Source organism: Pholcus phalangioides, unplaced genomic scaffold (assembly GCF_987345545.1).
Source record: "Pholcus phalangioides strain wild (caught in Gottingen) unplaced genomic scaffold, Ppha-v1.0 ptg000022l_1, whole genome shotgun sequence".
Taxonomy (NCBI): domain Eukaryota; kingdom Metazoa; phylum Arthropoda; class Arachnida; order Araneae; family Pholcidae; genus Pholcus; species Pholcus phalangioides.
Window position 1 is genome coordinate 21801901 of NW_028301615.1, and position 72089 is coordinate 21873989.

At 35.8% G+C, this 72089-nt stretch overlaps 1 protein-coding gene across 2 annotated transcripts; it reads left to right on the forward strand.

Annotated features, from left to right (window-relative positions):
• The first annotated feature begins 11553 nt into the window (after positions 1 to 11553).
• LOC149069997 (chromosome-associated kinesin KIF4-like) lies at positions 11554 to 60007 on the forward strand. Of its 2 annotated transcripts, none has more exons than XM_089249504.1 (27): positions 11554 to 11735; positions 14054 to 14308; positions 14549 to 14745; positions 16051 to 16131; positions 18980 to 19241; positions 20220 to 20330; positions 21767 to 21942; positions 25740 to 25943; positions 27392 to 27450; positions 30672 to 30774; positions 30927 to 30986; positions 34436 to 34711; positions 34845 to 34948; positions 35987 to 36134; positions 39752 to 40060; positions 42607 to 42753; positions 44924 to 45068; positions 45256 to 45335; positions 45448 to 45651; positions 45818 to 45904; positions 46028 to 46105; positions 46745 to 46825; positions 46961 to 47101; positions 48339 to 48389; positions 53273 to 53416; positions 57562 to 57665; positions 59393 to 60007. In XM_089249504.1, exons 2-27 carry the CDS (start codon positions 14077 to 14079, stop codon positions 59544 to 59546), a joined length of 3738 nt encoding a protein of 1245 aa, XP_089105630.1. In that variant the 5' UTR covers positions 11554 to 11735; positions 14054 to 14076; the 3' UTR covers positions 59547 to 60007. The 2 variants fall into 2 exon arrangements, with proteins under 2 accessions (XP_089105630.1, XP_089105631.1); XM_089249505.1 differs by having other exon boundaries at positions 35987 to 36131.
• Positions 60008 to 72089: the final 12082 nt, after the last annotated feature.

A 72089-nucleotide genomic window follows, 5' to 3' on the forward strand; every position in this document is an offset into this window, starting at 1 on the left:
ATGTCCATGATCAAGATCTTTATCCATATCTATTGTTTCCCCCCCCCCCCATCCATCTAAGTTTTTATGATCATTTAGAGAAATAGAGCAGGGAAAATTCACTCTAGCAGTTGTAAATCTCATTAAGTACTATGTTTCTATTTTTACCCCGTGTACGGTCAGTACCGAAGTAAATTACTGGCAATAAAAAAAATATTATTTTATTTCATCTTCCTTTCTTCTTTTGCCCCCCATCATGGTAGAACAGGAATGGTACACATATAATAAGAGAAAAATAAAGCGGGATAGAAACCTTTAGTGGATTCCCTCGAATGTGAAGTGTCAGAGGAAGAACTGAAAGTGGTTCTAGAAAGTTCCTCGGCACTTGGAACGTTCCTCGATGTTCGTTATCATCTCAGAGCGGGTGAAATATTCATCCCCTAAAGTGTTTCTTTTATTGCACGAACACAGAGGAAATATATCTTTTTTTTAGAGAAGTTCCTATGGGCAAAAAGAAAAACCTCTCTCCTCAGTAATGTAGTCCCCGTAGAAGAACTGGACATAAATAAATATATGGAATGTGACCATAAACTGCAACTTGAAATGCATTAATAATAAATGCCCCCCATTCTTCTTAGATATGTTCTTCTATTGGAAAACTTACATTTTCCAACTCACTGTTTGGTCAGTGAGGATAAAGAAAAACTCTGGGTAGTGAACTCAAAACTTAAACTTTCACTGCCCTACGTAGACAGAGGCGCATTCATGGTTTTGTCGCCTATGGGCTACACGAATTTTACCGCCTCCCCTCTCTCTCATTCCAGTCTGATATTCTTGACCACTTATTCCTCGAATGCGCCTCCCTTGGCAAAAACGCGCTTGACCCCCCACCCCTTCCCACTGTTACTACGTCTGTATCTCCAACTTACTCTTTTGGTCAATCACATGCTTGCATGATCCCTGCTTCCTGGAGCAGTGCCCCCCAGGCTGGGATTTTAAGCGAGCCCCTACTCACTGTTTTGGGTTCTCGCACAAGAGGGACTGGCAGGGCTTCAGCCCTGGGAAGTAGGAGAATCAATTACCATCATTTTTTTTCATGCTATAAATTCACTATAGAGAGCCCATGAAAAGTCTGGCTTTGGGACCCGCCGAAGATCTCGGCCTAGCTGCACTGCTCCAGGATGTCAGGGCCATGAACACTCATTAAACTTTAAAAATGAATAAAAACCGGAAAAAAATCGAAATGAAAAACGGTTTGCAGGGTTAGCATCGCTGGACCACAGGAATTTTTTTGACAGGAAAAAAAAAAACTCAAAAAAGCCGATAGGTGGCGCTGGTATGAGCGACTTTGATGGAAATATGCAAATGAGACGGTTATAAGAACTTGCACTCCCAATCCACAACCAGTTCATCGTTGTAAACCGTGTATGTGGACCTGCTGCACTCTGCCGTTGCTGGATTTGTGACTCGCCTGCAATGTGTTATCCCCCTGTGGTGGTGGTGGTCATGTGGAACACATACTGCTGTAATAAACGATTTGGAGGCATTCTGTTCGTTATTTGCGTATCTTTTCTCTGACTTGTGTACATCAGCGCCACCTATCGTCTGTTTTTGAGGGGGGTTTCCTCCCTGTCTTAAAAAAAAATTCCCGTGACCTAGCGATGCCTGCAAACCGTTTTTTTATTTCGGTTATTTTTCCGGTTTTTATGAATTTTTACAGTTTTTACGGACTTTTTGCTCACCCTGTATATGGTAGAAAGGTACATTATATTTGGGGAAGGGAATCACTAACAGGAGTACAAAAAAAATGGGGAGGAAAAATAACAACTCAGTTCATAGGGTTGCAATAAAACTTCGCGATGGTGAGGAGAGAGAAGAAAAACACAGAGAACTGTGGATTGAATTTATTCCACTGGCGTTTGGACGAAATTTTTCGTCTGTGATCGTAAAGGGGTTAATAGACCTGAAATGCATCCTATTTTCAAAAGACTTTCCGCAATCCAATCTGGTTGGCGGAATGCTGTAGCTATATAGTCATCAACGAACCGGCTTATTGTCATTGAAGCCGCTGTGTCCGTGCGTTCACGATAACAATGGTTATTTGTTACCGTGTCCCTAATAGTAATTGCCGGTCGCGGTATTTATTCCTTACTGCGTATGACCTCCTTCCAACGATCAACTTCGTCCTTATAAAACAAGAGGGGGGAAAAAATGTACCTTATATAAAGGTCACAACTGGTCATCGACAAGCAGTGAATCAGGACACTTACTTGAACTCGATTTCTGACTAAAACTCACGTGATCCATCGGAACGTTCGCAGCCTCCATTATAGGATAGAACCGGCAAAGAAAGAAAAGAGGATATAAAAGGAAACGACGTTCAAGGGTTTGGAGCAAGACAAAAACCGATTGTCCTTGCGATAAACTGGACACACACGATTTACCGAGAAATTGACCAGAGGGGAAAAAATATATTTCTTATATATAGAGTAAAGAGAAAGCAAAACATGGTTGGTAATCTCGGCGAAATGTCTCTGCGATGGACCGATCGAACGGGATCCAAAAGAAATCCTCTGTCGTCGACGTAATCTATGGGGTTGCTGGAATTTCTCCTGAGAAAAACCCTTCTATACTCTACACACAGCCCTGGTCTATTGCAGCTGATAATTTTACCTTCGAAGGGATGGGATGAGTCCGAAACGTTCTTTTTGTGAAGACAAACAGTTTTGCAGATATGTATGCGTCAGGTGCTGCGATCTAACACTGAATTTAAATACAAAGGCAAAAGCCCCAATAGGCAAAATTCCCAACGAGGTTGCTGAAAAAATATGGATGTCAAATATAACTGAAATACAGCAACCGGAAATAAGAGCAATTATCACGAAAAACTAATATACACACTCTCAAATGAAACTTATAAAAACTAATGATTATCATAAAATAAAATACACTACCCACATAAAATATAATGGTTGTCTAATCTAAGTATGGATAGTTTTATCCCATTATAAACATTGTTTTTTTTTTTTTTCAAACGTATCAATTGTGTTAGAACTCACGACTCTCCTCAACCCTGTTAGAGAAAAATTCCCTGTGACACAACAATCTGGAGTTGTTCCTTACTTCATGAGTCAAAATGCAAAGCAAGTGCTCTACACTGTAGAGTCTGAACGGATTAAGAAAAGGACTTCTTTCTCAATGACAACTCGAGAAGTTCCACCGGAATTGGCTTCAAACCAACACCTTTTAGACTCTAAACATTAGTCTATTTAGAGCATTAGTCTATTGAAACAAAAACTGTCTAAAAGTTATGAGAGGTACCAGGTTCAAGAAATATCCTAGCTTTTCATTTGATGCTTTAAGATTTTAAAAAAAGTGAAGTAGGTCAAAGTTACCTACATACAAAGGTAACATTATCCCAAAATGTTTTCATTTTTTTAATTAGCTTAAGTTAAAAAAAAAAAAAATCTTTTTTATTTGCATATTTCTATCGATACAAGAAAGGTTACCAGAACTTAACGAACCAGAACTTGAAGTAGTAATAAAATATTGGGTTTATTGGAAAGTGAATTTTTGACATTTTTAAAATATGGTCCAAAGTAGCCTGCGTTTACGGTAGTAGGTTATTGCGGTGTGTCACTAAATATACCAAGAAAGTTTGTATTAACAGATTGTAAAATTGTAGTTTTTGCGATCTTAACCAACTTGAAACGTGAAAACATATATTTTTAGATTTTCCAACCCATGCATCATATAAAAGGCGGTACATCAATAATAGCATGAATTTAGAGAGAGAGATAGATATATTGCTTTTTTATCAGCCCAAGATATCAAGGAAACAGATATTTTCTGTATATTGTGCTGAGGTGTAGGCTACTCAACATATACTCTGGATATTATATATCTAATATCCAGAAGATATCAATAATCTATCTATATAATCAATCTATATATATATAAAATTGATCCTCTTTCTCTCCCTCTCTTTCTGTGTGTGTGTGCGCGCGCGTGTACGTGTGAGTATGTGTGTGTGTGTTTTTTTACGAGATGTTCACTATATGCACAGTCCCTGTATGGAGATAACTGAACTGGTGAATCGAGGATGACACCGTTATATTTTTGTGTTTTGGCTTGTTGGCGTCTGGCTAGAAGGGATGCATGAGATAATCACATCTGCTCCATCTATTGAACAAAATTTAAAAAAAAAATCTTTTTGTTTCAATCCAGTGTTGTCACTAGTATGAATATATGTTATTGTTGATGTATTATACACTGAAGTGCCAAAAATCATAGGATGGCTCTTAATATCGTGTGGGACCGCTTTTTACCCGGCGAAGTGCAGCAATATTAAGAGGTATCCCATGACTTTTGACACTTCAGTGTATATTGTGATGAGCTGTGCTCAAACAATTAAAACTGAAACTGAGTTGAAATTTCAGTTGCTTCAATATCGTACCGTACTTTTTGCTTAGAGGAACTGTTCTTTTTTTTCTCACTCCTCTATATTAGACCTCGGAACCTCGGAATTATGTCCATAATTTTAACGTCAGTTATCAAAAGTCCTCACCAGCAAAATTAGAAAATTGGGCTTATTGTTACAATTACATTGTCCCCTCCGCTCATGAAGTAACTTTTATTTGGTCCCCAGGGGTTGCGTTACAAAGAGGTCTGACTCGTGTATTTGTTTCTGCAATAGGGGATGGGAGAAGTACACGGTATCAATACCACCGAATAATAATAATAAGTGAAACACAAAAGATTCTTGCTGCACAAGAACCGAATCCGCGGCCATCCGAAGCTATTCGTCATCCCTCCCCCTACTTCGGAAATTATCCGAATGTGGTTCTTAGCTTCTGTTATCTTTGGCTCGTCTCATATCGATTGCGGCTTTCCCAGAAGTACACTCGGATATTCCCTCTGGTACTTCAGGCATCTGGAGCGGAAGGCTTTCTTGAGAATAGTCCCACGGCAGAAGATCCTAGAAAATCGGAAATCTATGCTTATAATGTACACTTCCAAAGAGAGAAATATTATAAGTAATTGCGGGCTGTGTGGAACCTAAATTGCACGCTTCATCGTGGCAATTTTAGTTTAAAAAATAATAATAATAACCTTTGTGTCTAAAAATCGGGGGGGGGGGGTTTCCAATGCACGCGTCTCACGTGTGGCCCCTCGAAGCTTTTTTGCCGTGGTCCACTGGCGAAAAGGGCTTAAATATTTACAGAATTTATAAAAATGCTGGTAAAAAAACCTCAAAACATGTTTTCTAGAATTTATGAAAGAAGTAATTTCACAAATTTACTTTTGGAAAACGTTTTAGAACTAATGAGAGAAATAATTTGAGAATTAACGAGAAATAATTTAACAATTATTGAAAAGAATAACTTCACAATTATTGAAAGGGATAATTCTTGAGTTATTAAAATAATAATTTTAGAATTGAGAGAAATGATTTCATAATCATTCAGAGAAATAATTTCGGAATCGATTCAAGAAAATTCCTTCACAATTCCTGCAAGTTCATAATTAATGGGAAATATTTCCATAATTATTGAAATAAATATATTCGGAATTAATGAAGATTTCCATAATTAATAAAAAATTATTTCACAATTGATGTGAATTTTTATTTAATGAAAAACATTTCAGGATTGATGAGAATCTGTATTCTATGAGAGAATAATTCACTTATCACAATGAAAATTCAAATTTAATAAAAAAATAATTCACATTATCTCAATGTAAATTCGTATTTAATTAAAAATAATCTCAGAATAAGTAAAATTCTTAAATAACATAGCCCCCCCCCCCGCCTTATTTTACTCGAAGCCCTCAGCCCCGTTGGATTCACCCGTCAAGACGCTACTGTATGAATCTACATTCTGCCGTATAATTTGTTCACCAAAGGGTCTAATGGAAAGAATTTTTTGAATCGGCTCGCATGTCTCTGAAATGTTATATACAGTATATGCATACACTCCAAGGAAGGTAAATTCCATTTGTCTTCAAAGCTCAAAGAGTGTAAGATCTTCAGCTTTGCAACTGCCTCTCTCGTAACTTTTGAGATGTCCTGTATATTTGCAACACATAACATTCTTATTATATCTTAAATTCTTTATAACATATTTTTTATGAACAAAATAGAAGTATTTATTGTACGGGAAACAAAACATATTAAGACGATAATAATTTTGGCTCAATTATTTCCATCCGAATGTCATCGTAATTCTCTTCAACTTTTCCGTCCAAGAAAAAAAGGGGAAACGAGTCGCATTAACTTCTTTCTTATTGGCTGTTCTTATTGCTGACTCGGCTTCTCTTTCTTTACTTTATTGGTCAATTTTTCACTGCGGACACTGGTTTCCACGTCACTGGAGTCTGTTTTTATCGCTATTGTAGGATAAAAATGTGTATATATATATATATATATATATAATACTAATAATGTTTGAAGAGTTAAAGGGAGGAAGAAAATAAACTTCGAGAGGACACTGCGAGACATTTCTCGCTAAATCCAAGAAAATGCAAACATACGAAAATGTTGACATTGGTGGATCCTATTTTTTTCCCGAGTTACTGGAGATAAAATCTGGATAACAAAAAGGTTGAAAAAGAAGCGAACAGCGAGTATACAGTACCGTCCATACACCCTTTTAACTTTTAAATCGCTGGTTATAGAAGCATACTTTCAATTAGAAAAGATAGAAAAAAATAGAAAAAATACCGAGATATATATATAAAGTGATCATTTCAGATATTTCATCAAGTTATACAGGGTGCATAGCAAACAGTAGGTACGGCATTTTACTGGCGAGCCTAGTTGATCCTATAGGTTCCACTTCCAATTAGAAAAATTTCCAAATAACGTGTAGCACGCAGATATGTCATTCATGTTTCAAGGGGTTGTATATGCTTCGAGTTGATTTGACAACTCATATCTGACTCCACTCTGATTATAAGACGATTTGTCAACAACCATAACATGAATTTATTTACAAAAATTCACACACACGAAAAGACATTATCATGTCATATACACTGACTTGCAACAACTGTATATTTTTTCTTCCGGTCGCTTGGCGCGCGTAATCTGCGTAGTCACTTTTAACGCCAAGCGTTCGTGAAACTCCGCCGCAGTATAATTGTTAAAATAAAAAAACTAACTTCCTATAAAGTCCCCGTCTGCCCCAAAAACCAACTGAAAGAGTTGCGCTGATAGATATACCAATAGAAAGTTGTTGCGCTGTGTCTCCTGATTCCAACCAAACACAAAAAAAGTCCACGTTTCTAAGTGCAATGTTCACTGAGAAACGGAGGAAATTTGGGGGGGGGGGGGGGGAAACAGCGTTAAATTCAAGTAAAACGGTTTTTCCACATTTACAGCTGTTTTTTTCCCCGCATTGCAGCTGCTGGGGCACACGGGGACTGAATGAATGAACGCCAGGTGCTCTGCCACCGGACTTATCCCGTTGCTGAGATCTCTTCCAGCCCAGCTTCGTGGCAGAGTCTGGAACAAAGTGAGTGCACCTAACAGTCTGAGTGTGTAGCTAGTGTTGTGCTTGATATTTCAGTGCTGCCATCTATACTTCAAATTGTGAGTGAAGTGTAATGATTGAATATTCGTTACGTTGTAGGCCTGCTGCTCTCAGTGGCGAGACTTTTTTAACGGGGAGATCGGCTCGCATTCGCGCCTTGAAGTTGGAAACCACAGAAAACCAACTTCAGCCGACTACCACTGTGGCGCCGATGTGGGCACACGGGGACTGTTTAAAAAGTGAATTTTTTTACTTTAATAACTAAACAACTCCTTGAAACATGAATGGCATATCTGAATACTGCACGTTATTTGGAAACTTTTTCTAATTGGAAATATATCTCTAGGATCAACGGTTCACCAGTAAAATGTCATACCCCCTGTTTGCTAAGCACCCTGTATATGAATGTTAGGTGCCTTCAACGGTTGCCGCAGATTGTATCACATTTAATATTTTACTGCGACACGTGGGTCACTAACAAAACCTCAGTTTGATATAATTGTGAGAATTGAATTGTTTGAATAATTCTGAGGTATGTCTTGGGCACATGTCCCCCAATATATACCACTAACTGTAATACCCGGCGCTGCCCGGGTTTTCTTCAGTTACTGAGAGGATTAAAGAAGTGACAAACCATTGTAAAGGCATATGCAAGTCGGAAACGCATTGCTAGGGAACCACGGTAACCAAAGTAAACATTCCGAAAGTGATTGTTGAGGACCAGGAACCATTGTTGCCAGACAATGTTTTGCCCATTTTTGGCATTTTCCCTGCTCCGACGAACTTTTAAAGTAGCCTATCGTTCAATCCCGGCCCTGTTAGGAATACATGCGAAATTTGGCGACGATCGATTTAAAATTGTAGATTTGTATAGAGAACATACATACACATACAGAAAATCAATTTTATATACGGTACTAGCTATAATACCCGGCGTTGCCCGGGTTTTTTTCAATGAGGCTTTTTTGGATCACCTGATATCTCCCTCTTTCTTTGAGGGACATGCAAACCGTGTCCAAGTTCACCAATATGGCGACTTCCTACGCGACTCATGAAATAAACAAATCTAGATTTAAAGTAACGTAGAAATATATATATACATATATATATATTTTTTTTCTTTTTTTAAAGGGTGCTAGGTATTTCGATCCCCCTCCCCTTTTTGAACTTCAAGTTATCCATCTCTGCCTGTTTCTGCTTTAAAAATGCTTAATTAAAGCTGTGGAATTTTTTCAATGTACTTTATGGTCCCATAATTAATTTTAAAACATCCTAAACTATGAATTTATGCATTTGAATAACAAAAGACAATACGGAGACAATAATTTTCATGCTTGAGAAGATATAAATAAAAAGTTGAAATCAATGTTATTGCATGGATATCAAACTCGAAAGTAGTTCCGGCTAATTGCTTCATATTTAAATTCCTGGGCTTCGTATATCTCTAAGCGAACTCAATATTTCAAAAATCGAGAATTTAATACAATTTTTAAAATCATTGATGTGACAGAAAACCCAACCAAATTTCCTCATTTCTACATTAAAATCGGCAATTTTAACATTGATTTCTATAGGGGATCACCCTTTGCCTTACCATCAAAGTGATGCTGATGATGGCGTCTATTCAAAAAGCTCTCATTACTGGGAGGATTGAATAAAGTGGCAAACCATTATAAAGGCATAAATATTATACATATACTGACAGCGTTGAAGAAATGACAAACCATTGTAAAGGCATATACACGTTTTAAACGCATTGCTAGGGAACCACGGTAACCAAAGTAAACGTTCGGAAAGTGATTGTTGAGGCCCGAAAACCATTGTTGATCGACAGTTTTTTGCCCATTTGGGGCACTTGCCCTACCCTGACGAAATTTTAAAGTAGCCTATCGTTTAAGTTGGGTCCCATTTGGTATATATGCAAAATTTGGCGACGATCGATCTAAAATTGTAGATTTGTATAGAGAACATACATACACACACACACACAGACAGACAGACAGACAGAAAATCAATTTTATATATATAGATATAGATATATTGCTGATGAGGATATTTGTATATGTATAGCTTCACACATTGTCTCAAACAATTATTTCAACACGTTATTTACACCATAATTTTAGAAGAAGCTTGTTTGCTAGAATTATATTAATATTATTTCTAATCTACGTCAACATTTTGAATATACGTGTTTTCATTGTCACAAATTTTGCATATATACCAAACGGGACCCTACTTAAACGATAGGCTACTTTGAAAATTCGTCATAGCAGGGCGAATGCCCAAAATGAACAAAAAAACTGCTGGACAACAATGGTTTCTCGGCCTCAACAATCACTTTCGGAAGATTTACTTTGGTTACCGTGGTTCCCTAGCAATGCGTTTCAGACGTGTATAGTATATGCTTTTACAATGGTTTGTCACTTCTTTAATGCCACTACTACTACTACTGAACCAGACACATGCACCTCGTCCATATTCCTCTGCGGAACCTCTAACGAATTGGTATAACGAATACCTGAAGTTGGTTTTCTGCTGTTTTCCAGCTTCGAGTCGCTAATGCGAGCCGGTCCCCTATTTAAAAAGTCTCTCCACAGAGAACAGGCAGACATACAACATGATACTGACAAACATCAAAATTCAAGCAATTCCATCTTTACTTCGGAAAATGAAAGACAGATGGCAGCATGACACCAAAAAAATCCAACTCTGCAACATAGATACGTTAGGGCAGGGCCGTAGCTAGCCATTCCTGTGCCCTGTGCAAGAATTTGAATTTAGGCTCCTTCTGGCCCATTTTTGGGACCTTTTAAGCTCATTCTGGGCCCCCCCTCCAAGTGGGCCCTGTGCCAGTGCCGTCTTAACGCATGGTTGGGTTGGGCCCCCGGTCCGAGGCCTCAGATAAACGAGAAGTAGTTGAATTTTCCGATAATTTGCCAGGTAGGGCCTCAGAAAAATCACTTAGCCCGAGGGGTCCACGATGCTCTTAAGACGGCTCTGCCCTGTGCGGGTGTACCTGTTGCACCTGCCCAGTTACGGCCCTGCGTTAGAGCCACACATTCACTCAGAACTAGGCTGACCTTATTTCCTCGCGAGAAATACGGGAAATTGGGATTCCAAATACGGTAAAATACGGGTCATCGACAATTATCGCCAAGAACAACGCCAAAAGTGCAACAAGTTGCCAAATATTGCTGAAATTACGGAAAACTCACAATGGCAGGAAACGAAGCGTTATTGCAAATTGCGGTGGATTAAAATGAATTCGACAAAATAAAACATTCAACAAGACAAATGTGGGAAATTAAAGTCTTTATTTGTAGCTGTAATTATCATAATATAGTTTATGAGTTGAAAAATAGTTTCAATCTTTGTGTATGACTTCAATAAAGAATTAAAATCCAAGTAAGCATCATGTAAAAAACGGGAGAAACCGGGACACTTTTGCCAAAAAGTCGGGACGGCCAGAAAAAAAAAAAGAAAACCGGGTCTCCCCGGGAAATACGGGACGTAGGGTCATCCTCAAAACTCACATTTCGGTATATGGCGATTCGTTAGAATTCCGAAGAGGAATGTGTACGAGGTGCATGTACAGTTAAAAGTAGTCATTTATAGTGTTGAGAGAGCCAAAAAAAAACAGTTTGCCCGGGAGTCCACAATGCTCTTTAGATTGCCTTATTTTCACGCGCCCATTACACGGAATTTATGATGTGAAAAATTATTATAAGTTTCCGTATTTTCCTCAATGCGGTCTTTGCAATTGCTTTTTGATCACCTTTAAAATAATTGCAATTATTGTTGTTAGATGTCACTAAACATCACTGATTCTGAGACACATTTCAGTGAGAACAGATTTTGAGCAAATATTCCTAGGTATCAAAAATAATTTTCGATCTTTTTCCATATAAATTCATTATTTTTTTCAGCAATTCAGCTCCATCACGAAATTTCTGCCAATAATAAAAAAGAACATCGTTTTTTTTTTTATCTATAACATTTCATTATTAGTTTTTGGGGTTTGGCAACGCTTTGCAATAGCCAATGAACGTCTCGATATGAGTTGAGTCGCTTTCAAATTATATCTGTGAAAGTGTCAACGAGTTCATCTTTCTTTTGTGTGAAGTGTTAAATTCCTCATTTTATATTTAATTTAATTGAAACAAAGTTTTTAATTTAAACTTCGTTCTTTACCAATCCGTAAACGCTCTTTGTTGACGGGTACGTAATAACGATTGTTTTATTATTCAACCGATTGTTTTAGTAATTAATCTATGATGACGCGATTATAAACAACTTTCTGAAGCGTGTTTTCAACATAATTTCATCATGGATGTTCTTGCACAAATTTAGTTATAACATGGCTAATTAACAATACGAAATTAGAATGGAAACACACACGCCTCTTCATGGCATATTTGTACATAAACTAATGATCTCAGTAACTACAAATGTTTTACTAAAATTACAATGTCCCTTCCCCCCAAGTATGAGGGGCTGATAGGGCTCTGGTTGATCATGAATTCTATTACTTTCTATTTTTTATAATGTAAATTTAGCATGTGGCTCGCTAAAGATCCCAGTCTGTGGGACCGATCTCAGCATGAGCAATTAGTGCATTTGCCATAGTCCTCGTGATGATTAAAAGAATGGCTGTAGTTGCAGGTTAACCCCCCCCCCCATGTTAAGAATGGGCCGTTTATTACAGGGTGTCTTATAAATAGAGGTGCAAACTTTAAGGGTACGTAGAGAACATCAAAAGGATTGATAATTGCTTAAAGAACCTATGCCTGGAAATGCCATCGTACGTCGCTAGGCGGCGACTACTGCTTGAAAGAAAAAAATTGCATATACTTGGTGCTTGGTTTTACAAATCCATATAAACTTCACAATTAGTTCTTAAATAGTAGAGAAGGTAAAAAAACTTTTAAGATTAGAAATGAGTTTTCACAGAACAGGTATAATCTGCAGTTGGTTTTTTTGGCGACTTTGTCTTTCGGCACCAAACAGCTCATAAACGTTGCCAAGACCATAGTGCCCGTGTAGTAAAAACAATTATGGGAACCAACAAGTACAACGATAAAAATAGTACTGATGCAGTATAATCTGGATTGCTAAGGATGCCGTAAGTTGCCTAGACAGGCATAATGGTGCCAGGTTAATATAATTTTTTTAGATTTTCCATTGCAGGTGGTGCTAGTAACGCGGGTTATTCAAATGGTGTCTCCCTTTGTGTAATAGTGTTTGAAATAGCGTCATTTCGTTTTCTGTTGTCTAAACGTGCCGTCTAGTCTCACTAGAATTATATTTGTCAGGTTGTATTTTTCCAATATATTTATTCTCATTATTTTTTGTAGCTACTGCCCTTCCATTTTTAATGTCGTAAAGAAATATCATTATTTTAGTTTACTATTATTTTAAGTCTGGATACCCAGAGTGGCTTGTGCCCCAATCGGTTTATTTTTCAAAGAGAGTCCAGGTTTTATTTTTTTATGGAGGATATTTATTTTTACAACTAGAAGGACAGTCGTTTATTTAAGAAGGAATTCCTAAAAGAGTTACCCAGAGAAAGTATATGCCTGTATCAATTTATTATTTCGAAGAGAGTCTGGGTTTTATGTTTTTCATACTGAGAATATTTATTTGTAGTATTATTTGTAATATTATTGTCGGTTTCCACTTTTGTTATGCTTTCTATGCTGTTTTTTGTTTGGTTTTTTTTTTTTTGCATCCATATCCGTAGTCAGTCACTGCCTTGGCAACTTTTCCTTGGGCCAACGGATGTGTTTGGCGCCACAAAAAAAAAATTGTCAAGGGATCAGGATTATACTGCATCTGTTCCCCAAAATGAAATAATCGAACACACTCACATGCTCCATTATGGAAGGCCCGTTTCAAAAGATACAGTTGAACAAAGGAAACCTTCTGAAGACCCTGTGGAAGTAGTGCCACTTGCACATAGATGTTTGTATGGAATGTTCTAGAAATCAAGAGAGAAAATGGTGACCCAGTACCATTATGTCGGCCTTGATGGCTTAACTTCTTAAATTAATCCTCATTGATGTTTTTCTTTTAGTGATATTATTTGTTTAGATATTCGCTCTCCCAGAGGACAGGTTTTTAAAGCACTGAAAATTGAATAAAAACCTTGTCTTATATATGAGTAATTACGGTATACATGTTTCCAGCATGAGAATTATTCTGCCTATGTAATTGAGAAAGTTCAAATATTTTGATATGGGGGAATGCTGATCACGACAACCTTAAACATTTTTGTGGTTAAATATAAACAGGGTCTGTCCAGACTTTCTTTGTAGGGTCCAATTTTGTGAAAATGTTTGTTAATTTTGTGAAAAGGGTTATTAATTTTGTGAGTAATTAGTAATTTTGTGGGAAGTGAAATCTAGTTGATTTATATAAAATGAAATGACAAATTTATGGTTTCGGTACGGTATTTTGTAAAGAGTTGGTTCCTAAACCTGCTGTTCTATGAAATCAAACCGTTGAATTGCTTTGAACTGTGTTTTTTTTTCTTCCAGATTAACCAAAAACATTTGAAAGAATGAATGATGATAAAGTCATCCCAGTTCGTGTGGCTTTACGAGCTAGACCTTTAGTACCAAAAGAAATCTACGAGGGTTGCCAGAACAGTTTGTCTTTCATACCTAATGAACCGCAGGTTATAGTCGGCCAAGATAAAGCATTCACTTTCGATTATGTTTTTCCTTGCGAGAGCAAACAAAATGAACTTTACAATGCAGCTATATCTGATCGCATTGACTGTCTTTTCAAAGGTATTTTGGAATATTTTGTGATTTTGCTGAGCATAGATATGAATCATGCATAACATACACATAACAGTACTATTCCGTGGCCATATGTTAAATAATAATTCTCTTTCAGGACAAAGAAAAAAAATTGAAATTTTATTTGTTGATGCCTCATATGAGATATATGGGCTGTAACAAAAGAGGGTTAGTGCAAGGAATATGTTTAGTTTTTTTCCCCCCATTAAATGGTAATTTTTGCCTTAGGTTACAATGTTACTGTTCTTGCCTATGGCCAGACTGGTTCTGGAAAGACATTCACGATGGGCACATCCTATTGCTTGTCAACCGAAGAAGATGAAGAATCCTATGGTGTCATCCAAAGAGCTGTAAAGGACATCTTCAAAGGCATTGAAGAGAGATCCTCTGTCTCTGAGTTCCTAGTCAAAGTATCGTTCCTAGAGGTACTTTGCGTTTTGTAATATTTTCTCTACCTCTTCACTGTATTTTCTAAATGAACTTGTAGAGCCTCAATATTCTTATATGTATTATCATTATACTTTGCACATTGGCTCTCCTACCAAGAACGCTATGGTCACGTGAAAGTATCTTAGTACATTCTGTACTGAAGCACGCGATGATCACGTGACCGAATGCCCCTTCTGTCCTTCTGAGGGTCCAAAGGACCATGTGTGTGAGAACAGTAGAACAGCTTCAGGTCTCGCATGATAAATATCATTTCTTTTTATCCTGTCTTTGCCTATCTTAATCTCATGTAAATATGTACCTGTAAATATCTTCAATATAATTTCATAATTAAATATCATGTTCTTCATAAATAAGTCTCATCAATACAGAGTCAGATGCGCTACCATCACCTTAGCAAACGCTTGTCGAAAAAAAAATTTTGTCATTGGAAATGTGCCATAATAACCAAAGCAAAGATGATGGAAAATGCTATGTTGCATTTTCAACAGTATAATTAAGGTTCATTAAGATTATATATATATTCTCATTATGAGAATTAGCCTAGACCGGCAGTTATTGTCCTTACAACAGAGGTCATAATAACCATGTTTCAAATATTTGTAATTTTCCTACCACATGGAGAAAATTAAATTTATGTATCGTTTTTTGTGTAAAGCTGTGTATGCATTCAAGTTTATTCCATGATATGGGATTTAAGACCATCTTTCACAGTAATTTACCTCGGGGCTTGTCCAGGGTCAAATCCCAGGTCACCATGGTGACTAAAAATAGTAAATGACATCTAAAATTTTGTATGTAGGATCATCAAATTTGAATCTAAGGACAACATAAATTTTTCAAAATTTATGTCAGTGTGTCTGCATATCATGTAATAGGGTCTTAGAAAAGTCTTGAAGTAATAAAGAAAAGATAAAATTGATGCTTATAATTCTTTTATTTTTGGTTTGTTAAGCTTTGATTTAAATACAGAATTTGACGGATCGACCAATTGTGTTAATTATTGGCCATTTTTAGAAAGTCAACCAACTTAGTACCATCCAAATTGGATACTCGACTCCAGTAATTTTTGCATTGTTATTCATCTGCATCAATAAGCAGGCCAATTGTGGTGGTGCCTGGACTCATGAGATTACTTCATTCCTGAAAGTTACATCTCAGGAAACTCTTATTGAACCCACTCAAAGTAATGGAGACCCCATCAATATATTTCTTGGTTGATTTTTTCTTCATGCAATAATTATATTTTTATTCAACTTTTTTTTCATTTTATCATTTCAAAGGTTTACAAAGAAGATGTGTATGATCTTTTACAAAAAAAAGATTCTGTGATAACCATTCGAGAAGACCAAGATGGAATAAAGGTAAATTTTTTTTCTTCCGAGTCATTCACTTAGTTTAATAATAAACTGTCTTGATAAACTTCTATGATTAATTATAGCCTGTTTTTTTTTTTTTTTTTAGCATGCAAAATGATTTCATGAGTTCATCAAGGTTTTTAATATTTAAGGGGACAGGACTTTTGAACGATCAAAAAATCAAATATTTTTTTTTTTAATTGTTTTAAAAAACTTTACAGGTCCCCCTGAACATTTTGATATCTCACTTTTTGTTCTATGAGCAGTATAGAAATTGAAATAGATGGAACAAGTGTGACACGATATTCAAATTGCACAAGTTTAAAGGGACATTGAGCCACATGGCTTTATGTTTACCTCATGTTTTGCATTTACTTACCTTTGTTATAAGCTATTTTTTTCTGCCCCATCGACATTTGAATTCACTCTTGTGAGGTTTTTCTTTCCTTTTTCTTCATTGAGTTGAAGGAAAAATTATTACTCAAACTTTTTTGTTTGTTTACATATACATTTTGTGCATGTGCCTCAGATTGTGTGGTGGTAAAGGAAAAATACCAAAGAAGTGTATTGAACATACTGAAAGATTTCAAGTTATGTGCATACAACAGTTCATTTTCAGTGAATATTATCAGTGTGATTGCAATCTTGACATTGAATTTAAAACCATTTTCATGAAATGGAGAAAAAATGCCATTGAAATATCACTGAAAAAACAGAGGCAATGCAAAATTCATATTTACGTGTAGTGCTGTTGTGTGTGATTTGTTGTGAATTCCTGTGTTGTGGTGATGGGCATCAGAAATAAGTTTAAACCTGAAGTGAATGAGAAAAACCTGATTTTCAAAAGATTTTTTTTCCAATCATAATATGTTATGCATTGCATGTCGATGCAACCAGATTTGTTATTGTTGGTTGTTGAGAACTTTATCGCCTACTTAAACTTTTGCAGACTTTGGATTTGACACATTAGTGGTTATTTTCTAAAACAAATTGTAATCATGTTTTTTGTATCACACTTACCACAAAATATATTCATACTAATGCCACTATTTATATTTAAAAAAACCAACAACGTTGAGAATTTTTCTTTTACCACGAAGTCAAAAATCAATGAGTCTTCAACTATTATGTCAACTAATCTCTTTTGTCAGTTTTCTTGGGTTAGTTGTTAATTCATCTCAAATATTACTCACAGGCACATTAAATGTATAATACAGACCGCAAAATAAATTCAAGTGAATGTGTGCTGCATTAGTTTTCCGATCTGTGGCTTTTTTTCAACTTGCTGCGTGTGAGGCATTTGAAGCGGCAGGCATCTCAAAGAATTAAAATGGCAAATTAAAGTATAAAAACATGATGACAATGTTAAAAACTGATTATATTATTGAACATTGAGGCTATTCTCATGAATCTGTATGGTATTGGGTTTAAAAGAAAAATTTCACCAAAATTCCTACTTCACAATCTTTCAACGTGTTTTTCTCAAAACATCAATTCATGTCATTGCGTGCATGATATCTCATGAACTATGTTTCCTATTTCATGAAATTGGTATGTGTCTTCCCCCCCCCCCCCCCAAAGCAGAATGTTTTGCATTGTTCTGCAATGAGCCCTCAACTGACTGGAAATGTTCTGCAGTTCCTATAATAGTGTTTTCTACATTTTTCTTAAAATTCTTCCCAATTGTTCTGCAATAGCACTGATTGTTCTGCAATGTACGTCACAGACTTCAGCATATTCTGCTTTGGGGTGTGTCCCTTCCCTAGGCGCATAAAATGAATTAGAGTGGTAGACATCCATCGAAATTTAAAATTTTGAAAAATTTCATAAAATTTGAAATTTCTGAATTTTTTTAAATGCTTTCACTTTACATATCTTAAAGATCCTAGTTCATTGCATTAAACAAACATTTTAGGACACAAAACAATTTTTTTTATGCAGAAATTCAAATTTAGGCAGATGGAATTGTGTGCAAAATATAAAAAAAATTGAACTTTTGCGTGCAAACAAAAATGAACGAAAACATATTTTGCAAATTTGATGCATGCACATCACATTACACATACTTTAAATGTGACCCTCAAAATTTTGAAGAAATTGGATAAACCAGGAATTTTTTAAATGTATGCAACATTTTTCTGCATTTCTCAACTTTCACAGATCCTGTGTCCCCTTAAAGGACTCAAATATTGTTTTATTCATCAATTAATTTAAAAAAGAATTTCGTGAATTTCGAAACTTGATCATTTTCTAGAGCAGTAGTTCTTAAGCAGAGCCCCCCCCCCCCTTGTGGAGAGGTTTCGGGGGAGTCTGTAAGCTTTTGTGAGAAAACCCATTGAGTTGGAGATTTTAGCCATATTGGCAAGGGGGTTCCTGGCCCGTGTCTTATTGATGCAAAGGGTCTGTTCGATCCAAAATCCCTGGTATGGGATATTTATATTGCAAGAGTTCCTGATACATATGGGTGCAGTTGCCCAGGTTGATAAGATACTCGCCTTAAGTGCCAAGGATGTTTAGAGGTATTGTGAGTTTGATACCAGATTCGTTCTTGTCAGGAAAAATTCCTGCTGCGTGGGGACAACATGACCACAGAAAAAGGTTGCTAATCAAGGTGATTAGCGCACCAATCTCTGTGAATATAAAGGAAAATAGCCTTCCATTTGGAATCGGTAATAAATTGTAGGTACCAGTCTAATTAGCCTTCGTGTGCAGAAAATGGTTGTGATGTAACAAAAATGATCAATTATCCTTATACAAGTGTCATTTTAAAAGTAGGGGTAGTCGTTTGACTATAAATGCTACAATGCATTCCATTTTCATGAGACATTTATTCATACTCTTTTATGCTTTCCAGATAGTTGGTCTTACAGAGCAACCAGTAACGTCTGCTTTGGAGACTTTCCAGACACTAGAACAAGGATCCATGGCTAGAACAACAGCATCCACTGCCATGAATGCAAGATCATCTCGTTCTCATGCCATATTCACAATATCCGTTGAACAAAGGGCTCTGAGCGATTCGACAGACTTGATGCGTGCTAAATTTCATCTTGTAGATTTGGCCGGATCTGAACGTGCAAACAAAACTGGTGCATTAGGGGAACGTTTCAAAGAAGGTAAAAATCATAGTTTCTCATTCTGGCTCACCAAGAAAAGTGTAAGAAGTTGTTATATTTGAATCACAATTTGAAATTGATGGAAATATATACCATTAACACTCGTTTTATGAACTTAAATAGATTTGGCCATTTGTTCATACAGGGGAAAGACAGTTCAAAGGAATCACAATGGTTTGGACCATAGGGCTAGTTTGTAAAAGCATGTCAGTTTATCAATTATAGGTTATAAAATCAATCTATATATATAATAGATTCTGTGTGTGTGTGCGTGCGAATCTACAATTTTAGATCGATCATCGCAAAATTTAGCATTGTTTGGATGGGATCCGACTTGAATGATAGGCTACTTTTTTTAAAAGTTTGTCAGAGCAGGTGGTTTCTAGGCCAACAATCACTTTTGGAATGTTTACTTTAGTTACTGTGGTTCCTTAGCAATGCATTTCAGACATGTATATACCTTTACAATGGTTTGTCACTCCTTTAATGATGCCAGTATTATGTATGATAGTTTATATGCCTTTGTAATTTGTAATGGTTTGTCACTTTTCAATCGTGCCAGTAATTAGAAAAAAAAATTTCCCCCGGACAGCTCCAGGTATTATAGCTAGTATTTTAATATTTACTTAACAACCTTTTGAATTTTTTTATGAAGCAGAGACTGTTTGTGATAAAAACTGTGAAAGTATTTTTGAAATAACTTTTATTCAGGATTTTTTTGACACTATTATTAATCTCAAAGGTTATCAGTCTCGAAAATTACTCTTGATAAAATATAAATACATGTTTTTACAAATTTTTGTCAGGTAATTTTCCATGGTTTTTCCATGTTTTTCTGTGAATTCTTATACTTTCACAAAGTTTGCACGATTAATTGATGTTGCATGAAATTGTCTTTATGTGATAACTTGAAACAACAAACATATAAAATAACTACTATCCCCCAACCACCTTTTAATCATATTGTTTTTTTTATAGGTGTTAATATCAATCGTGGACTATTGGCACTGGGTAACGTAATTAGTGCTCTCTGTGATGATGCTTCGCATGTACCATATCGTGACTCAAAACTTACTCGACTTCTGCAAGGTATAAATTTAATTTTTGTAAATCTAGGTGGTTTCTTATTTATATTCTGAAGGTTATGATTATCAGGTGCACAAAACACCACCATAAATTTGACATTTCATTTCTTTCATACATAATTAAGGATTGTTTTTACAAGAATAAAGATTTTCACAAAAACAGAAGTTCATATAGACTCATTCTAACATTCTCACTGGTCGGATACTGCTAGCATTTCTTTATAATTATTCTGTAATCCCACAACATGAATGTTTTAACCTTGTTAATCAATGTTCATAAATTCTGTTACTGTTGAGTTTAGTTTCATCTTTGATCCTGAAGTGCATTAGAAAACCTATGAATATAGAGTTTTTAGAGTTGGAGTTTGGCGTATCTATCTTCAAATCTATCTCTGCTGCATGCTTGTAAATTGCATAGCTGCCAAGTCTCCCGAATTTTAGCTTCATCCCTCGACCTCCCGAAAAGTTCTCATATCTCCCAAATTTTTATGAAAATTACAAAAAATCCCTAATTGTCCCAAAAATTCCCTATTTCATTAAAAAAAAAAATCCTCTTTTAAAAACCATCCCTGAGGAATTTCTTGTGGGGCATGAAGTCTTTTGCCTTTGTTTTTTTCCCTTTCGAAATGACGTCGCACGTCGTAAATGGGGAAATTTCCTTTTTAAGAAATTTTTATAAACCCTCTGATGGTAATAAGAAAGTTTGTCTTATCGTGCAGGGAAATAGCTTAGCAGCCAATAGTCCTGGATTATGGTGACATGCATGTGGTCAAAATTTCTTTTGTTGAAGTTGCGTACATGCGATATAACAAAACATGAATACTAATAAGCAAAAACATATTTAATCAATTTTAAAGACACTTATTCCACGATGAATTTCATTTCATCAAACGTTCCAGAAAAAGGCTGACTTTTCCTTTTTGTACAAGTTGTGTTACGGACATAAACATTGGTTATGGTGGAAAGACTGACATCGTCACCCATGTGAAATGGAAAAAAAACAGCAAATGTCACAAAAAGTCAGTGTTATTCAAAAATTGAAGCTTTTTTCCCCTTCATCTTCCGATGATTTTGGGGTCATTCGCGCAGAATGTTTGTTCACAGCGTTTCTGATTGAACACAATATTTTTTTAGATCACCATTTTGAAGTTTTGGCCACCAATTTCACTTGTTTTTTTGCGTAGGGGTTTTATTCCCAAGGGTTTAACTTCCGTGTGTATAAAATCCCTATTTTATTTGACTTTAATTTTTGAGTAGGGGTTTTATTCCCTACGCTTTAACTTTTATGTGTGGAAACTCCCTATTTTATTTGGAAAAATCTCCCGAATTTTCATTTTCAAAAGTTGGCAGCTATGAAATTGCTTTAAAACGGGTTTGAAGTTTTTAATGTTTTATAATGTGTGCTTTTTATTTCTAAGAACACCATCTCTATTTTTGCAGATTCTTTGGGAGGTAATAGTCACACAATTATGATAGCATGTGTCAGCCCAGCGGATACAAATTTAGATGAAACTATCAACACTTTGCGGTATGCAGATAGAGCACGAAAAATAAAGAACAAACCAATCATCAACAGGGATCCTCAGAATGCAGAACTGATGAAGCTTAAGCATCAGGTATTTTTTTATTTTCTGCTGTGATCCAGACAGAAATTTACACCTTATAATTTTCTTATTTCATCTCTTTTTCAGTTGCTTTTTATCGTATTAAATAAAAAAATTAATCTGTTCTTTTTAATTAAAATTCTCTCCCACCAAATTCAAGTGGATTCCACACCGACCTTATGGTCAATAACAATTCTTCAGTATGTTCTAGAATCACACCGAGTTTTATGAGATGCAAGTTTCAAATTTTAAAAAAACTGCTATTGCTTAGTTTCTTCTGAGTCATATTTGAGAAAACTACTTTGCAAACGTCTTTTTAAATAAAATTTAATAAAAATGATTAGATGGAGCAATATTTGAAGAAGGCTTGTCATAAAGCAGACTCTAGTTTGTGCAATTTCATTGATTATTCCCAAGCTGAAATTGCAATGTTGCCATACATTGAATCGGTTTTGTGCTGGAACTTTTGAAATATTTAACAAAATATGATACAAGTGGTACTATCAGACTTTCTTTTTATACCAAGCACAACTCTCTTTTAACATCATTGTTCAATTTACTACCATTTTATTCCCCTTAAGATGTGAGTTGTGCCGAAAGTGTGTGTATGTCCTATATCTAACTATGTATCTGGTGTTATGCGTGAAGTTAGTGCTGCTATCTCTATTTCAAATCATGAGTGAAGTGTAATGCTTGATTATGTGTACAGTTGTAGGTAGGGCCGAAACTCGGGAGGGTAAGGGTTTGATATCCTGTGTCCTGGAAGGGTGTCTAGTTTTCTTTATGTTCGTTCAAAACTGAGGACGGTGTGCCAAATTGGGTACTTGCCCCGGGTGCCAATTTTAATTTTTGGTTGCAAGCATGGCTGAGAGGTGTATTTCGAGGCTTTTTGATGGGAGATCGACTTGCATTTGCCCCTGAAGCTGGAAAATGAGAAAACCCCGACTAGGCCAGCCACAGATAGGATTTCAACCCAGGTCCTTGTGATGTGAATTCCTCACGATACCTACATGACTGCACAATGGTGATGCATTCTACATCTCTGGAAAACATGCCCACAGATTAAAATTTTATGTCATAAAAAACTGAGCTTTACTCATTAGTCTGTTCCAGATTTTCAGAGCAATGATGTTTCCATACAAAAAAAAAAAGAAAATGGAAATTCTTGAAATTTTTACATAATAAGTTATAAACCAATTTTTTGCAGAAGGGAAAAAAAATCAAACCAAAGTGACAGACAATAAAAGTGGTTCAAAATAGAGACCTACACAAAGACTACATTGCTTATAAAATCTAATTTTAATGGAAATTGATGCTTTACCCTTAAATGCATAAAATGCTTTTGTAGCTAATGTTTTTCATAGTTAATAGCACGTATATATATATATATATACAGGGTGCATAGGTGACAGGGCGTATGGCATTTTACTGATGAGCCATATATCCTAGAGGCATGCTTCCAATTAGAAAATGTATCCGAATAAGGTGTAGAACTCAGACATGTCATTCATGTTACAAAAGGTTGTATAGTTATAAAAACCATACCTGGTATCTTCGAGCGCATCAGGGAATCGTTTTTGCATTGTTGTAGACTGTGCAATGACGTCACCAGCCACCACTTCCAACAACTCTTGTAATAATTAATCAAATCAATCTTTCTGTAGTTATTATTATACTTTTTGTCATTCCAGCATGATGTCGAAACCTGCATGCGTTTTTAGTGATTTTCACCTCAACATGGTTTGTGACACCATGTCATAGCTGCCAAGTCTCCCGAATTTTTCGGGAATCTCCCGAATTTTAGCTTCATCGCTCGACCTCCCGAAAAGTTCTTAAATCTCCCGAATTTTTACGAAAATCACAAAAATCCCTAATTGTCCCTAAAAATTCCCTACTTCATTAAAAAAATCCCCGCTTATGAAAACAATCCCTAAGGAATTTCTTGTGGGGCATGAAGCCTCTTTTTTTTTCCCTTTCGAAATGACGTCACACGTCGTAAATGGGGAAATTCCCTTTTTAAGGAAGTTTTACAAACCCTCTGATGGTAACAAGAAAGTTGTTTGTCTTATCGTGCAGGGAAATGGCTTAGCAGCCAATAGTCCTGGATAATAATTGAAGATTATAGTGACGCGTATATGGTCAAAATTTCTTTTGTTGAAGTTACGTACGTGCGATATAACAAAGCATGAATAATGATAAGCAAAAACATATTTAATCAATTTTAAAGATACTTATTCCGATGAATTTCTTTTCATCAAACGTTCCAGAAGAGGGCCTACTTTTCCTTTTTGTACAAGTTGTGTTACGGACATAAACATCGGGCATGGAAAGACTGCCATCATCACTCATGTGAAATTAAAAAAAAAGCATCGAGCAAGTGTCACAAAAAGTCAGTGTTCTTCAAAAATTGACGGTGTTTTCCTTCATCTTCCGATGATTTTGGGGTCATTCGCGCAGATTCTGATTGTGTTCACAGCGTTTCTGATTGAACACAATATTTATATTTACATCATTGAAGTTTTGGCCTCCAATTTCACTTGTTTTTTTGCGTAGGAATTTTATTCCCAAAGGTTTAACTTCCATGTGTGTAAAATCCCTATTTTAATTTGACTTCAGTAGGGATTTTATTCCCTACGCTTTAACTTTTATGTTTGGAAAATCCCTATTTTATTTGGAAAAAATCCCTATTGTATTTATTAGGGAGTGGTTTTAGCATAAAATACGGGTTTGCGAGAAAATCTCCCGAATTTTCATTTTCAAAAGTTGGCAGCTATGCCATGTTCCATTGCAATTTTTGTTCCTCTTGATGTCTACTAAGAAGCATCAAGCCAACCTAAACTTTATCAGTCCAATTTTAGAGCACCCTGTATAGACAGCTGGAAAAATCATTTTTAAAAATCTATTTCAAATTGTACAGCTTATGCATGACCTTAGAGAGGACATAAAGAGTCTCAAAAATCTCATATAAAATAAATAATAAAATAATACTTTTTGAAGAAATATTAGTTCCCAAATATATATGTAAACTATTATAAGGTTAAGTTATATAACTTCTTTGTTATTCAAGCTATATTAAGAAAAAAAAAATTGGGGTTTGCAAACTTCAAGGTAAAACAAAATAAACGCAAACAAATAAGCAAAATCATAGCCACACATGCTCTGCTACAAAGAGTTAATTGGAATATCTAACATGTACCAGGGAATTCAAAACATAAAATGGGAAGATTATAACCTTGCCTTATTTGCAAAGGTGATTCTGAATTTTATCTTCAAACCAACTGCAGCAATCAACATTATGGACCCTCTGAACCTATTCAAAGCTGTGCATTTTAAGGTTAACTTTGCGAGTCTTTGATGGACTGACAGCCAATGGTTTTTAGCCAGGGGATGCAAGCTGGGAAATATTGTATGATACAAGTTATTGAAGTTCATTAAAGTGAAGCCGCCTGGTAAAAGATTAAGAATCACTCCTCAAAAAGCAATGAGTTTCAAGTAGAGGTCAAGTCTATTGTAATTTTTTATGAGTGTGATATGCAAGTTTGAAATTACATTCAAGTATTGTTATCACTTTGAAAAGTATGGACCACAGCTTAGGGAAAAACATTGTTTATAGATTCAAACTGACTAAATGCAAGGTGTTGGGTTACCATGATGACTACAAATTTTTTATTGAAGCCTAACTTTTTTTATGTCCAATTGCTAAATATGACTTAGGACAACACAAAATTTTCATTGCCTTCATTTTGTTCTTTGATTTCTCTGCTCATTTTTATATTTTCTCTGAAGTTTTTCCCCTCTTTCACCATTAGGTTCAGCTATTACAACTTCAACTGCTGCAAAACCAGCCATCCAATGGCATTCAATCAAGCAAATCGGGTGAGGACAAAAACGAAGAGGACCTTAAGATCTTGCTAGAGAGGAACAAACATTTGGAGACTGAGAATCAAAGACTAGCCAAAGAACTTCAATGCTCCCTCAATCGGACCACTGCATTTTATGAGAAAGCCATGATGGTATGAAACTCTCATAAAAAATTGCACCAGGAATTTGAAAATTTATCATGTTTAAGAAGTCTAGGCTAATTTTTAGTTGGTATTAAAAAATATTTAAAAAGGAAAAAAGTATACATTTTAAATCGTGGTGTTTGATTATTTACCTTTATTTACAAAGATGCTTCAGTCTTTTTCCGTACAAAGGTGAGATGTCTCAGCTTAGAGTAGATAAACTCTTTTTTCATCAGGATGCTGAATTAGTAACCTTATGAATGAATATTGATTTTTTTTTTCTCTTTCCTCATCCCCCACTATAGTTAGATGAGTAAAAAAAGTGGTATTATAGACATGGAAGAACAACTTTTTTATGCATGTAGGGGCCTTCCAATGTTGTCCCTTGAAAATCATAAATGGGGTTCTTTTGGGCATCTCAAAAGCTTATTTTTACATCAACCTGAATCACTTGACTACAGTGATTATTACATAATGGTTTTCCACTCAATAACGTGTGTAATTTAGTGTCTCATTTTCATTATTTGAAAAGTGAATAGTTTGATTTGCATCTCCAGTCTTTGGGAAATAAAAATGTCTGGGCACATCTGTCAGAAATATGTTTAAGTCCAAGATGGATAATTAAAGATTTAATCATTCATCATGGACTGAATTTAAATTTTTTAAACATCCTGTTTCGATTCCTTATTATGTTTAAGTTGAAGAAATGTTTTGGACAAAGCAGCAACTCTTGATGTTTCGAATAAGTATGCCAAATCAACCTGTCTGAGGCCAAGAATTATTGTAGGAATTGGAATTCAATGCAAATGTAAAACAATAAGGAAAATTTACCTGGATATAGAATATCTATATTAGGACTTGACAAATCCCAAGCTCTAAATCTCTGTAAGCCATCCACGAAATTAGGTCTGAGGGCTACAAGTATTTTAAAAATTTATGTCGGCATACCTGCCAACATAAAAAAAAGAAGAAAAAGTTGTGTGTGTGTGCTCTATTTTTTGGTAAGTCAAAAAGCATTATTTTAAACTGTTCTTCTCAAAAAAAATTTTTAGCTCCTAGATTTTTCTCCAGTTTGTCAATACCAGAAATCGCATTGAGATTTCTGACGTAATTATTTTTGCTCATTCTGTTTGTTTGATTCTCCTGTAAATGAATCAAAAGTTAATTACTGTTTAACAAAGTCTATGATTTTCATATAATATATAAACTTTATGTAGGGGTGCACAACCTCTGGCCCACAATGTAACCCATCAAGAGATTACATCTGGCCAGTGTTCTTGAAGAATATTAATGCACCCAATTTTGATAAGTACACCAGTTCCTGGCCAGCAAGCAATATCCGTATCGCATATCTGTTCCCATGGACTGGTTGTGCACCTCCTGCTTTAGATGCTGTGAAACAAAAAAAAGAGTAACTGTTTCATTAGATATGTACATATATATATTTTTGTTTTCAGGCAGAAATGAATAAAGAAAAAATCATTAAGAAACTGAAGAAGCTTAAAGCAAAAACTAAGTAATTATCAAATTAAAATATTTTTCGTATGGTTTTGTGTAAGATATCAAATGTTCAAGGCTCTAGGAAAATCTGAAATAAAGTTCTTAATACGGCAGAGTCAATTTAAAAAAGTCAATAAGACACTTGCCTACAGCAAGGTCGTAACTAGGGTTTTTGCTGCCCCCCCCCCCAACTTTACAATTCAATAATTTTACAACAGTGTTCTTTGTTCCCACCGCTGCCCCCCCCCTAAATTTTGCCGCGTGGGGCAGTTACTCTCCCCCCCCCCCCCCAAGTTCTGGCCCCTGTCTATAGTATCAAAGGATGTTCAGAGGTGGCACAAGTTTGATACCTGATTATTCCTTATCAGAATCTTTCCTGACGCACAGGTACAACAGAAATGCTGATAATTCATTACTACTGTAGAAAATCTTCCACTCAGAGGTTAATGCACCAACTTCTTTGCGAGACATAGAAGAAAATGTGAACTCTGCCCTTCAGAATCTGTAATGAGCTGTAGGTCCTGGTCTAATTAGCCTCTCCCCCCACCCTGTGCAGAAAATGACTACCGCTATTTTCTGCACAGCAACTCCAGTCCTATCAAAATTAGTAATTCACTGCCAATCAAGTTGGGTCTGAAATTTTTCCCTCTAGAGAAAGTCTTGAACAGAGGAAACTCATGACAAGAGCTTATTGAGCCACTGTCTATCAGCTGTTGCCTCAGGTTCAATAGGGAAAAAACTTAGCTGTTCTTCCCCAGGATCAAACCAGAGAGCCTGACGGTAGCCTTCATCATGGCTCCCACAAGGGCGGGTCTGACAGAGCTCTAGCCCTGTGGCCCAGGACAACTCTCATCAGTTTTTACTTTTTCACGCTGTAAATTAACTAGAAGGGCCCAGGAAAAGTCTGACCTAGGGGCTTGCAAAAGATCCCAGCCTAGGGACCCTGTTCCAGGATGTGGAGGCCATAGCCTTCATTGTGGTAGGCAACCATCTTACACTTGCGTCCCACAGAAAATGACTGATGCAACAATAATGGCCATCAGGCTTTATTCAAATTTTCTTTGCGGTTTGTAACATCTTAAAGGCTGAAGATAGTATTAGAGCTTGTGACTTAATCTTGCTGTTGTCAGGTGTCAAATCATTTATCTTTAGTGAGAATCAAGACAAAGATAAACTCTATGGGTTCTTTTCTACATTCGAGATCTAATGTCAGGTTTGCTTTATATATATAAAGCAATGCTGGCCATAAGTGTTGCATCAGAGTGGAGTTTCAATAGAGACATTTATTTGTTAAATTTGGCTGGCACATTTCATCCTCAGCCGATCGAAATAGACTATCAACTAATGTTGATTGCTTTTTTTTTCATTCCTAAACCTCTAGTGACATACATATAAGTAAAAAATATATGTACAGTCAAACCCTGTTGTAACACCACCATCTGTCCCAAAGATTTTTGGTACTATGATGAGTTTGGCGTTACACCAGATCATGGTTGGAATAGCATTTCAGAGAAGCTCCATTACATAAATTCACACGTTTATTATGAACTTCTTGTTAATGTTATTTCATAAATAAAATAACCTATTTTATATACATTCAATTTTAAGATAGAAATCATAAATTTGTAAAACACTACAATTACTTAAATATTTCTTGATAGAAACTTAACAGGAAAAACATGCTTTTCTCAAAATATTTTAATTCTGCATAAATTTAGCAATACATTTTATAAGTACAAAACTAAAAGACATAATGGCAGCATCGCTTTTTGTCTGTATTGGTTTGCAGACCTGCCAACTCTCCTGATTTAAGCGGGAGACTCCGGATTTTTCATCCTTCCTCCCGCTCTCCGTATTTGTTAAAATTTCTCCAGATTTTGGCGGAAAATTAGATTTTACGTGAGCTTTCACGTTGTCGCGCCGTCATTACCATCGTCGTTAGGGAAAACACCCATAGCGGACAACCATAGTCATTTCCATCGAGAGCAGCCGTAAGAAAAAGTCTCTGTAACCACATTTAAGCAACTGGCAAAGACAGGACTTCATTTTCGCAGCATTTATCGGCAATCATTTATCAGGGGGGGAAGCCCTTGGTTGCCGAAATTCCTGTATAATCGTTATTGTATTCCATTAACAGCCGGGCGGTAAACACATTTTTTTGTCCGCAGCTTTGTAATTTGAATTTTTTTAAATCGTTTCTTCCGATTAAACATCTTCAGAAAGAAAATATAAAACTTTAAGCTATATACAGCTAAATATAAAGCTTTTAAGAATTCATATACCCAAGATTATCAATCACTGATAGCGTCCACGAAAGGAAACATACTTTATGAACAATATGTAGATGTGATTTCTCTATTCTGCATGGAAAGGCATGGAAGAATGTAACTTTTTCTTAATTTATTAAAAAAAAAATTTGAGAAAATTTTTTATGAACTTTTTTTTTATCAAGTTTATGAGTGTCGGGGGAGGGGGGTACCCCCCTCGGGAGAATCTCCGGGTTTCTGGATTTCAAAAATTGGCACGTCTGGGTTTGATAATCACAAAGTTCCCATTTTTCAGACATTAAAAAAACAATTCCTTTTGACATGAATCAAGGGAGATGATTTTTTAATGACTACCCTACCACTCGAAATGTAATAGCCAGAGAGTGAAAAATATGTACTGTTGAAAATCTTATCTTGGCAAGGTTAATCAAACTGGAGTATGCTCAATGTACACTTTCCCTTATAAATAAATCTGTTTCTTTGAATAGATTGGTTGTTTAGGTCCTTATACACATTTAGGTATTCATAAGAAATGTGCTTTCTAGACTCCCTTGACCACACCATTCGTTATTATTTATAAGTCATTTGTGCCAAATTGTTGTCATGTTGACTGATAATAACAGTGGAGTGAAAAGAATAAATCCTCAACTCCTTTCGAAGGGAAAAAAAAGAAGCAAAGTAATGGGAGAAGAGAAATGTGGAAATTCTCTGAAAATGACACATAGACTTTGTGTACATCCAAACAATAGTTGAGACGTTATAACAAGTTGGTGCTAAAGCAGGTTTTTTACATTACAATCCGTATGTGGAAAATTCGTTCACTGAAAATTTGTGGTGCTAAGCAGGGTTTGCACTATAACAGGGTTCGACTGTATATACAATAATGATAAAAATATATATGTATGGACAAGTTTCTACTTATATACTTTTAATGTAAAAAAATGATTTACATTTGTATTTTTTGATATAGTGAAACAATAGAGGCTCTTGTGTCCCTTGCTGAAAGTAATCCTGAGATCGTTGAACAGCTAAAACTTTTACAGGAGATGCAAAATAAGATTGTCGAAATCCAGGTTTTTATTGAATTATTATTGTTTTCAGAAAATTGGTTCAATAGTGTCTTACTTTAATTATTTGTAATGCTGGTGTTCTCTCAATCATGTTTTCGCAACCATGTGATAAGAAGCCATGATTAGATTTTTATTTATTTTTCGTTCTTTTTCAGTGTGAACAAATACAGCGAAGTGAGGAGTTTTCTGTTTATTCTCCATCAAAAAGAGCTCAGGTGTGTATTTATAAGTCTTAATTAGAAATTTGTTTTATACCATTTACAGCTTTATATAGTTTATGTATCTGTATGCCAGAGGTAAAGGGCATCGTGTTGCAGAAGGGAAATTTTACAGGAGAGCAGTTTAAAGAATTCTTTTGTGTGTATTATCTATATACAGTTTACTTGTTTTATAAAATAAGTGTCTTATTTATTTAATTAAATAGGACTTAATGTCCTATACCTCTGTGTAGTGTAAGAAAAGTAAAAAAATTAATAACAGTATTCCAATATTGAAAAAACTGGACATATTTCCCTTTATCTCTTTCGTACAAATATGTGCATTCAAAAAATTATATGCTGTGATTTATCTGTCTAATTAGTGGATTTATATGTTTAAAAAGCATATGCATTTCTAAGTGCAGATTATCTGCAACTTCGTTTCCTGATCGGTATGATAAAACAAATAGTTTGTAAACTAATCCACAAGACATAGATTTTTTAAAGAGGACAAACACAGGAGTAAGCAGGATGGAAATGTGTACAGTCGAGTCCAGAAAGTTTGAGTTCTGGATAATTTGAGACACTAAAAATTTTCGAATTTGTTTCTTGAGACTCCCTTTCTCTATTTTTTTTTTTTTTTCTCTCCAAGAAAGCAAATTCTTTTTTTTTCTTAGGAGTATTATGTAGTATGTACAGTAATTTTCCCTTCGAAAGGGACTAGGCAGCCCCAACCATATATTGGTAACTGTTGTAATAAAATGGGCTCCCTTGAAGTATATCATGTTAACATTTTGGGGAGTTGTTGAGAAAGTTGGATAGTTTTCTTCAATAGTAACTAGCCATAATACCTGGCACTTCCTGGGTTTTTTTCAATTGTTGGGAGGATTGATATGTGACAGACCATTAAAAAGAAATAAACTATTAAATAAATAAATGTACATAATACTGGCAGCATTAAAGAAGTGACTAAAAAACCATTGTTAAGGCATATGTATGCATTGTTAGGGAACTGCAGTAACAGAAGTAAACATTCCAAAAGTGACTGTGGGGGCCCAAGAACCATTGTTGCCTGACAGGTGTTGTTGTTGTTGTTGTGTGTTTTTTTTTTTTCCCCCATTTCGGGCATTTGCCCAGCTCTTACGAACTTTTAAAGTAGCCTATCGTTCAATCTCGGTCCTGTTTGGTATATATATGTTAAATTTGGCAACAATTGGTCTACAATTGTAGATTTGTATAAAGGACAAACACAAACATACTTGTTATAACATGTCCTTTAACAAACATATTTGTTAAAGGACATGCATACTTTCACATTTATATATAAGATGGTGAACAATGACATTGTCCCCTAATTGCTAATCCACCTCGGAATATTGAGACTCTACTGTATATATTTTTTCCACAATGAACTTCAACCTGCAACTTCTTTTACTCCTTAAGATTTCATTAGTTTTGATATATAGATCTCTACCAGATAATCCAATGCCAACCCCAAGATCTTACAGCAAGCTCTTTTACATTGGAATCAACAGATTCTTATGAATGAATTTTGAAAAATATGTGGGATAAATAGATCAATGACGACAAGTACTCCTTTGTGAAAAATAAGCAAATGCATCTTATTCTAAAGTGTGTGAATAAGTAAACGTTTTCTGGAAAGAAAAAAGCAACAAAATTAATGGCTTCCATAAGACAAAAATTGTAAATCAACAGTTGGGTGATCTCATAATGAATTGATGATAAAAATAACAGTTATTTAAACAAAAAAATTGTAAGGTTATTCTACTCAGTGTCTGATTCATCTTAATTCAATGGTTTCGGATAAAGCTTCATAGCTCTCTTCTTTTTTTGTTTTTGTTAGCATTAACAACTTTTTAATTTAAATGTTATCTTTCACTTTTATGCTCACAATAATGCAAGAGCTGTGCAAAGCTGTTGCCTTGTTACATGGTGCGCCAAGGTGCCCAATCCCTACGCATTAGCTCCAATTTGTGGAACACAGATATGTGTTGTAGCATGTGAAATGTCAAGAATTTAAAAAAAGGCTTGTAAAAAAATTTCACTTGAGGAATGCGTTCTATCTGATATGAGGAGAAAAAGTACAGGGGAAAACCTCCATACATATTTTTCCTTCTCCCACCATCTACCATAATAGCGCTATCTTGTGACCTTAGAAAAAGTTATTCATTTTGCTGCTTTTGAAATACAAAGAAGGTCCTGCGCTGTTATTAGTATAACCCATGCGAGCTATCAAAAATAGGCTGAGGAAATATCTACTTGCATTCTTGAATGAAGGGCTATATTGCAGAATTCTCCATTTTCTTAGAGTTTTCCTTCCCCTGGGTTTTAATACCAAAAATAATGATTCTTTTGCGGCTACCTACCTGTGTTTAAAGACAGAGCATCTACTAAATTCACTTTGTTTTCCCACAAGATTGCACATGGGCCTTTTGTGGAAAATCGTATAGGATTGGATAGCCAGTTTAAATTATAAAATGTTTTTGGGGGTCATTGGTATAGAATCTCCAGCTAGCATTTTCTTATCTTCCAGTCATGTGGTTATCTTATCAGCAATTGTTGATCATGACAATTTCACTTCGCAAAAATCTAGGTTTGATACCCGTGAGCAGTTTGAAAAATATATATATCTACCCATGCGGGACCTATTTTTGGTGAACCACTGAGGTTTTTTTTTCAACAAGCTGCTGCTTCTTTTTTTTTTTTTTTTTTTTTGCCATTCATAGAGCTGTGTCCCATGTGGTTAAGAGCCACCCCCAGCATTGGTGGAGATACTTTTTTATCTATGGAACCCTTATTATGTTCTAAACTTTTTTATTATATGAGAGTGAATAAGATTTTCGCCTAGGCTTTCAGTATGCATGTGTATATTTTGAGGGGGGGGGGGAAAGAAATCAAATAATTGATTTAGTCGTTTCACATCTCAGCAATGCATGCTTTAGCAGTGATAGATGGGTTACTTCAGAAAAAATTTTAAATGGACTTTAATTTGTGAAGGAAATTTATTTGTAAAATTATCCATTCTAATCATTTTTGGCAAAATTTGCAGCATGGTAGAGGAAAAATACCCCTCTATATTGCAGATATAGTCAGTTTTTATTCCTGCTCCATTTTCAAAATTTCTGCTTAAAAAATAAGTTTGTTGCTCCAAAATGGATGAATGGCACTTCCTTCCATTTGCTCATGAATGAATGGCACTTCCTTCCATTTGCTCATGAATGAATGGCACTTCCTTCCATTTGCTCATGAATGAATGGCACTTCCTTTCATTTGCTCATGAACTGAAGCTTTCATGTTATGATAGCTCATTTTGGGAACCATATGCCTGTCAAGACTCTCCTCTCAAATTAGATTATTTTTTATGTCCAGATTATAGTGAAATTTACATGTGCACAATTCAATGTGTGTAAATCTATTAACTTTCAATGTTTGTTTCCTAATTTTAGGATTCTCCCAGTAAAGATGATCTAGGAAATTCACCAAGTCAGTCAACAAAAACAAACATTGCTACTGAGTCTGATGATGAGCTATACAGTCCCTTGAAAAATATCGATGATGACTCAAATGTTGAGGATGCAGAGCATCTTGAGTCGACTCTGAAGCAAGCAGCGATGAGCCGCGAATTGCAAGAACTAGACAGAGCTCTTAAATTGAAAGAAGATATTGCTTCCAAGATGAGAGAAAATGATTCTCAAATGGCTGTTATGAGGATACAGTTCGAGGTAAGCTGTTCGACATCTTTCATAAATGATAGCTATAACTTTTCTTATATATTTTTTCGTGTGTGAGGGGTTTTTTCCCCTGTACACAAATGTTTCATCTTAATTCGTTTTATTAATTTTATTTAAATCTCAGAGCAACTTGAAACAAATGGAAGAGGAAATAAATGTCCTTCAAAAAGAGAAAGAAGATCTTATGCACGCTTTGAAAGCGGTTCAAGCTACTGCTAATGCAAGCAAGTATGTGTTTCTTAATTAGTCAATCTGTTCAATATTAGAATTTTGAAGTCTGATTGTAAAAAAAAAAAAAAAATGTATTAGCATTACAAGGAAAGTTACTCGTGTCAAGTGATTGTTTTTTTACGTTTCTGTGCCATAGCTACGAAGTTTCTAGAATTGCTGCTTCAAAAAAATTCTTAAATTCTTATATCTCTGGAATTGTGACTTTAAAGAAATTATTAAAAATATTTACTTGAAAAAAATATTCTTGCTGGATGTTTCCACCCTTTAAAATGATGTCATATGCGTAAAGTAGATTTCTGCCGCTACGACAAATCATGAAGAAATATTTCATTTTGTCATACTTTTTAGACTGTTGTGTGCCATGTTCAAGGCTTTTTATAAACAGGCGTTTTTATCCACTACTACAGTGCACGTCATCTGTGCAGGTGGCTGCGAGCAAGGAGACAAATGACTAACCTGGAAGACATGAAAAATCAACCTCGTTCTTGTGACGTAGTGTGAGTAGCGTATCAATGTTGGTGTGATGTGGCTACTCCTGATTGGGTGGGTGAGGATCATTGTTCCATGTTACAATAACGAGGTTGATTTGTCTTCAGCTGCAACGTCAGCAGATCAGTCTCCCAAGAAAGTCGTTTTGTCTTTTTTCTTGTCGCCACCTGCAAGATGTCCACCACAGTGAAAAGTCTACGTGCAAAATGCCCCGAACATGCCATAACAGCCCAACGAGAATGAACACTATCCCCAAAGCAGCATATGCCAAAATCTGTGCCGTACATTCAAACTACTTAATATTACTGCAAAACAATCTGGAAGAATTTTAAGAAAAATGTCAAATACTATTATGGAAATTTTTATCAAAGAGCATTTTCAGTCAGCTGAGGGTTTGTTGCAGAACAGTGCAAAACATTCTGCTTTGGGAGAATACTACTATAAACTCTGACCGTGAAAGCCTGCCTCCTTTTTTCAAAATCCTATCTGTTGAAATGATCTATTGTGAGTGGTTCTTCATCGTAAAATGATATTCTTTTCTATCAGAGTGTCTGAACAGAGAAGGAAGAGGCTCCAGGAATTGGAGCTTAAAATTTCTGAGTTAAAGCGACAAGTTCAAGAAAAAGGAAAAATTTTGAAAATGAAGCAAGAAGCTGAAAGAAAAGTGAACCAGCTGCAGCAGGATATTCAGGTTGTAAGGAACTAAATTATAAAAAAAAAATAAAATGAATAAAAATAAATTATTTTTACTTTATGATTAAATTTCAATTTTCTAAAATCACAAAAAAAATATATATATATCTATATATATATAGTAGATGCCACTTACTGGAAACAATGATAATGTTATCATTTGGGTACTGTTTTCACTATGGCGAGGCTAGATCATAACATTTATTAATTTAAAATAAATTAAGCGATACATTATGCATTGAAAAATACAAACATTAGGTTTGAGCTGCGAATTAACTTTTAATAAAATTTTGAGCAATTCAAAATGTGTTGAAGATCATTTATCAAACATAATTAAACATTTTAGACAGATATTCAATTGCGATTCAGCCATATTTAAATTCAATTAATTATTAACATGGGTTCACACTAATTAAATAATAAATCATATATCATAATGTAAAGTATTGGAACATATGAAATGCCACACACACACACAAATGAATTTGACTCACAAAATGTTGGTCATCACCATCCTCCTTGCAGCCGGTAGCAGCCAAAACGGCCCTTTAACTAGATTCTTAATATTGCGTCTGCCCATTGATTGATGAATGAAGATGCGCCACGTGCAAAAATATATGGATGCATGTAAAAATCAAGAAAGTGTAGAGGCAATGAAAAAGGAAAAGACTGTTATACAGTTAGTCTATACATGCATCTGACACATAGTAACATGATTCAGTTCCATACAAACTGAATCTAAATTTTGTTGAGCTTTCACTGTCAACTATAATAATAAGCTATAATTGTGGAGGAAAGTAATGGTTAACTTAAAATGTTAATAAGCAGAATATTATGATTATCTGTGACCAACTCTCATCTTTAATATTTTAAAAGGATCCCCTTGTTCTATAATTGTGGGCACGTCGTGGAACTACTTATATGCAAACTCCTAACATGAAAAACCACATAAAAGTGAGAGTAACTAAGAGATACTTTTACGTTTAAAGAAAAAGCTCTCTAACATGATTGGTTAATTGAACTGTGAGAATGGAATGATATCTACATTTATGTTTCAATGTCTGGGTGCCAATCAGTATAAACTAAAATCGTGGCACACCAGTTTTAATCATGTGTATGAAAAAGTGGTAAGCAAGAGATTATGTGAAAGCAAAGAAAAGTGTTTCTCTATGATTAAAATGAGATTAATTTTCTACCTATGCAATTTCAGAAGTTTAAATATTTTGTGGGACAAATGACATCGTGACATCACTTTAACAAAGTATGGACTCAACATATATCATAATGTGGGGAAAAACTTAATTTATAGTTACCAAGATTTTGGTTTTTATATTAAATTTTTTTTCCCCACAAGTGTTATGGTTATTAAATTGTAAGGCTATTCAGTGGGTGAAATATCTCCCTTGTTGAAAAAATTTTTTGTATAGGCTCAGTTTATATATATATATACAAACAATTGGGTCATAGTAGGCTGGGTGAATAGCTAGGGAAAAAACTGGATATAGCGGAGATAAAACATGTTTCGCACCCACATTTATACAGTTTTTTTCCAACTTTTCTTTTTGTTTTGAAGTCAAATATTTCAACAAATATTACACTTACAAACTGTATTTTTTTTCTCTCTTAGACGAGACACTGCAACAACATTCAAATTAGGTTTTGAGGACAGATTATATGCACTAAAAATGTGTAGAAATATGCTCTAAAAATGCCAAAATATGCACTTAAAATACCAAAATATGTCATTAAAAATGCTGAAATATGCATCAAAAGAACCCAAAATATATATTAAAAATATCCTGAAAAAGTTAAAAATTACCAAAAATGAGAAATAAGTATTTAAAAAATCACCACATGCAGTTAAAGCAGATATGCTATTAAAATGAATATTTTCTATATCTTAGTGCATATGCATTTACAAAAAATATTCCCACATATGTATACACTGCATATGCAAAGAAACTTCTACATATTTTTTATTTATCCATTTTTAATTTCTAGTTTGTTGCAGCTGCTCAGTAACGAAATACCAGTAGCAAAAGAAAATTTCCTCACTATTTCTAAAAAAAAATTGAATGCTTTTTACATGTCTCTAGAAATATCCATAATAATAGAACACTTGATATCTGGAAAATACAAACATCTCTATTAATTCATTAAATTCCACCTGCGGCAGAAAAACCAATGTTATACAGTAAAACCCTTGTAATGGACCCCCCCCCCCTCAAATGTGGTCACCCTTCTTTTATGGCCAAATAATATTTCCCCCTTGTATAATAGAAGTATGCATTTCAAACTCCTGGTCAACGGTAACCCTTTTTTTTTTTAAGAACAATTTTTTTTTTTTTTTTTTTTTTTTTTTTTTTTTTTTGTTGTTGTTGTTGTTGTTGTCCTGTTGGTGATTTCAAAAGACAGATTTTACTGTATTATTAGTGATTTTTATTTGAAAAATTATAAAAAAGGGAATACGCTTTTTTAAATAAACTTTCAAGAATATGCACTTATTCTGAAAAATTATTTGATTTTATGCATTTATATGCATTAATGCTGAAAAAGGCCAAAACATACAAATGCATTTTCATATAATCAGGGCTCTATTAATAACTATACAACCTCTTGCAATAGGAATGACTTTTCTGAGGTCCACACGTTATTTGAATACTTTTTACAACTGGAAGTGTGTGTGTGTGCCTCTAAGATCAAGAGTTTGCCAGTAATTTGCAGTGCATGCTGTTAGCTATTCACCCTGTATACTATACTTGCTACAATCTATGTAAATGTGACGTTACTTTCACAATGGACTTCCTATAGTAAAGGCAAATGCAAGATTAAGAAACTTTCTTTTTTTTTCATTTCTTGATCTGGTTCTTCCAGTTGACCAGTTTCACAAATGTTCTGACATAAGATTTCTTAAGAGATTTTTATGGTACTTAACAGTCTAAAAAAAGTATTTTAGTATCCTGGATTACTGAGTTAACTCATTAGATTACCATTATTGAGTCCAATGTGATCATATTGAGCACCATGCACTGTATTTGTTTTATAATAATATAAATACGTAAGATTTCTTTTTCATAGGGTGTTGTGGTTTTTTTTTTAATTATTATCATTTTTAAATTTGCTATAGAAAAATATTGTCTTGAATATTTCGTATGTGCCCTTTCCTTCAGTTCGATATCATTCCTTCCTACCACTTGTGAATTTATATTTCTTTCGCATCTAAACCTCATGAATTATAGATAATATGTAGTAAAATAGAACTATAACCTCATCGAAGAATTGATTGGATCTCCCATAAAAATTTTAGGAACTGAAGAAAAGCAATAAAAAATTGTCAACTCTTACTAGTTTTTTTATAATGCAAGATTCAAAGTGCTTTTTCAAGAAAAAAAAAAAAATGTGCTTTCATATCTATATCACTGTCTTATTGTCAGATGCTTGAATTTCATATTGTATTGTGTCTGAATGTATGTCCTTCTCAAGACAATTATGTGTGTAGATCCATAGCATTAAAAAAATAAACTTGAGTAATTGAGTCCCGTATTTTTTCCAAAATCATTTTGCAATGTAGTTAATTGTCAATAACACCATACTTGAAATTCTTTTTCATCATGGCAGAATATGAGAGCGACTCGAGTAAAATTGTTGCGACAAATAAAAGAAGAAGCTGATCGTTACAGAGCATTCAAGCGTGAGAAAGACAGAGAAGTCGCACAACTCAAGCAAAAAGATCGCAAGCGCCAATATGAAATGACAAAACTGAAGCAGGATTTTGCAAAACAAAAGTGTGTGTTGAAAAGAAAAATGGAAGAAGCTGCAGCAGCAAATCGTCGCTTGAATGATGCTTTACGTATCCAGAAAAGTGTTGCGGAACGTCGATCTAAAGAGAAACAACAATCTGTTCAAGGCATTGGCTCTAGAGTTCAGGTATATCTTTCTAAAAATTTATGTTCCTTGTTTTTCAACTTTTCCATTACAGCAAGATGATGTGACCCATTTGATGTGCTACTGTTCCAGACAGAAAATAGTTCCCCCAGTAAGCAAAAATCATCTTAAATATAAATAGGCATGTGTGAAATTTTTTTTATATGAAAGCCCGCTATTTAAAACAAGGTGTCAAAAGCCTGAAATGCAAAAACAAAAAGCAAGCTGATGAAAAGATGTTTGATAACAAAAGACACTGCAGTTGTTTTATTTTGAAAAGGGGTTATGGTTAATGAAATATTCTTGTAAGTTAATTTCGCTGCTCCAATTTATAAATGTCTGCTTCGATTCCTATATTTTTCTGCTCCAAAACTGCTTTGAAATGGACTTTTGTCACTTCCCACTCCTGTATCTATTTTTTTTTTTTTTTAATTATTGTTTCTGCAGCAAAACCTCAAAATTTGGCTGTCCCAGCTTCAAAAAAGTGTTAAACAAAGAGACTTGTTGCAAATCCGGAATTTTTTTTGAAAAACTTGGAATCACATTTTATATATGTGCCATAGGTGAACAAAACTGACAAAATTTTGAGAAAAAAAATTATTTTCTCAAGAAAAACTATTTTTTTATTAGTGTCCTGGAATTTTTTCCCATTTTAAAATATCCACTCTGTCATTTGGGAAATATATTTTTATACCAGATTAAAACTGATAACACTTTTGAGCTCCTTGAAAGGTTCACTTTCAATGCTGGATCAAAAAATTTTGGATTAGACTTTTACAAATTGGCTTAATATTCATATTTGTCTTTAGTACCAGATTTTTCTGTCAGATGTCCACTCTGTTACGTCATTATCATAAATAATTAAGATTTTTTTTTTTTTTCATCTATATCGACCCCAGTGATAGTACATGGAGATATGCTTCAAAATATAAAAAAAGTTTTCATCAATCATTTAGATTTATAATGGAAAAATAATAATTTAGGCTGATTTGTCCACTCTGTTACGACTGCCAAAAACTCAAACAATGCAACAGAATGGAAACTATGATTTAAAGTAAATTTTTCTTAGTTAAAAGGTTTTGAAGGTTTAAATTGAGTTTAATAAGTTATCTATTCAATTTAAACCTTTAACCACGTTTGCCATCATATTATTTTTTCATTAAAATACAAAAGTAAAGTAGTACATATTAAAATCACTGCCAGGCACAGATCCGGGGAAATGTGTCATAAGGGGTATTTTAGTATGAGTAAAGGTCATTATATGATAATACATTTTGTATTTTATGGAACAGAACCATAATTTTCTATATTATTTTTGTTTCTAGACTACTTCCTCTCTTCTTCCCCCCCCCCCTCAAGTCCACTCTGAATCACTAATGTGAGAGGCATAAACAGGAGATTTATACCAACATCAAATTACCATTCAATATAAACAAAACTTTTTTGAAGTGAAAGGAAAATCATCCTGATATCATATTCAGCTGAGCAATTTCAGTGTCCACTTTGATCATTGATCAGATAGATTTCAATCATTTTACTAGACCAAAATTCAAACTACGAGGGATAGGGTGCATGTTTTTAGAATTTGGTCATGGGTTGGACATTTTTCAAAGGTTATAAGAAGAGTTTCTGGGTCACCTATCACATTTTGTGTGTAATTTTTGGGAAAATAAAAGTATATTTTCATGGCCTATTTATAATATTTGACATATCTTTTGCTCGGTTAAACGTTTCTGTGCACTGTTACAATGGTGTCCACTCTGTTACGGGAAGCATTTTTGCAGTTAACGGGCAAAAATTTTTGGGAACACTTCAAACTAAGATGTTCAATTGTAAATTACCAACCCATTGTCTTTCGGGAATTAAAAAGTTTTCATTTTGAGTAGCTAAATATGTGTAAAAAATAAACTTGTTCATGTGCTATTTCTAAAAGTTCATGAAAAACCATCAAAACGATAGAAAAAAAAAATTTAACTGCTTTTATTTCAGCATATGAAGTAAGAAATAAGCCAATTTCATTATTTTAAGAGATAAAAATAGCAGAAATATTTTTCTCAGAGCAATATTTGTTTTCGTAAGAGTGGACAAAATCCATGAGTTTCAGTCATAAAACCCAAAAATAAAATATTATTACAAAATAAAAGTGAAAGTATTTATTAAATATTAAACTTTGAGTCATTGTCTATAATTTGATCAATTTTATTTTGAAAATTCAATTTTGAATTTTTCATTTCAAAAATGCGGAATGTACACTTTTTTTTGGGAATGACCCATATACAGTAGACTCTCGATAATCTGGCCCATCCATTAATCCATACCGTTTTTTAGGCAGGTTTTCTCATAGCCTAAGCCTTAAGTCATCATAACATAGAAGCCTTTTTCAATTGACTTCCAGTAATCTGGCACACACTCATCTGATGTGTGCCGGATTAATGAGAGTCTACTGTATATTCAAATGTTCATGAGATGTATTATCATTGTCAGTTAATTGTTTAATGGAGTTTTTTTTTTTTTTTTTAATTTAATCTATTTCAAAACTTTTTTGTTAGCAATGGTTGTCACAGGAAATTGAAGTCCTACTAAGCAGTAAAGAAGCCCAGCATCATTTGGATATACTTGTAGATGATCGCAAAACTATATCAGAGCAGTTGAATTTGCTGAAGAAAAGCATTGAGACTGGTGAACCTCCTGAGAAGGTAGTTAAACTGAAAATAATTTTGGAGAATATAATGCTTATCTTGTGATTTTTATCCTACTGATGACCAAACAATGTATGGTCATCGTATTTACAACCAGGATTTTTTTCTGATATAGTTGTCAATTGGTTATTGTTATCAGAAACATTAAATCTTGATGTGATCACATTGAGCACTGTGTGTGTTTGTGTAACAAAATAAATTACAGAAAACAACACAAATACATAAAAATGCTAATGTATTGCAGCATAATACTTTATATATCCCATCTGACACATATTTTGTTTTGCATTGTGCTTGTACTAGACATACACCATCTAGGTTGACAATTTTTCCTGATAACATTGTTGCATGGTCATTACCACTTTTTCACCATACAATAATGCTCTCAAAGCACTTTTTAACTGTTACTATGGCAATACAGTAAAACTTGTCTTCAACAGAATTGCAAGGGCCTGAGATTTTCCTTTTTTTGTTGAACACAGGTTTCTGCTTACTAAAAGTACAATTGACATAATATGTAAAATTATATAACAATCTTGTATGTAATTGAAATGTTGTAAATTGTATGTAAATGAAAATGAAGTAAATTCAATTAAAAATAGACAAAATAAATAAACTCAAAAACGTTATTTACCTTATAATTACCGTATATAAGCCGACCCCACCCAACCACTCCCCACTTCAGGACCACCAAAACCGCAATAAATTGAAAACCTGTGTATAAGCTGACCCGAAAAAATCTGCGCATTTAAGGGGAAAAAATTTGTATATTTTCACATGCAAAATGAATAGCTTGTGGAAATGTACAATAGGAAATGATTCAAACTTTTTAATCCCTTTCTTCCGAGTCTCCAAGCTCATTGTAATCCATCTGATCATCATACGGGGTGTGGCATCTTCATTTTTATCATCATCTGGGCTGTCATTGCCATTGTCACTTTCAAAGGGGATATCATCTTCAGTTCCGTCCACATTGCATTGCTGATGCAACCATTTTTGAAGGATCAGATGATAATTTCGGAGAAAGCAGAATTCCACACCTTGTGGACCCATTGGCACACTAGGCTAATGTCAGTTTTCTTCAAGTCAACACTTTTTGTAGTTTCTTTATCATCTGAACTCATCCATTCAACACACAAATTCATCAAATAAACTTTGAGAGGCTTGTTGATGCTCACATCTTAAGGCTGTACAATTGACGTTAGCCCGCTTGGTATCAAGGCCAATGATGTTTTCGATTTCTTTGCCTCAGCTTTGACATTATTAGTTCTGTGGGGTTTGAACATATCCCATACCAATAATGCCGGTTTCTCGAACACAGCTAGAAACGAACATGACTACTGATTGCAGGGGTTGATATTTTCTCATCAAAAACTGACCCAAGTATAAGCCGAACCCCCTTCCCCCCCATTTGAGGAATGAGTTTTTCCACAAAAAAACTCGGCTTATGCACGAGTACATACATTATATTAAATATTTAGATTTTAACATCTATAAGAGATGTTATTTAAGATCTATAAAATGCCATCCTACACTATTCTTCTCAAATGGCATTCACTCTGTAAACTTTTAAATGAGGATGTCAACTGTTGCGTCAGTTTGTTTGTTCGTTATTGCTTTTTTGTTTATGTAATCCTGGGCACGAGGTCCGTAACTGGGATTTTTGTTGGGGGGGGGGGGCATGATCTTGCAAGCTGGCCTAGCACTGTATTATTTGATGATTTTATAACAATGTTTTTGTTCTCTCCAAAAATTTCTACCCCCACCTAAATTTTGCTGCCCTGCAGTTGCCCCTTCACTTCACCCCCCCCCCCCTAATTCTGGCCCTCGACTTTAAAAAAAAAAACAGTGAATCGTAATGTATACAATTTTCTCATGTCAGGACTGTCATTCAAATATTTTTGGCATTTTGAAAAACTTTATTTTTCAAGTGGTGTTTATAAAGCAGCAACACACTAGAGTAAAAAATATATTGGCATGTAAAATATTGTTATATTATGCTAATTTGGAGAAGCATTTATCAATAGGAACACATTTTATAAGAAAATTCTGGGGGGGGGGGGAGAATGTAATGGATCCTCCTAAGATGATAACATGGAATTGTTCAGTTGATCCCACTCTCATCATCTCTGTATATCTAAGAGCATTTAACAAACATTATTTCCAGAAACGAACAGGCGACTCAACTGATGAAGATGATGCATTGAATGAGAGGGAAATAACTGAACAGATTGACACTTTACAAAAAGAATTTGATATCAGGAATTTGCAGATTGCTAGTCTACAGAGACAGATTTTTGATGCTGATCAAGGTAATAAAATGTATTCGTTTCATTTGTTTCTCTTGCAAAGTGAAATTGCTAGCATTTTCTAAAATTCCTTGTAACTTCATTTCAAATGTAACTTGTTGACTTTTCTAATACTTTATATTTTTTATATGAACTGTTAGCTTCACTGCTTAGCCAGATATTTTTTACTTAACTAAATCATTTTTTGCAGAAGAGAAAACCAAGCACAGGTGGGAATCGATACAGAGTATGGTAGAAGCCAAATGTGCTTTGAAATGGCTTTTTGATGTGGTGAGAATTCATTCTTACTTTGCATTCTAGATTTCTAAGCTAAAATTTTCATACAATCTTATGGTTATGAGTATAGTACTTCGGTGCGTGACAAAACTTTTCTTTATGCTAGGCTGTTGCTGCAAAATTTGATTTGTACCTGAACTCGTCCAAATCCACTCAACAAGTGGAAGCTCTTGAGAATCAGCTGAACACCACAACCATACAAGTGAAAGTGTTGACAGAGAATCAGGATCGACTTAATAAGCAGATGCGTAACATGAAGCATCATCATGAAGAGAAAATGGCTCGTCTGATTCGAGAAAATGAAGATAAGGTATGGAGAATTCTATTAATGTTACCGTAAATTAATTTATAATTAAAAATAATTCTGGGTAGCTTGCTGAGACTACCCATACAATCAAGAGACTAGACATTTTTTCCCTTTTTTGGTTATCTGCTAAATAACGCCTAGCTCACGTCTCTAAATTATTTTCTTTCAGACATTGTACTTTCTGAAACAGTTGAACTTATCAACTAATGGCTCTACAGAACTAGATCCTGCATTATCAGAACGTCTCAAGTTTCAGGTAACAGAAGTTCTTATAAATATTAGAGACTTTATGGGAATTTTTTTTTACGCTAATAATGTTTTCTCTCACTGATCATAAGTACTTTGTTATTGAATTGGTACTTTTTTTTTCGTATTTTAGGAGAGTGAAATTACTCGTCTCAGTTACCTCAATGATGAACTGGCAAAAAAAAGTAAAGAAGTTGACGATTTGAGAGAGGTAACTTGCCCGTCCCTTATTTTTCTTTGAATCGCAGGGAAAAGCTGAAATTTTCTGGACCCTGTACATAATGCAAAATAATGAAACCATAAATGTACCATTCCATTTCTTTTGTACAAAATTAAGTGAATTTGTTTGGATTTCTACAAAATGATTTATTATTCATAAAATCAAGGATCATTTTCACAAAAACAGGACCTTAAGCTAGGCAAACACATGAATTGTTATACATTCTTGTTTGAATACTTAGTGTATGCAAATTTCATTCACCAATACTCAAATCTTGAGGAAAGATAAAACTTCTTAATCATGTGTAAAAATTGTACTTCTGTAAATCTTCTAAAAATTTATTTTTACTAATTTAAAGAAATATTTCTATTCCAACCTCTCGGGGGGGGGGGGGGAGCAGCTGCACATAAAATGCAATAGTATAGAATTTGTATTGACAAATTCTGGTGGTTTTTTTTTTTTTTTTTTTTTTTTTTTTTTTTTTTTTTTTTTTTTTTTGTGGAATGTATAATACTCAGATTTTTATTTACACAGGAGAATGTGGTATATTTTTTCTAGAATGACTATAATCTAGAAATTCTAAATTGAATACTTTCCGAAATAGTTAATATTTTATCTTTTTTCTTTCAGCAACTTAGAAATGCTCGTTTTGAGGGAACGAAGCCGAAGCTATTGAACAACATTTATGATCTAGATGGTGTTCACAAAAAGGTAATGTATCCATTTAATACTTTGTCCTAAATTCAAACTTAACTTTAGTGCTTGTTAATTTGTAATTAATGCCAGTGGCGATTAATTTGGTAGCTTGTTCATTTTCTGTGAATTGATTTTTCTCTATCATCTCAGGCAAATGAAACCATTGTCATCAAAAGAGAAGCTAGCATTATGGAAGAATACCTGGAAGATTCTATTGACACATCAATTGATGATGAAAATGCGGATCCCGAATGGCGAGCAACTCCACTTTACAAAAGAATGAAAGAACGAGTGAGTAAATATGTTTTTCATAACCAGGAGTACAGAATTTTAAAGTCCCACGTAAGATGTGAGCACTAAATGGTTAATATTTCATTCTGGTCTTAACTAGAACTCTTCCTTGCATTGGCTGTAGAAATTGATTCCTTCATAAATGACTGGCCATTTGTGTGCCCCAGTTAGCCAGATCAAGGTGTGGGCGTGGCTGGTCTTGTATTCCTTCCAATATTTCAGTGTAACAAATCTCACTAACAAATGGAAGAATTGTCTCAATGGAAAAATATAGCACCAATGAAAAAACTCAAAAATGAAGAACCAAAATGAAATATTAAATTTAGAAAAAAGATTGCCAAGTTACTGAAAATGAAACCAAACAGAAATTTAATTCTGTGCTAAGATTGATTTAAAAAAGGCCAGATTTGGCATGTTGGAGAAAATTTTTGCATGTGTGGATGGACATGGGAAATTACTACTGTTAGACAGCATTAAGTTCCTATCTTCTGTTTTGCAAGAGAAACTGCTGGATTTCAATAATAGACTTGGTGTTGATGAGTCGTTCACTGTAAGTCAAGTTAATTTAACAAATTCAAGAAGCAGCATGAGATAAGAGCTGGATTGATACATTGACAGGCTTTCATCAGACAAAATGTATTTGCTAATGATTCGTAGAGATCACTATCAGCACATGCCTTGCATTGGCAATAACAACAATAATCAACATATACTTTGTTATGATTATCTTAAGTATATCTAAACATTAATTAGAGATGAGTTAATTTCATTGGATGCTAAAATAGTGCCAATGACACTAAAACAATTTGAAACTGAGTCCAAACTAAACCACTTTACTTCATAGAGAACTGAATTGTGTTCAATATCATGTGATTCCAAGTTTCATAGAGTAATTTGTCGTCCATAATGAGAAATATTGCAGTACAATTTATTTACATAGAGTCATGTGCATTCTGGAAAAAGAAGTTATCTTGTGATAATATCTACTTCATTTACAAAAGATAGAAACATCTGGTCAGTGGCAGAACAGAAGCTACAAAAGCGTGTTTTTGACAGAAAATTAGGGGGTTGAAGAATTTATTTTTTACTTAAAAAATAATACAAAAGCTATTAAGCTACCCACTTTTATAAAGCTATTGGTATATTCTCCTCTGGTATAGAATGGCATAATAACTGAGAGAGAACATGAGGTAATTAAAACCACATTCCTGATATCTGATTCTTTTTTTATCTGCAGATTTCCAGAAAAACCCAAGAGGGTGATTCCATTGAGGAAAAAAAAGTAAAGGTAAATTATTTTTTGAATTCAAGTTTTTTTCCTTCAATTTCTCTTGAATAAGAATGTGTTCATTGCATACACACATGAAATGTGCATCATTGGTTCCAGCCATATCTTTAACAGCCAAGTAGCATGGTGATAAGATGCTTGTCTACCGCCGTGAAGGTTGTTGTCACAGTCCCATGTTCAAACCCAAAGGGAGGATACAGATACGATATTTTCCCTAACGAGCTACCGCCAATAGACTGCGCCTTCGCCGCTGTGGTGGTCGAGTGGTCATAATAACGGACTCGCATCGCAGGGACCCGGGTTCGAGCCCCACCGTCACCACAGTGGTGGTCGGCTGAAGTTGGTTTTCTGTGGTTCCCAACTTCAAGGTGCAAATGCGAGCCGATCTCCCCTTTAAAAAGGCTCGCCACAGAGAGCAACAGTCCTACAAAACAGTACAAATATTCAGTCACTACACATCACTCACTTCACTTCTGAGATATAGATGGCAGCACTGAAAAATCATACATAACACTAGATACGCACTCAGACTGTTAGGTACACACACTTACACTTCCGGCACAACTCACTAGGTAGTAAATTGCCTATGGCGATAGACCTGAGTTGTGCTCTGTTTGAAAAAAAAAGACCTCGCCTTCATTTCCCACCCATCTCATTAATGGCAGTAAATTGCAATATAGCGTATGGCCAGAGTTGGTGTTTGGTGAAGTATCTTTAGATTTCTGTCAGGTTATATTTGTTTAATGAATGAATAAAACATTGTGAATAGCTAATAACACATCCTGCTGAAATATTTAGACATTGTTATGTGTATAGGAGAAAGTGTGCATTTTGCACAAGATGTTCCTGTGATATGAAGTGAGGAAAACAAAATAAAACTGAATTCTGAATGAAGTTCTCATAAGGGTATTACAGTCAGCACTGAATATAATGACCCCCCCCCCCCCCCATCATTTTGTCGAAAACGGACGTGGTATTTGGGAGTTCGTTATACCAAAGGTGTACATATAGGATATTTCTTATGTGCAGGGCTCCCACTTATCCTACTTTCTTGGTTTTGTCCTACTTTTTTATTAAATCCTATCAACAAAATTTCCTAATTCATTTTAATTGAGGAGGAAATCATCGATATAATGCAGAATAATACAAATGTAGTAGATTGCAATTAATGATTCTGCCAAAGCAGAAATTGTATTTTTTTTAAGGTTATTTGGGGGGGGGGTGTATGTGAACCATTTGGTGGTTTGTAATTTTTCATTTACTTAATTTCATGGGTTCTACAAGTAGAGTAGTCATTAAAAATTTTTACCTGATTAAAAAATGATTTTGTATTTACTACTTCTCATGGTCTTGGAGAGTAACTAACATTTATCATTCAAAATTGTGAGGCACATTTTCTGTATAGGTCAAACAATAGTTTGCATTATAAAGTTGTTGGGTACATAGGCCTATTCTAGGTTTTGTGACTGATGATGTCCAATAGCATTCAATTGTCTTCTGTATTTTTAGGGCATGCAAAGACATAAACAATATTTACAATGCTCAGCAAAGAGCTAGAAATGAAAATGCTTCATTTGTGTCAAAAACGATAACACTGGCATTGAACACTAAAATTTAAACAAATCCTTTTAAAAAAGAAATAGACAATGTAGTAAAACCATCTGGTCCACCTTGAGTTATTTATATCAGACCTTGTAATTTACACATTTTGCACTGTGTTTTTGGAAGTGGTCTCAAAAGGGCGTCATTCTGAAAAAACTTACATGGCTTTATAATTTGCTGTGTGCATTGTCGATGAAAGTTGACAGACTGGACTGTAGAAGACTCCAAAAAAATATTGTAATATATGTCAGGAGAGACAGAAAAAACTCTATGGTTGCTAGTACCCTATTTTGGCCAAAAATTGTTTTTTATAACCAAGTCATTTCTGTCATTTTGCTTTTTCTCAAGTCAATCTTAGGATACTGAAATAGTGCTATGATAAAAATAATAATTTTAAAATTTTCCCAAAAAATATATATTTTTTATTATGCTATGATTATGGTGTTCTAGGGTGGGGAGTACCCCATCCTACTTTTCCTAATTTTTTAGTGGGAGCCCTGTATATGAAAGCATTTGGGACTCATCCTGCTCATCATTGTGTATGGGGTCATTATAAAGAGCATCGACTGTATTAACACTGGGACAGTATTTTTCAACCTGTAGTCTGTGGAACCCCAGAGTTCCGTCAGTATATTGTAATCGAAGCGCAGGATCATTTTATTTTACTACGATTACATGGATGACACATTTTGCACTATCGGTTTCTAATTTATTCATTTTGTAAATGCAAAATTTAAAAAACACTACATTTTTTGGATTTTATGTGTAATCATATATGTCTAAATTAATCGGACGCTACAGGAGTTCTGCAGCATCGGAAAAGGTTAGTAAGCACTGCGCTAGGGCATTATTAACAAGAAATGCCCTGACACCTAGTTACAGGGCTTTTTGCTGATCAGGTCTGGTTTTTAAAAAATGCAGCTAGAGCATAAACATCAGAACAAAGCCTCAAAATCTATCCCATTGCCAAGATTCCAACTGCAGCAATGGTTGTTTCAGACAGACTAAATGCATAATGCTTTAACCTTTTCACTACAATTTTTATTTTCTTAGAAGTACCTTATTTTAACGTGTATAAGGAATCCCTTTTTGCCAAAAATTGTCTCAAAAGTAGAAGGGGTTTCTTATACATGTATAGTATTATAGATGTATCTCCAACTTTTTCCAAATTGTAAGCCCCAAAAATCAGGGGTTCCTTATACACGTTAAAATACTGTAATTATATAAATCGACTAGAATACAAATATCATTAATGTACTGAATTTTTTTTTAAATCACAGAGGAGAGATCAGAGGGAATATATGTGCCCCCCCCCCCAAGCAGAATGTTTTGCGATGTTCTGCAACGAGCCCTCAGCTGACTGAAAATGTTTTGCGGTAAAAATTTGTATATACACTCATTGCCATAAAAATTTGCGCACCAAGAAATAATTGTGGGATCGAAACGAAAGTTGGCCTGAAGGTACATGTCGGGCAGATATGCAAATGATTAGAAATGCAGAGTGATTGCGCATTGCGTAATGCCACTAGAGGGCGTTGAACTTCGTTCTTCTTGGAGTATAAAACAGGTAAGCAGAGCTTACTGGAGTGTATTTAATCGTTTGCAAAGGAAATGCTGAGGTAGACATGCCGTTACGCCGCCGTCGAAGACCATATGAGCAGTTGTCAGAGTTTGATGGGGGAAGAATCATCGGGATGATGGAAGCTGGGTGGTCAGTTCGGCGAGTAGCTCTTCAACTAGGCTGTTCTGATTTTACTGTGAGGAGGTGTTGGGACCAGTGGACAGAAGAGACGTCATTTACACGGCGGCCAGGTTCAGGACGCCCTCGACAGACCAGTCGTCGAGAAGACCGTCACATCATCTGAAACACACGCGTAGAGCCAACTGCCTCATTGGCCGCTATCCAGACACAGGCAGCAGCTTCACTACGGGATCCTGTGTCTTCCCGAACCATCGCAAGGCGCCTGGCTGAAGGACATCTGGTATCGCGGTGCACATTACGTGTGCTGCCAATGACACCCACCCACCAACGCCTCCGTTTGGAGTGGTGTCGAGCACGACGGGATTGGACTGCAACGGAATGGAACCAGATCGTCTTCAGCGCCGAATCGAGATTCAACTTCAGCAGTGATGACAATCGTGTTCGTGTGTGGAGGCCCCGTGGTGAACGCTTCAATCCTGCCTTCGCTTTACAGTGATACACCGCTCCCACAGCTGGTGTCATGGTATGGGGTGCCATTGCTTACGATACACGGTCACCCCTAATATTGATCCATGACACAATGACAGCCGAGCGGTACGTCCATAACATCCTTCAGCCACATGTCCATAACATCCTTCAGCCACATGTGTTGCCACTCATGGCAGGGCTCCCAGGAGCCTTTTTTCAACAAGACAATGCTAGGCCACACACAGCAAAGATGTCACAAGACTGCCTCCGCCACATTACCACCCTTCCCTGGCCTGCTCTATCCCCAGATTTGTCACCAATCGAGCATATCTGGGATCATTTGGGACGGCAAGTTGGACACCCTACGAGGTTGGTCGAACCAGAGGCGCATTTACAGCAACTGTGGAACGAGATGTCTCAGGACATCATACGGAACTTGTATGCCTCAATGCCCGCTCGTATCGCATCGTGCATTCGCGCTAGAGGGGGGTCCAACAGAGTACTAAAACTTCTGTTCATCTGTACTTTTTTCTGCAATAAATGATCCTTTTTCTTGGATTTTCTAATCACTTACTTATATCAACGTAGTACTTACATGTGTAAAATTTTGTTTCATTTTGACGACTTCTTCTGGGTGCGCAAATTTTTATGGCAATGAGTGTACATAATAGCGTTTTTCTACACTATTCTTAAAATTCTTCCAGATTGTTCTGCGACGTACGTCGCAAATTTCGGCACATTCTGCTTTGGGGCGTGTCCCATTGGTGTTTTTTAGTGGGACACATATTGCACACTATCAAGAATAATGGCACAACCCAAAAACCTAAAATTGCAGAATTACAAAAATAAACTTCACTTTTTCAATACAAAAGGCTGTCTATACTAGAGTGAGACTTTTACTGCTTAGCGGACAGTTTTGTAACTACAGGAATGTCAATGTTATTGACTTGTAGAGAAAAAAAAATTTGTTTTGAATATGGAATTGACTGAAATTCACGAATTTTTGAGTTATGTTATTCTTGCCAGTATGCGATATGTCCTAGTGATATTGTAATAATGATTGAAATGCAATGAATATCTAAGTTCCATCAGCTTCTTTAATTTTATTTAGGCTTCTACTTCTGCTCAAGGTTGTGGATGTAAAGTGAGTTGTGGAAGCAATCGGTGTAGTTGCAAGAAGAACCGGAAGTCATGTGGGGATCTCTGCAGATGTTGCTCTCAAAAATGTGTTAACAGGGACAGCATTGGGTCAGATGTTAGTGCAGTTTTTGTTTTTCTGTGTTTGAATTAAATACTTATATTTAATTACCTTTTTTTTAATTTTTCATCCAGAGTAGCTTTCAGTAATTTCAGAATTTTTGTCACTCCGCTGCCATTTTATGCACATAAGAGCTAATTAGACCTGCATCTACTTTTCATAGTCTTTTCTGAGTAACTTTTCTTCCATGTCTCTCTCTGAAAAATTGGTATTCTAATCTAATGTTCTTCAACTTATGAATACTTGAGTTGCAATCATTCAAATGAATGTAGTTTAACATAAGAGAAATTTTTTTAAAGGAATGAAATTCCAGTGGCAACCGAATAAATTTCACCTCTCCTCCCATACACACCATTTTGCACTGCTGGCAACCCAGCAAACTAAAATCAATACATTCTGTGCTTTGTATAAGTGCCCATCACTTTTAATGTCGCTCATTATTAAACTTCCCCACTTGTGACATTTGTTTTATTTGGTTGTGAGGAGTGACATTCAGGATTGGTGTTTGGGATAGGACACATGGAGTTCACTGTACAAAATTGCCCAATATATCAAAAAGTGAATATATCACATAATAACACAAGTAATATATTTAAAACTAATTAATTAAAATGTTAAGAACAATATACAAAAATTAAAACTGAGTGAAAGCATAAAAAACTGTCCTTAATTCCTTAACTACCAAACTTATCTAAAACCGATTCTTAAGTGCTAAAATATGACATGGAAACAAATATTTATTGTACTGGTCAAGCCCGCTTATAACAATCAAATATTGAGAAATATCAGTTTTAACAATTTTTTTTCCATTCCAGTGAACCTGGAATACCAAAATAGTGCTAAAAATATCGCTTGTAACGAATTGCCTTATTTATGGTTATCGGACATGATTCAGTTCCATGAATTCAGATATTCTCTTTCTATAGCTAGATGTCAATCTCTAACAATACATATAACGCTGGTTCTGTTCACTCCTAGAACCATTCAAATGAAGAACAGGCATAACCACAATTTGCTTACCTTAGTGTTTCTCAGTCTGTTAGCCCCTGGACGATTAAAATGACCATAAAAGCTCAATGAACCTTTTAACAGCTGGTTTTTAAACTTTTGCCACCCACAGCTCCCTTGTTGCAGTTGATGTCTAGCCGTGACTCTCCAGAAGTAAATACAAATACAAGACCACAACAGGAAAAATGCCCAATAAGGTGGCTTAGAAAAAGATGCCCATAACAAATATGGGTGTCACATATTTCTAAACTACAGCAACCCCTAATTAAAAATGTAATTTAAAAACTGAAAACTGTATATACAATGGCAAAATATTATACGATATCCACATAAAAAAATATTTATGGTTGTCTTATTCTATGTATGGATAGCTTCTTGGTTTACCCCAAGGCACACATCTGTACCAACAGATTACCTCTAACAAAGGTTGGCAATGCCCTTGGGAGCCATGAAACACTTTTAGAACCACTGACTTGCAGTATGTAGGCCTGAAATTTTATTAAAACCTATGTAAATATCATTATTAAGATGATCTTGAATAATTTTCATTTTTTATTAAGTATTTAAGTCTCTTCAGATCAGCTATCTTATCTTTGCAGACCATACCTTGAGAAATGCTGCTTCAAGTAGATTCCTCTCATCAAACTTTAGTTCAGTAGTTATGTATCAGAAATAGCAAATGTTTTTCATGTGCTCGCGTGTGACTTTGTCTGGGCTGTACACCATCTAAACTCTTTCAAAACACGCTCCAACTGTCCAGTATCTGTGAAAGTCAAGATTGGCAAGGTTTTGGATTAGAAAGCTTCAAAGTATGTTGTTATCTTCAAAGAAAACTTGATTGGTTTCTATGTCACATTTGGGCACTTAAGGACAGTATTTGGACGGGTTTCTGATAGTTGAGGAAAATGTTTTTAAAATCTGTTAGAAACATATTTTGAACATGTTACTTTCATTGGGAGAAAATTAATTGACTTCTCTCCTTGCCCTATTTTAGCCTTTTTAAGTTTTGGACAATAAAATCCATGTGTCTTGTCCAAAACTTTAACCCTGTTCAGATAGGCAAAATATGACATGACAAATGGCAGTTTGTGGTGGGTTTTTTTTTTAAATTATACAAATACAATGCCATAACAGGCAAAATGCCCAAAGAGGTGGCTGAGAAAATGATGCCCATAACAAATATGTATGTCATATCTTTTTCTAAAATATAGAGTACTATCATATTTTAAAAAAATTTGAGATAATATAGAGCTTCAGAGTGACATAATATGAAATGAAAACACAGTTCTTTTCTGATAATAAAAGAGTTTGACAAATATACAGTAGCCACCTCCTTATAAGAATCACTTTTTGTTCAATCATTTTTATAAGCGGTTGATTCTTATATCCAGAGTTTTTTTCTGTTGATTCTATATAGTTGCCACTGAAGTACATAGGGAGTAGGGGGAGGGTGCCTTAAGCCAAGATTATGATGTTGTTGAAGTTAAAAAAATACAAAACCAACACTGTTGCTATCTAGTTGGCAATTCATGAATAACCCGTTGTACTCCAGTTACCGCTACTTTGCAAAAACTATAAAAACTAGTTATTTTACTTTTTTCTATAGTAATTAGAGTATGTTTTATTATTTTATCGTTTTCATCCAAAGAATGGTTCCAGGGCCAAAGAAGCCCACGTTTATGGTACGTGAAAGAAACCACAAACAGATAAAGCAACTGTCCAATTCTAAAATCTGTCACAACACTCACTAGACAACAAAGTTTGAAAAATTATTTGCATCTTGAATAAAAACAGTCAATTTCTAAATAATTGGGTGTGCTGAACACGGATCTAACCATAGAAAACCTGGATTGGATCCTGCTTTTATTACATTAATATACAGAAATAAAACTATATTAACATCAATATATAGAAACTCACAAGTATTTAGATGCACAATATTAATCTTTTAAGTGATTTCAAAACAAGGAGGGGGGGGGGAAACTTGTTTTTTGTTAGGTGTGCTGTAAGCATAATCGTATATAACCTCAAAGGGAAAGGAAAAACATCCTTTCTCTCCTCTTTCTGTTATAGCAGTTGATTGACAGGATGGGAGGTGAGGGCATGTTATCAAGAGACAAAAGCTTACAACAGTATCTGGGCTCTGGGTTACCCTTTTTGAGAGATTTAAGAACCTGAACTATCTCAGGATTGCCACTGTAAGGATAAAAATGCATGGAAATACAACACAACAGAAATGCATAGAAACAAATATATTAGAGCATTATAGTTCATTCATTCTTAATATGGCAATATTTCTGATATTTTTTCATTGTGATATTCATCCTTAGCTGGTAATGAAGAACAAATCCAGAATCATGTATTTTCATGTCTGAGGCACATTCAATTTGTCCACGAACAAGCACTTTTTTCGCACTTTACATGGTAATATCCCAAAAACAAGAACCAATAAAACTTTGTCATGATGATATCTGTGTTCAGCAAAAATCATTTGGAATTGCATATTTTCATGTTGGACACAATTTCATGGTTGCCCTGTGTAATCTAAAACAAAGTATGATTTTATTCTTGTCTTTGGTGTGTTAGCTTCTTTTGCCACAAGTTCATGATTTGAAGCTCATAAAATCTGTTTGATAAATTAATATCAGTCATGTAACTGTTTATAATGACTGTTTTTACTTTCACACAATTTTTTATTTGGTTATATATATTATCTTTCATTTTCATTTTTCATGTATAATTTTTGAGGCAGAGGTTTTGGAGGGCATGACATGAGTTTTGGACAGTATGGTAAATACCATGGTTTCTTTTGCGCTGTACTGTTCAAAACCTTGGGGACAGTATACGGAGGACTGGCGATTTCCCTTCAAGTTTTGTGGTTTGACAAACTAAAATAATGAAAATTCCTCTGTTAATATCAGTTTGTTTCTCTGTCAGATGATTTGAAACTTTAAATTGGAATGTTGTTTTTATTCATCCTATTGTATGATATTGTGAACGTTTTGCAGCATTGTGAACAGAACATGAGTAATATCCTTAGTGGCTGAATGAAAATTTATTAAGACTATATGTTGATGTGTAACTGTGTGTGTTGTGAAGTATTTATTGAAATTTTTTTTTCTCGTTTTCCATAGTCTAGTGAAGACGTAGATATTTTCAATGGAACATTTGTGAAAAGTACCAATTCCCCTAATCTACGCACAGCTTTCACAGAGATAAGCAACAATTCAGTTGATAAGTAAGTTGTGCTTGTGGTTTTTTGAAGTGATCAAATATTTTGTTGCATTATACCAGTCTTCTTTTATATGTGTAAATACCTGAAGAAATTTTTACTGACTGTTGGGCCACCATGATTTAAGGATACAAACTCCATATTTTGGTCACCTTAGTTTCAAAAAGTCATCAGATGCTGAAAGTTTGGTATATGTGTAATTTGTAAGTATTGGCTTTCAAAATGATGGCTGCCACTTGAGCTGAAACATTGTATGTTCTTTAATCTATATCATGGGACCTCTAGCAAGCCCTGGATTAATTTTTCACAGCTTCCCCACCCTATGGTATATGTATCAATGCTTTCGACATGGAAGCTTTCCAATTTTTAGCTATATTAAAATATTCTGGTTTGAAACCAGATTCTACCAATTTTTCTGTTCCTTCATATAAAAATCACAAATCCTCAATTGTACTTTGCTTGAATGGGAAAAATCCCCAAAGGAAATTCTCTTTCAGTCTTTGCAATCCCAGGCTGACCATGATATCTCGTGAAAACTATGGAAAATGTGGATATAACGTATGGGAAATCTTCAATTGTCACCTATTATGATATCAAAAGTTGCCCAAATATTTCTAGAATCGCCACTGGTTGAAAATAAAATGCCACTCCAAATCACAGTGGATTAAAACAAATTCTATGAAAAATATTCAAGATACGATATTCATATTTATAGTCATAATTTTTTTTTTCTGGGATAGCTAAAAATATGGAACATCCTGGGAAAACTGGTCATCATCCCATGCAATCTTTAAAACTCCCCAGTTTTTTCTTTTAATATTTGCAATGGGTGCAAAATATCTCATCATGTGATAAACTACAGATTTTTCAAGTCTGCGAATTTGCACCTATGTACAAATTAATTTCAGTTAATTCAAATGCTTTTTGAATGGAGGTTACTCCAGATTTCTCGGGTGGAAAATTTTTGCACCCCTTATAAAGGTCAATCCTGCATATGCCCCTGAAGTACATAGTTTCTTAAACTTTTAGTTCCATCACCCCATTTCTTAAGAATTTGTTTTCTTTCATCCCCCCCCCTCCCCAACTCAAACTAACCCATAAAATCCAGTATTAGGTCCCAAGTAAAATCCTTTAGCTTCTACCACCCCTCTGGGCCATTACATTGACCCAGGAGTCTGATATTGCCCACTTTGTGAAAACGCTGTAGTTTTCTGATGAGAAAACAAAATATACTGGGATTTATGCTCCAGATCAGAGCTGTCTTAAGAGCATCTTGGAGTCCCGGGCCAAATGATTTTTCCGGGACTCTATCTAGGGAATTCTCAAATTTTAACCATTTCTCACTTTTGTGAAGCCCCTATTCTCTTCCGGCCTTGGGTGAGGCCCCCTTCCCCCATGCATTGAGACAGCTCTGTGCCAGTCTTCAAGGCTTGGCCCTTTTAATCTTCCTCTTTCGGGTTGGGGGCATGATTCAAACAATCTAATGCTACCTTAATTAAACAAAATATTTCCTTGAGTGCATATTTGATTTGTATCTGTTCTAATTTAACTATTTTCCTTTGATTTAGCAAATAAATCGCATTCCCACCCAATTCTTTTAAACTGGGGTGATTCAAATGTACCCTTTTTCCATTCTGCTAATGATAGTCATAGAAACCGTGTCGACATGCTGCATCGGAAAATGTTTCTTGTAAAAATATTTTTTTTAACCCAATAAATTAATTGCATTACAGGAATGAAAGCGATGATTTCATCAAACCGTCCAACAAGCACAGGAGGAGGAAGCTTTACACAGAAGACAGTATTAGTATTATTAATGAGAGCGGTATCAAAAAACGAGGATTGAACGAACGATCCGAGAAGCTTTTAACTCCACCAGTCATCTGATTTATATATACGTTTTTTTTTTTTTCAAGGCTTTAAATAATCAGAGCTGTACTGAACGAGAAAGTGATACTTGTATCATACTTAGCTTTTAATTTGTATGGTCACTACTAAATGTCAAACATTTGTTAGAATCTATTTAGATATTTACTTGGGGTACTTGACTTTTTTTATTCAAGTGTGGACTATAAGTAGTTTTGTGTTTTAATTTTGCGGAGAAAAGTTTGTGTATTTTTTCTTATGAGTAATTTTTAGTGAAGGATCAGGGAATAAGCATTTCTTGTGAGCTCTCGTGATACATGCACATGACAATAATAACATTCCTCTTCCGTCTGTTGTCGAGAGTGGTGCGACTAATTAGTACATGCATTTTGTTTATTCCATGGATTTTGATTTCATCAATTTTTTTCTGTCAATGTATGTGATGTAATCGTGATTAAATTTTTTTTTTATTATTTCATCAATATTTTGCATTTCTTTAATTGTATGTAATATTGCAGTAGATAAATAACGCTGCTGTGCAGTCATGTGGGCATCGTGCTTGACCCTCATTGTGAGAAACCTGTTGGAGACACAGTGGGTCAGCTGAAGCTGGTTTTCTGCAGTTTTCCAACTCTGAGGCAAGAGTATGAGTCGGCCCCCCAATTTGAAAGAATGTCTCAGAGGCAGATCTTCAACACGAAAATTCAAGCATTTACCATCTTATACAAAGGTGTTCTTTTTTAACAGCTGGCTGATGCAAAGATGTATATATATATATATTTTTTTTCAAAAGAGAATTCAACTGCCCGTGCAGGGAATTGAACCCACGTTCTTTCACTTTCTGGGTGAACGCACTAAACTACAGAGGCAATGAATTTCTCAATCTTTCCTTGGAGCTTGTGTGCACTGAACAGAACCGTATATGGACGGTTCGATGCAATTCAGGCAAAATCTCACAATTTCTGACGATGCCACCAGATGTCGACTTATCTGAGGACAACATCACTCTCCGGTATCCATACAAATTTCAACTGCCCGCAGTGGGGAGGGGCAGTTGAATTTTCTCTTTCCAAATATATATCTTTGCATAAGCCAGCTGTTAAAAAAAAATTTGTATGGTTAGTGGAGTGACGCCATCATCGCATAAGTTGCCATCTGGTGGCATTGTCACAAATTGTGAGCTTTGACCTGCATCCTCCGACCATCCATGTAAGATCCTGTTCAATGCACACGAGCTCCAAGGAAAGATTGAGAAATTCATTGCCTCTGTAGTCTAGTGGTCTAGGGCGGTCATCTGGAAAGTGAAATGGCGTGGGTTCGATTCCCCGTACAGGCAGTTGAATTTTCTTTTTCCAAAAAATATATATCTTCACATCAACCAGCTGTTAAAAAAAACCTTTGTATGGATAGCAGGGAGTTAAGTCATCCTCGGATTTACAATCTTCACTTTATGAAAATGTGAAAGACAGGTGGAAGCACCAGCAGAACAGGAAAGTCATCTCAGACAACTTAAATATATTTGGGTCACACATACTCAGACACGGATTCCTGCATATACCAATTCATTAGAAATCCTACAGAGGAATGTATACGAGGTGCATATATGGTTAAGTAGTAGTAGATAAATATCGAAGGAAGGACTTATACAAGATAACTACAGATAACCATCGATAAAATATAACTGGTTTAAAAGCCTTCTGCGTTGATCGTAGTGTGCAGGTCATGATGAATTATGGGTGCCAGGTAGCCATGGCAACTAAAAAAATTGGCATTCAACGTATTTATTTTTTTTACGGTAACTAGAGATGTAAAATTCTTGAGAATCTTTCGGAGAATATTCTCTGCTAGGACTACTATTATAAATAACTTGAGAATATTCTCTGGGAGGACTACTTTCGTAAATTACTGGGAAATATTCTTATAGAAAATAAGAATTATTCTGAAGTTATTAATAGTCCTTCCAGAAAATATTCTCGATAAGAATATTCTTCAGTTACCGAAATCTTTCCAGAGAGTATTGTCAAGAATAAATGTAATAACATGTATTATAATAAATAATCTCGATAAATTATTTGAGAAGAATATTCTCAAATAATTTATAATAGTAGTCCTTTGAGAGAATATTCTCCGGAGAGTGTCCCTGTCTCTCTTCCCGTCAAGAAGATGGGTATATTGAAGTTTGTAGACCACAATATTTAAGTTTGAAAGCAAGAAAATTAAACCAACAGGGCTGAATTACACAACTTTTAAAGAAATGTAAGTGATACAGACTTTAAGTGTATGTACAATGAAAAAACTAACAGTTCTGTATCTTAGAATGAAGGTGATTGTATAATTGCTTCCTTTATCAATCAACTTTGATTTGTTGTGAACTTATTTCTGAAAATTTATCTAATTTTAAAATTTTTTAATGTTTTAATTTAATGTTTCTAAAATCTTTATAACCAAATTTTTAAAACCTCTCATCATGACCTGGAGAATATTCTCGAACTAAAGTTTCATTGGGGAGTGATTATACCAAAAATTGTTTTGTTGTAAATGTTTCAGGCAATGAAAACTGATTTATATTTCACAATATAAACAAAATTAGTAAAAAAAAATTTAAATTATTTAAAAGAAAAATGAATATTCTCGATTATTCTTCAATTTTTACCTCTAGGAAAATATTCTCACCTCACATCTCTAACGGTAACTGAGGACAGCATGAAATTTTCAGAAATTACATCTGCTATGAAAGAGATGGCCACATTTTTATTTATTTTTTTTGGAGATTCTCTAGATCAGCAGTTAACAACCTTTCTTGACCCACGGAGCCCTTTCCGTTATATAATTTCTATGGCGCAACCCTTAGGTCTATTCATCAAAGCTACTGACTTATTTTTACTCAAAAATATATATTTTTTTTTCAAAATTTACTGGTTTTATATATTTTCCTCGAGCGGCCGTGGAGTTCACATGGAGCACTGGTTGGGAACCCCTGCTCTAGACATGTACAGGGTGATAACTTAATTCCCCTTGCCGCATTTTACTGGCAAACTGTTGATCCTAGAGAGATATACCTCCAATTAGAAAAAGTATCCAAATAACATGAACTGTGGTACATCATTCACGTTGCAGGGTTGTGTTTAGTGAAATAAAAAGATTTAATTTTTTATGAGAACACCCTGCACACAAATGAAAAACTGTTAGAAAGTTGTTGCCCTCTCTTCTGAGGCCACCAAAGAATCTCTGAGTGCGACGGTTGCTGAGATATTTGAATTGAAAAATTGGGAAAGAACAGCAAAATTTAACGAACAGTGCTTCTCCCCCTTATTTGCTGCTGTTTCCCAACTTTTCTCTGAATTCAAATATCTCAGTGATGATTGCATTTTAGGAATGTGAAACTTCTTTTGTTGGCTCAAAAGAGAGACCAACAACTTTCTAATTGGGTTTTTGAGGACGAGATACCCGTATAAAAAGTCAGTTTTTTAAAATAGCTATACAACCCCTTGCAACAGGAATGATGCATCTGAGTTTCACACATTTATATGGGATACTTTTTCTAACTGGAAGTATGCCTCTACGATCAACGGTTCATCAGTAAATGTAGCAGAGGAAATTAAGTATAATCATCCTGTATATACAGGGTGTCCTGCAAGTGATATTGCAGCCTTTATCTCATTAACCGTCCGTCATAGAGATATGATTCCAATTTAAAGAATGCTCACAAAAGGTGTTCAAAAATTAATATACCAGTTTTGAGAGTGATAATACAGTGCCACAAAATAAGAAATTTATATGATCTCCCAACCTCTAAAGTTTAGAAGCATAACTTACAATTAGAAAGTTGTTGCCCAGTCTTTTCTGAGTCTAATGAAAGGGATCCTATGTTTTTAACTGCTATATTCAGAGAATTGAATTCAAAAATTGGAGGAAAGGACAGTGTGTGTGTGCGTTAATTTTTGCTGTTCTGTCATAACATTTCTCCAATTTTTGATTTCAAATATTTTAGCGAATATTGCACTTAAAAACATGGAATTTTTGCTGTTGGCCTCAGGGGATACAGGGCAACAACTTTCTAATTGGAAGTTAGGGGGATTGTATAAAAATGTATTTTTATTTTGTGATGCACTGCATTTTTCCGCTATCGAAACTGGTACATGGTAATTGTTGAACTCCTTATGAACATTTTTAAAATTGAAATTATACCTCTAAGATGGACAGTTGATGAGATAAAGGACACATTAGCACTTCCATGACACCCCATAGACTACTTCAGAGGGCAATAAACAATTGGTAGAGCATTATTCCACACTTCTGGAATTCGAACATGAAACTGTCAAGATTGACACACACAAAAAAAACCCTATACCTCCAAACTAATGCCTCGTCTCACACAGATACACCATTGCAATCTCCACATTGCATGAATTAAGTTTTGCACCAATCTCCTTACACCAAATTCTATGGATCTGACCCTATGTGACTTTTTCCTGCTTTTCCAACATCAAAAGTTTAGCTCGGTGGGGGAAAAAAATTGTTCATCAAATGAAAGAGGCCATCGCAGCTGCAAATGACTTTTCTGGAGTTTAGAGAAAATGTAATTTTCTGATGGGATAGAAAAAAAAGTTCAATTTCATTGAAGAAAAAAACGTGTGTGGAGGTGGAAAGATACTATGTTTGAAAAATAAAATATATACAATTTTTCTAAAAAAACAGGTGAACAGTTTTTTATAACTTATAAAACGACCCTCGTACTTGTCAATGTCCTCACACTGTGGAACTCCAATTTGGTGAATTTGCTGGAACTCCAATTCTGGTTAATTGAAAACCAGAGAGAAACCCGTATGTGTGAGATTTCATTGGCTTGGCGAGAAAGGGTGCTTTTTTGCCAATCTCGACAATTTCATCTGCAGCTGATTCTTCCGAATTTCCCAGAAATATGGTATAATCTTTCCAATTATCAAAAGTACATCGGTTTCGCGGGCACGCGTTTGTGTGGTGCGGTTCACAGAGCACTGCCACGTGACAGGTGCCTATGCGGCGCAGCTTTCGCCCTCACATGCAGGGTTTATAAGACAATTTCGGTTCCATGAAGTGTGTTCCTTCAGTGTACCTTGGGTCCTCAACTTTGAGCCTCGAGGCCAAACGTGCAATATATTTACCGATCACATGTTACCTACGGCAAAGTTCCAAATTATTTAAATGACCCATGACTCATTTATAGATCACGTAAGTGACCTACGGTGCTGCCCTCCCCACAAGGTTGGGCAGCTGACAAGACTCCAGCCCGAGGGGCGATCTTCTTCTTTTTTTCACACTAAATTTACAATTGGGGAGGAGGGGGGCTGTGAAAGATCCCAGCCTATAAGGGCCTTCCAACAGGATGTGTGGGCCATGGCTCTCCCCGATCACTCAAGTGGCCCGCGACAAGTTTTCAAACCAATGAAGTTGCCCGTAATTTTTCCTAAAGGTTAAGCACCCTTATAAAGAAAGACTTACGGGCTGTAACACGGTGATATGATTTTTTAATTGAATTTTTACTATAGAAAATCAATGTAGGGCCCACATAGATGGGTTTGCCCTGAAGGGGGGGGGGGCGAATCATTATCGATGGAACGGGGATTTGTATGTGTAGGCGGAGCTAATATCTTCTCTCTCGGCGGAAATTTAAGCTTTAAATTATGATAATGCGCGTATCGGAGTGTGGGGGGGGGGGGCGCTCGCACTAATTACCCGCGATCAATCTTTGGCGTTTCGCTACTCCAGTGACAGAATGTGCCGACGCTAATCGCTGTCCATCCACGGCCCCCCCCCCTTCTCTCTCTCTCTTCCCCATACACCACTGAAAGGGTTACTTTAAAGCTCACGTTTTCTGATTAATGCTTTAGTTAAGCCTTTGCTTACCAGAGTAATATATACGTAATGAGTAGGAGTAGTTGTTGTGTTGTGCTTGGTGGCGCCATCCCTTTTTGCCCCTCGCGGTAATTTATAATGTGTCTCTCTTTCCTCCCCCCACCTTTCAAACTTGGTGTTATAAGGGGGGGGGGGGGGGGGAAATGGCGTGCGGTCGAGATTTCGGAGAGAGATAAGATCCCGTTTAAAATTGAAGGCTTTTCTGCAATATTCTGGGTGCCACAGATGAGTGATGTGATGGGTCCTTACTCTGATAATCTGAATTATATCCGTGGATCAAGGATAATTTTCAGCTAAATTATGCTCAGGACGAAATGGGGTTTTCCAGCGCCCCCCCCCCCCCATTCTCTGAAAGCCCGCAGCCCGATTGATTCCTTTTTTGTAAGTGGAAACCCAGGTCATGCATACGACTAATGGAAAACAAATGAGGAAAAATGAAACTGAATTACTCACGGCCCGGTTTGACTGTTGTCAGAGCCAACTACCGGGCCGCGGTCCGGCGGTGGAAAAACACTTTCCCTAATTCCAGAATGCGGGCCACTTCATAGGTTTGAACTCGAGTCGCGGGCACTCAAGTGATCGAGAAATGTTTCGAGGGCCGCTTAAGCGTTCTGGAATTGTGGCGCACATCACTCGAGTAATCTGTAAATATGCCGCGGGTATATATAGATCTGCCGCAGATATGATCTGGAACCGCGCCGCGGGTATTTAGAATGATGTGGAATGGAGAACTACACTTCGGGCCATTTAAGTGCTCTGAAACTGCGCCTGCACTGCAGATCAAATTTCTCAAAAGATTGAAATGTTGTTGCTGAGGGCTCTCGGTGTGTGTGGGTACAAAAATGGTGCTCAACACCTCTTTCGGGGAGTGCGGGCCACTTTATTGATTTGAAAATGAGTCACTGGCCACCTAAGTGATCTGAGAATGTGCCACATGTTACTTGAATGACCTGTGAATGTACCGTTAGTCAATTAAGTGATCAGAAAGTGTGCCGCACAGAAAAAAATTTAAATTTTAACTCACTGTGTAAATTCACAGCGAGTCACTCAAGTGCTTTGGAACCGTGCCGCAGTGAACTGTTACGCGGGACACTAAGTGATCTGTAACTCTGCCACTGGGCACTTAAATGACTTGAAAATGTGGCGCGGGCCTTAAAGTGATTTGGAATTGTGACTTAGGTCACTCAAGTGATTTGGAATTTTGGCTTAGGTCACTCGAGTGATGGAATTGTGACTTAAGTAGTTCCAGTGGTCTGGAAATATGTCATGGGTCACTCGAGTCATGTGGAACTGCACCACGGGTCATTTGAGCTATCAGTGCCGCAGGCTGCGTGAGTGATTTGTGAGAGCGCTCCGTGGGCCACTCAAGTGACCCGCGGCACATTCCAGGATCCATTTATTTACGCGGCACTTTCACTTCAGCGACCTGGGGGGGGGGTGTTCTAGATCACTCAAGTGGCAAACGACACAGTTTCACTTGAATCAAGTGGCCCGAGGCACATTTGGGGATCATTCAAGTGACCTGGAGGTACATTTACAGATTACTTCAGTGTTATAAGGATACAGGTAATAGTTAATAGTACGCTTACAGATTAAAATTACCTGTTCAGAGATAACTGAAGTATAAAGTGGCACATAAATAACAAGTTCTTTCCCTACCGAACTTGAGGCGACCATCGATAGATAACGCTTTAAGCTGCCTTCGCAGTGGAGCGAAGAGGTACGAGAAGAAAAAAATGCATACGAGTGCAGGAAGCACATAGTAAAAGAGGAGGCCAGAGGGGTTTTGAAATGTAAGGGTGTGATGATTATGATGAGCCCTCCGCACAAGAGGGAAAGGGAAAAAGTGGAGAAATGGTCGAGGCAAAACAAACATGTTTGTTTAACTCCCGCACCTCATTGAATGACCTCTTTTGTCTCGCTTCTCGGGTATGTGCGGTGTAGAACAAAACAATACAATCGTTTTCGTCGTTATTCACTCCCATACCCCTTGGTCACCTCACTATGTGCATGGCCTTAATTTCCGATCCAACAACCGATGAGGTGTACTGAGTGCAGAAAAGGTACTCTCAATGGCTTAAGGAAGATTTGGTTTTTGCCACAAATGTAACGCATAATCTTTTGGGCCGGGACGTCTGGTCTCGCCATCAATTTAAACTCTTGGAACGATTTTAAAAATTCAGTTGAACAAGATGACATTACCCCCAGCGTCAAAGGTGAAGTTGACTGATCTAATGTATATATGCATATATGAATTGACATCATCATCGTGCACCCCCCCCCCCCACCCATACTTCCAAGTCTATCTCCGCCTACGTGCCAGACGCTTGGGCTTACCACCATCCTCGATACGCAATATTCCTCATGGGAATACTTGATCTGCACCCATATAGATTGCAGTCGTGCCATGAACTTTTACCAGCGGATACCGTACAGAAGGAAGTATGTATTTGCGAGGTGGGCTTTGTCCAAAATCAAACAGAATCCCACCAGGGTCTTTAACATCTTGTGGACGGATGAAGCTCATTTTTCGCTTCATGGCGACGTTAATACCAATAATACCAATAACTGTCGCATCTGAGTGACGTCTAATCCACGCGATTACACGCAGAAACCATTGCATTCCCCATAAGTGACAGTGCGGTGTGGATTCACAGGATAGTTCATCATAGGACACTTTTTCTTTGAAACGCAGTGCCCAGTAAATGTGTGGAAAACGACTACGGGGAATGCGCCGCGTTATTTAACCATTTTAATGGTTTACGACAAACCATTCGGAACACTTCGACACAAAAAAACCTTTGCACATAAACCTTCCTGAAAGAAAACCGTTGTAAACACATGGGACAACGTCAGTGAATACGTTACGGTAAATGCGTTCATCATTTGGTAATTTTAGTCGCGCCGAGGTCATTTTCTGCACACGAGGGGCTAGTTAGGCCGGAACGCGTTATTCTATCCCAGTGGTTCTCAACCGAGAGGGTTATATGACCAGAAGTGCATTTATGATTTCGCTGCCTGTGGGGGGGGGGGGGGGGGGGGGCTACACGAATTTTGTCGCCTCCCATTCCAGTCTTATTTGCTTAACCACAGATATACTCGAATTCGCCTCCCTGTGGAAAAATCCTCTTGAACCCCCCTCCACCCTTGTTATGAGTCTGTATCGCTAAGTCACTCTTTTGGCTACTCACATGCTTGCATGATCCCCCAAATTCTGGAGCAAGGTCCACGTTAGGATATTAGTTGAGCCCCTCCACCCACAAATCAGACTTTTCACGGATCCTTCTGCAGTGAATTTATAGCATGAAAAAAATATATAGCATTTGTCCCGGGCCCCAGACCTGGAGCCCTGTTAGATCCCACCCGTGGGGGGGGGGGGGGGGGGCATGCATACTTACTTACTGTTTTGGGCTCCCACAAGAGTGCGGCTGACAGGGCTCTAGCCCTGGGGCCCGGGGCAACTACCATCGTTTTTTTTGTTTTTTTTTCATGCTATAAATTCACTATAGAAGGGCGGCTTGAAAGCAGGGCCGGATTAACCTTTAAGCAATATAAGCACGTGCATAGGGCATCAAGCACCAGAAAATGTTATTGAATGTACATTTTTGTATGCCTAATTTTTTCCCAGCGTCAAGCATCTGGCAAAAACCTTTATTAAAAAGATGGCACACAAATACGGAAAAACTAATAATATTGCAAACTAGGGACCATGGACGGAGATTGCGGGGGGAGGGCAGCGTCAAAGGTAGTGCCTATTTATCTAATGTATATTGTATATATGCATATATAAATTGACATCATCATCATAATCGTGCTCCGCCAGCAATAATGACCGTGCCCCCCCCCCAGACTTCCAGGTCTATCTCCGCCTATGCTAGGGACCACATTGATGCCGAGTTTTTGGAGTGAGATTTCATGCAATTTCCATAAAGTAAGATATACCTTACCAAAAACAATAATAATTCCAGCCTAGAATTTAGCCTCCCAAGTGCATCTTCATTGAAGTGCCACCAATCTTTTTGGTGATATCCTCCCAGGGCCCCCTAAACCAAAATTTTTAGCCAGGCTCTAATATTGATTTTCTAGTCAATTCACAGCGTACAATATAAAAACTCCCGGAGCCTCCATCAGCCCCCCCCCACCTTTGTTAGGGGCCATGGCGATGACAATTACTCATTATTATAATAATGACAATACTGACAATGTAAAGGGAGCGACTCCCGTAAAGATGGCGCAGCGAAACACATACCACAAACACAAAATGTCGAGGCAAGATCTTCATTAATTAAAGGCGCCCCCCCTCCTTCTTCGTTCCTGTCCCGGAATAATTAGTTTGCTTAGGGCTAATTTTAGCCGACATTTAATCTTCGCCTTGTTTAGCGTAGGCGGAGAGGGGACGGAGGGCGGTAAAATGGCGGACAGTCACGTAATTAAAACTCATAAACGCAAGGAAACAACATCCGGGTGAAATTTTTCGTCAACCGGAGAACGAGAGGGGGAGGTGGGGTGCCGGGAGTGGGAAATGGCGCCCCGAGTGTTTTTCCCGGACCCTTGATGGAAGGAATATCCTGGAAATTAGTCTTTTCCTTAGGAATCCGCCAATATGTCGCTCGACTGGATTTATTTTTTGGTGCTTTTTTCCCTCTTCTCTCGGAAAAATACGAGTTAATCGATCGAGCTGGGTTGTGTATGGTTTGGTGACCCTTTTCCGGGAAAAGTATAGACATTTTTACCGTTTCCCGGGACAGGATAAACGTAAACGAGTTTCATTTGGAATGTTTAAGGAATTACCAGCGAGAGAACTGTTCCCTCGAGGGTTAGAGAGTTGTGGATATCTTTAAGTGAACTGATTCCAGGAGGTTAAAACTGCACCTATTATCGCCAAATGTCGTCAATTTTCGCCAAAATATTACGAAATATTTCACCGATGCCATGAAATATCCCCTAAATTTTGTCAAATTTTGTGAAACATCATCAAGTACTATACCTCCAGTTTTTGTAATATACCACCAAATACTGTACCACTAAAAAAAATTTCGGGAAACATCCCCATATTCCGCCAGTTTTTCTTAAATATCTCCGAATACCGGCAGTTTTTGTGAAACAGCACGAGATATTACACCCTCAATTTTTGTGATACACCACCAACTTTGTCATCACCAAATTCCTATACCGCCAATTTCCGTGACCAAATATCGCCAGTTTTCGTGACCAAATATCACCAGTTTTGTGAAATACACCACCAAATAGTGCACCAACAATTTTTGCGATCTACCACCAAATATAGCTAATTCTGTGATACGTAATCAAATATCTCTAATTTTGTGTGATACATCACCAAATACTGTACCATCAATTTTTTCGAAATATCAATAAATACTAAACCACCAATTTTCGTAACCAAATATCAACAAATTTTCGCTACCAAATATCACCAAATTTTCGCCACCAAATATCACCAAATTTTCGCCACCAAATACCGCCAATTGTCATCACCGAGTATTATCATAAACTATAGCACCGAATTCTGCACCGTCAATTTTTGTGATGTACCACCAAGCACCACCAATTTATTTTTTATTCACCACCAATTTTGTGAAATAACGCCAAATAATGTACCACCAATTTTTGTGTTATATCACCAAATATCATCAATTTTGTAAATTATTTCCAAATGTATTGTGCCCTAATTTTTTTTTAATTTTTCACCAAATTCACTAATGCTTGTCAAATATCACCAATATAGAAATAGTTATAAAAATATTCAAAAAATTAATAAAAGAAATAATATCGGAATTAATGAAAGAAATAATTTCAGAATTAATAAAAACAATTTTAAGAATTAATAAAAACAATTTTAAGAATTAATAAAAACAATTTTAAGAATTAATAAAAACAATTTTAAGAATTAATAAAAACAATTTTAAGAATTAATAAAAGAATTTAGTTCAGAATTAAATGAAAATTGGGAAAAAAATGAAGAGAATGAGATTTTTGGATTTTTGATGTAAGCGAAGACTTTATAATTAATGAGTGGAATTCATTGAAAGCAAATAAAAATTCAGAATTAATTATAAAATCAGAATTGTTGAAAAAATTTTCAGAATTAATGAAAGCCCCGAATTAATAAGAAAATGAGAGAGATTCTTGAATTTTCTACTAAAAATTCTTGATTCATTAAAATTAATTTCAGAATCATTTAAAAAAATGCAAAATTATTCGAGATTTAACATAAGTATAAAGTTATTAGAAATATTGCTATGTCTCAACATTTTCTTGGGTTAGGTCTCAAACTATTTACGCTATTTCTATAGACATGGCCCCCACATCCTCCAGCAGGGCCTTTAGGCTGGAATCCTCAAGGCAGGGCATTAGAAGCATCATGAACCCCCGGGCCAAATGATTCTTTTTGAGGCCCTACCTGGCAAATTATCGAAAATTTTAACCGGTTCTGTCATTTTTGTAACGTCTCTTTTCTCTTAAGGTCCCCCCCCGGGCCATGCCCAGGTGGACCCATGCGTTAAGACGGCACCACCTGAAGCCCCCCCCCCCCCCAAGCCAGATTTTTCAAGGGTCCTTCAATGATGAATTTATTGTTAAAAACATAACATGACAGGAATCGACCCATGCCTCAGGGATAGATCCCTGTCAGCCCCACAATTGTGAGAT

What these genes read in the sequence shown, in the direction of transcription:
- LOC149069997 (XM_089249504.1), top strand. Translation starts at nt 14,077, where the DNA reads ATGAATGATGATAAAGTCATCCCAGTTCGTGTGGCTTTACGAGCTAGA. An exon ending in ACTTACTCGACTTCTGCAAG is followed by an intron (nt 20,331 to 21,766) that starts GTATAAATTTAA and finishes CTATTTTTGCAG; the next exon opens with ATTCTTTGGGAGGTAATAGT. An exon ending in GATTTTTGATGCTGATCAAG is followed by an intron (nt 45,069 to 45,255) that starts GTAATAAAATGT and finishes CATTTTTTGCAG; the next exon opens with AAGAGAAAACCAAGCACAGG.